A 72,089-nucleotide genomic window follows, 5' to 3' on the forward strand; every position below is an offset into this window, starting at 1 on the left:
AGCTCAGTGTAAGTCAAATAGGACTCTGTGTTATTTGCCTTATTCAGATTTTGGCACTAAAACTAAAGTTATAGAGGTTGTTCAGCAGTTTCTTGTTTTCCTTGGATTGGAGTGCTGTGTGAGTGTGCAGGTATGCATGTTCATATGCCATTGCATGTATTTGAGGGAATCCATGTTTGTATTTTGGTGGGAGAGGGGGGATTGTTATTTTATCTAGAATAGCTGATCCATAGATTAGACAATTCTGTTCCATAATAGCTGAGATTTCATGTTTCATAGGAACAAGCAACAGTGTGTAAATAAAAATATGTTCCACTAGCTAAAACCATCCTAATAAATGTTTAATGTCGGCAATCAGAATCTTCTCGTATTTGTAGATCTCTGTTCAAGTTCTCAGACTTTTGCTGGGAGGCAAGTTATTCATGAAATCTTCTGCTTCAGTTGAGACTATTTAAAACCTCAACTCTTTTCACCTTGAGTGTTTTAGAAAAATTTTGGGAACAATGACCGGATGATTATCTTTCTTCAACGATATTGATGTGCTGGATATGTAGTTCTATATAGAAAATGTTCAAGATAATAAATTTCCATTGTAAATTCACAGCGTTGAAATGTCCAGATATTCGGTGGTAAGATTAGTAGGATATGTAACATAACTTGATGGAAGATACTTATAAGTATTGACTAACGGTGGGAGATGGAATATGATAATGTTCAAATTTCAAATCTCAATGTTGCTGCAAAATAAAATATTTGATCATTTGAACAGTGACATAATCAAGTATTATTTTACTGTTATTATCTGTTTTTTCCGTATGATGGATACCAATGACTGTTATATTATGGTCCTCATAGCAACTACCATTGTATTCCCAAAAGTTCCAGTCACTCAGAAAATAGCAACTGGTATTTCTGTAATAATGTTAAATAAGAGTTTCTATGCCGGTTCTGTTCTTTAGGATTTTTTTTTTGGTTTCTGAAACCTAACTGTGGTCGAAGAGACCTGACTACTTTGTGCATGACATGTGGTTTTTGCCTGGCCTCTGGTGGCTCCTAAAATGTTTATGCCAATATCTGTGACTTTCCAACTGAAGTTGCTTTGGGGTAGGCTAAGAACTGAAACCCAAATTGCAAATATTTCTATCCTGCCAATCAAGCTAATGTTTCAATTGATTTATTAAATATCTGTTAAGTAAAAACTATATCAGTTGTCGCAGCAGTCTCAGATCTAGTTGCTAAGATAGCAGCATCTTTCCCACTCCCGCCTAGGGGAGGAAGCTAGATCTTCCTGTCCCCACAAAAAATTGGCTTTCTTATTCCCATTTATGGCCTGCAGTTGCATAAGATTTCTTGCTTGATTTTCTTATTATTCAGTGGCTGCATGATGTTGAATATTAGCTAAGGCTTGGTCCAGCAACTCAGTGGAACATTTTTGCAGTACCTTGTGGAAATTCTAGAAAGCTAGGACTGGGCTGGTATTGAAAGGCATCTCAAAGTGGTCAAGCTAATAGCCTGTTGCCTAGTGTAGAAGTTATTTGGTTGCTTCTAGAAAGTAAGACTGACCTTTGTGAATCCTGTGGATATCGTGTCCTTGAGATCAAATTTAATCCTTACATGGTGTTGCGTATTGATGGTGGTTTGAAAAACTAGCAATCAGGCTCGACTTCTGGTAGCAAGAAAAATATAATGCAAGATATGATTTTGTATAATTAGTAGATCTTCATGCAGCTTCGAATGAAATTAGTTGTGGAGTCCTGTCCATGATTAGTTTTAAATGGACCAGTGTTATGGCTAGGACAGAAAAAATGAGCTAAAAGAAAATATTATGCCTCTCATTTTTTTGATGGGTCAATCATCCAAAAATTTAGTAGGTTTTTGTTCACTAGTGTTAATAAAATGCAACTAATATTTTACCTTGATTACTGGTGAGAGCTTAGAATGCGATTGTTCTTAACACAACCAATGTTCATAGTCCTTTCCGATACTGAATGGACTTAGACTCTGCACACACTTGGAAGAGGGACAGGATGGGGCGAACAAAAATTATATAGAGCGGGCACTATAAAATATTATTTGAGACGACCTTCATAGTATGCCAGATGATATATACTGTAAGCTTTTTTGATACACATCTAACAATATTCCAATACACACATATAGTTAAATTGATATATAGTTTATCGTATTTAGCTTCATCAGTATAGAATATATGACTAGTTGATAAACATCTAGCAAAATATTCATCTAATATTCTAATACACACTTTTAGGTAAAATGATATATAGTTTTCAAAACATAGCGTCCATCAGTACATACCACATGAATAAAAGATATACACAAGATGACTTATTGATATATACTTTAAACTTTTTTTATACACACCTAGCAATGATCCAACACATACTTACAGATAAATTGATACATAGTTTATCGAACTTAATATTCGCTGGTAAACAGTATATAGTCGTTGATATATATCTAGCAAAATATTCATCTGTTGTCCCAATACATACTTCTAGGTAAAACGATACGTAGTTTCCATGAACTTTTAAATGCAAAGATCTTAAAAAAGAAGAGGAACTTGGAAGAGGAGAAACGGCCTCAAGATATGTATTGGGTCGTTATTGAATGTGTATCAAAAAATCTTATAGTATGTATCAATAAGCCATTTAATGTGTATCATTTACTCATGTACTATGTATTGATGAATATTATGTTTTGAAAACTATGTATCGTTTTATCTAAAAGTATATATTAAGATATTAGATGAATAGATGTGTATCAACCAGTCATATATTATATACTGGTGAATACTAAGTTCGGTAAACTATGTATCAATTTAGTTGTAGATGTATATTGAAACGTTGCTGGGTATGTATCCAAAAAACTTATAATATATATCATCTAGTTATATATTTAGTGTATATTATATGATCATATAAAATATATTACTATATGCAGAAAATGAGAAAAAAAGAGAATGCTTTAATCATAGGACTAATAACTTCGATAGTAGAAAAAATTTTTAATTTTTAAATTTATTTTTTAAAATTAATATTAAAAAAATGTGATATATTATGAAGCCCGTCTCATATGATATGTTTTAGTGCCGACCCCATATGATTTTTGATCGAACGGCGCAGCTCCTCATTGTGACATTAATGAGTAATTGAAGCAGGGCATGACAATGATGGTTGTGGAGGGTCTGCCTCCATCAGTCATTTTTTGGTTGTTTGATAGAAATACGTGATCATTTTGATGATTAATGTTCTTATAGATAATTTTGACATTCCATGCACCTAGTTAATTTTGGATATTCTTTGCATCAGATATGCAAGAATGTTCCAATTTGAATGCTATTATGAGACTGGCAAATATTTCACTCATGTCACAAAACTGATGCAGGCTCTCATATCTTAAAATCAACTATCTGGTTTTTTACCAGAAAAACTTTACCATCTGGTAGTTGATACTACTTTGCTGGGACTAGTTTTGTTTTGTTTTTTTTTGTTTTTTCTTTAAATTTTTTTTTTTTTTGGTAATTTGCTGGGACTAGTTGACAATTATATTTGGGTCATCAATTTATCATGGAGACCTCTGTTATGGCTTTTGGATGTTTATATTGTGATTCATGCCTCCATTGCCCATGTTGTGGTTGTTCGGAAGCTTTTCTTTGCTTCCTTCGTTGACACTGGAAAGGATGCAAAAGAAAGACACTCTAGAAGGGAACTGATTTCTTTGCCTTGGCTTAGCCAAATTTGTGGCAGCCGTGTAGAATTTTTCCCCTGCTTACACTCGTGTAGATTTTAAGATGAAAGTTAAGCTTCCGTTTCACATGGCTTTCATGCTTTGGTACCCATCATCATTGTCATAAATGATGTCATAAGTTCACAAAGATAAAGAAAAGAGAATTACATAGTGACGTCCTCAGCTTCGGACTATTTTTACGTAGTGCGCGTCGTGTTTTAAAAAGTTTCAAATGAATCCGTAAAGCTAGTTAACTGGTTTAATGTAATCTGGAGCCTCATCTACCGTCCAACGCGACTAAAACACCGCTGTCATAAAGGATAATTTTGCCTTGCCATTGGAAAAAAATATTCATTACAATGATGAAGCCATATCAAATCTATAATAAATTAATAAAAAAATTTATATTTTATTAGTTGTTATATATTTCATCGGTTCTATAGATAATATCCCACATTATCCTCGTGTATTTCATCCATTTTCGAATGTTGATTGATTGTAATGAAAATTTAATTCTATCATTGCTACATGATAGTCTCCCTATACTGAACATTTGCTTTGGAACAAATCATCGCTGATCTTCTCTTCGCATCTGTTGGCCTTGGATCCTCCCAATCTAATTTTTCTCCATCTCAATTACTTATCCACCCTATCTATTCTCACAAATAAATTTTCGTTACAACGATCACACCACGTCATTATTGTAACAAATCAATTAACAGTAAAAAAATAAATAAAATACATGAACGTAATATGAAATATTATTCACAAAAATCGATAAAATATATAATAATTAATAAAATATAAAAATTTTTATTAATTTATTATAAATTTGGCATGACATTATCATTGTAAAAAATATATTTTTTATATTTTTTTCTGCTTCCGCCACCTAAACTCTCCCGTTCATCTTCAAGCCATGTCACCAAGTCTTAATATCTCTTCTCCTATTCTCATCCCTCCTCACTTCTACTATCTCTTCCAACACCTCCTCTTTAGACTCCAAAAACGTCCATTCTACTTCTCACTCCATCCCCCTACCCCACCTCCTGATTAGAATTCCAAACGCTTTCCATATCCATCAAATTAACCCTCCATCTGCATGGCCACCAAGCTCTCCTTCCTCCTCTCCTCTACCATGCTTAACCCCCACCTCGTTGAGTCCTAGAATGTCTCCCTTCAGGACTGCCACACTCTCCACCAGATCACCCTCTCCTCCCTCAAGAAGTCCATCGCTGCCTTCCCTCTCTCCTCATTTGCTTCAGTGACACAATACCAACAGTGAAGCGAACCACCAAACTTCATTATAATGGAAGCACTTAGAGCTTCATGAGATTTAGGTGGTCGAATCCTTTCAAGCTTAAATCCGCCACTTTCAAACTTAAATTCAGAATCTCCTTCCCATCTACATTATCCTCCACCTCATCATCTCCTTCCCCTACCTCCTCTCTCATATTATCGACATCCTCTTCTCCATCGCCACCTTTGTTGCCCCTGTCACTGTCTTCGATCTTGTTTGTGGCATCGTCTACACTGTTGTTGCGGCCAATCCCCTCGTCGCCTGATCGTCGGAGAACGAGCGCCTGCAAAAAAGAAAGTCCACACTGACCGGAGGCGGCTCCGGTGGGGGACCCTCCGACGGTCAAGTCAGAGAGGTGACTGGGCAACAGTAAAATGAAGACAGAGAGCTCAATCGAGAGAGAGAGAGAGGAGCGAGCCTGTAGTTTCAAAGTCGAGAAGTGGAGATCCCTTGCACTGTTGCCTTCCCCGATTTATATAGTGGAGCACGGTATGGCGCCGTCATTAATGGTGCGGACAATTGAGGAATTGTCAACTCACTGTAGACTGTCAGAGTCGCCGTAAAAGTGTCATATCGTCGTGGGGCTGTCAAATCACTAGGATTGACAATGCCCTAGGCAGGACAATGCCCCAGGCAGGACAATGACCCTAGGTGGCAGCGCCGCATGTTGCTGTCAGGACTGACAAGCTCTGGTGGCTGTACGGCGATCGGAGGAGTCGACCGACCCTAGGTCAGTGGCCAGCTGAGTGGCGTCGGGTGGAGATCTGGGCTCCTCTGTTGGTCGGTGAGTCTTACGTGAGTCGGCCATCAGACTTTCAGGTTCAGTCGGTCGGGAAAAATATGCCCGACCGATACATCCTCAGTCGGTTATGGGCCGTTAATTGGCCGGTGATGGCGTCCGTCGGTCGGTCGCTCCGGCTGTCGGTCGGTCGGTCCCTCCGGCCATCGGTCGGTTGGTCGGTCCCTCCGGCCATCGGTCGGTCGGTCGGTCCCTCCGGCCGTCGGTCGGTCGGTCGGTGGGTATTCCCCAACAGTTGCCCCCCTCCACTCCTGAGTCGGACGGTGAGCTGGCCGATGCCTTTATTTGGGCAGCAACCCCAGGTGAAAAGGAGTAGATTCGTCGTATGCCAAATTCCGACCGTACCGTGGGTTGATACGATGTCAGGCGTCTCATGAATGCCGAGCGATCCGCTGGCGTCAGACGTCTAGTCGGTGTCAGATGTCACGTCGGCGTCAGGTGTCAGACGTCCCGTCTTGTCGTCGTCAGACGGTCGGGTGCCGGACGATTTGGTGTCAGGCAACCGGATATTTGGCGCCTTCTGGAGAACGCGGACCGTCACCCAGCGTCGATTCTGGGAGCGCGGGGCGCTGTCAGGCGTCCCATCGGAAACGTGAATCACCGCGGGCGTCTTAATTCGGAACCGTGGCTTTTTTTGCCACGTGTCGGATGTGGTTGGGCCGGCGCCCCTCGCATTAAATGAGGGCGGCGCGGCCGTCCCCGGATGGGCGCGCCGAATCATCGGGCCGAAAGGAGGGCCTGGAGGCCGCCACGTGTCGCACATCCATGAGACCTCGGTCGGTGCGGGGGCATCTCGGCCGTCGGACGGCCCTATATACATAGGACCATCCGGACCCAGGACCCCATTGTTGACATTTTCGCTGCAGAGACTCTGTCCGGGCGATTTCTCAGTCGTCGCCGGCAGTCATCCTTCCTCCCGCTCCCAAAAGGGTTTACTTCCGGTTCGTGGTCTTCCCTCTTTTCTTCCTCTTCTTCTTCTTCCCCTCGTTCTTCTGCTTCTTTGCTTCTTGTTCGGTCCTGGTGTGATGGCCGGAAATCCGTCTCGGGGAGCTCGGTCGGGAAATCCGACCGACGACTCCCGATCGACTCCGAAAGTTGAGGTTTCCTCGCTTTCGGGGCCGAACGTTGATCGGCTTCAGGAGCAGTATCGCATCCCGGAGCAGTTTCAACTCTCCGCCCCAAGGGCCGGTGGTCGGGTTAACAACCCTCCGCCGGGCCAACTGGCGCTGTATGTCGAAGATCTCTGCGCGGGTCTTCGGCTTTCGATTCCGGAGTTTGTCCGGAATCTGCTGGATTACTACGGACTTTGTTCGGCGCAATTGGCGTCGAACTCTGTCCGGCTGATAATCAGCTTCGCGCTGTTGTGTCAGCTTTTGCCGACCAACCCTCGTATTTCGCTCTTCCGGACATTCTTTGTGCTCCGACCCCACCCTAAGGCCCGAGGGTGGTGGCTCTTCAACCCCCGGAAGGGTCTTTCCTTCATCACTGGTCTTCCATCGTCCATCCATGGGTGGAAGAACCAGTTTTTCTTTGTCTCATCTCCTTCTCCTTGGGGCTTCCCTTCTCACTGGGGCGTGCCCCGAACCGAAGCAAACGACAACAGCCGGGTGGAGGCGGACGACCGGGAGGACTTCCACCGACTTAAAGACATGTCGGTTCCGAAGCAGAGAGAGCTTGTTATCGAACAAGCTCTCTATGACGTCGGCCTGAGCTTGGTCCCCTGACTAGGTATCGCCCGATCCCCCGGTCCTCTTTTCATTTGGCCCTTTGTCCGGCTCTTTGATTAACATATCCGTCGGTATCGCAGGGACACCTCCAAGGATGCAGCCAACCGACGCCGAGATTCGGCAGTATGCAGCGAGGAAGAGGCCGGCATCGGGGGCAGGACCTTCGCGTCCACCGAAGAAACCCACTCCCGCGGCGCCGACCGTCGAAGCGTCGGCGACCGACCAGTCAGAGCTGGTAATAGCGCTCGTGGCTCCAGCAGTGCATCCGGAGGAGAGGCCGGTGGAAGAAGCGGTCGAAGGGACATCGGCGGCCTCACCGGCGGAAGTGGTGCCAGACGACGTTCGAGAAACTGAACATCACCCGGCGGCGTCCGTGGCCGCAACGGGGGGTGCCGGTTCAACCTCGAGCATCCCCTCCCTGCCGGTTCCGTCAGTCGGGGTGGCCGATCGAGGGAAGGCCCCAATGGACCCCGCGGACGACACAAGGTCGGGGAGTCGCACTGTGCCGCCCAGCGCACAGTTCCCCGAAGGGGCGTCGGCGTTGGCCGACCACAACCTGGCCAGGAGGCTGTGCCAGGGAATCCTCCTCCCGACCGACGTGGAGGCGTTAAGGTCTCGGCAAGTGACCGAGATGCTGTCTTCGTTCTACCCGACCATGGTCGAGGTAAGTCTCGTTTCGCCTCCTTTTTCCTTAGAATTTTTGTGACTATGTTTTTTTGACGAAACGCTTGCGTCGGCAGCTGATCTACACCATGTCGGAGCTTGAAGCCAGATACCGGAGGTTTGGGAACGTCCGGGCGGCTTGGAAAGAAAGGTCGGCGGCGGTCGAAGCCGACCGAGCAATGTTGGTCGACCACCTAAAGCAGTCGGCCAACCGGGAGGCCAAGTTGGTGGATGAAGTCTCCCGGCTCGGGTCCGAGCTAAGGTCGGCCAAAAAAGAAGCCAAACGCAAGGGCCAGACCGTGCATCGTCTGCGGCGCGAGCGGGATGGCGTCGCCGCCGAACTCGAAGGCGAGCGCGAGCAGCTTCGGGTCAGCCTGGAGAAGCTCGCCAAAGCCGAGGAGGACCTGTCAATCGCTCAGGCCGACGCCGACATAGCGAAGGCAGAAGCAGAGTCGGCAAGGGACTCGCTCGGCCGGGCAGAAGAGGAAGCAAGGTCGGTGAAGGAGTCGGCCAGTCGGGCGGTGGAGGACTTCCGTGCCACCGACCAGTACCGGAAAGAAATACTGGAGTCGGGCTTCGCGTCGTACCGGGTGGGGTACGAGGACGGTCGGGAAGCGGTCCAGGCCCTGTACCCGGAGTTGGACCTCAGCAGTATCGTCCCGCTGGGGGCCGAGGAGCAAGCCACCGAGGAGATGGCCGACCAGCCATCGGGAGGCGTCGCCGTAGCGGAGGAAGATGTCTCGGAGCAAGTGGCGCCGACTGCCAGCCACCCACCGACCGACGGTCCTGCTTCGACCGTCGACCCAGCGCCGATCGTGGTGGATACACCGGTTATCCCCGATCTTCCATCGGTCGAGGAGATCGACTCAGAAGGATGATCGGGCCTTGCCGACTTTTGGTTTCTTTTGTCTTTTCCTTTTTTAGAACACTTGTAATCGGGCTTCGGCCTGACTTTGTAAACTTCTTCGGACTTTGAATGAAATCATTTTGTAAACTTAACTTTTCCCTCTGTCTGTTTTCCTTTCCTTCATGAGTTGTGGAATGCCTCCGAACACGTGAGTTGCCAATTGATATAGGTCGGTTAGGACGTTCGGCAACCCACACTGCGACGAAGGTAAGCCAAGTCCCGACTTAAGATCGGCCCTTGATAGTCAAGGTCGTCAGTCGGGCGCGTCCGTTGAGTCGGGAGCCGACCGACCGTGATAAAGGTTCGGTAGTCGGGTCCCTTCCGACGCATTCAGTCGAATGTTGTCCGACGCATTCAGTCGAGGGAGCACCGATAGGTCGGACCCCGATACCCTTGCGTCGGGTATCTGTACTGTGCCTCATGATATACGGTGGTAAGCCGGATATCTTTCGATCGGCCGTAGCCCGATCGGTGAATCATGAATGCGACTGAGGTCGCATTGTGCGATAGACGGTGGTAAGCCGAATATCCTTCGACCGGCCGTAGCTCGGTCGGGAGTCGCGACGTCGGTCGCGCAGGCATTCCGCCTTTCTTTGGTCGGGGCCCGATCGGCGTGTTAGCCGATGGTCTGGCCCTGATAGTTCGACCGTAGTAGGAGTGTCAACTCCCGTCAATATGGTGTATCGATCCTGGTAAGGGTCCGATGTATCGTCGACCGTCGAAGGAGTATCAACTCCCGTCAATATAAATATATTGATCCTCGATGTATCGTCGACCGTCGAAGGAGTGTCAACTCCCGTCAATATAAATATATCGGTCCTCGTAAGGGTCCGATGTATCATCGACCGTCGAAAGAGTGTCAACTCCCGTAAATATAAATATATCGGTCCTCGTAAGGGTCCGATGTATCGTCGACCGTCGAAGGAGTGTCAACTCCCGTAAATATAAATATATCGGCCCTCGTAAGGGTCCGATGTATCGTCGACCGTCGAAGGAGTGTCAACTCCGGTAAATATAAATATATCGATCCTCGTAAGGGTCCGATGTATTGTCGACCGTCGAAGGAGTGTCAACTCCCGTAAATATAAATATATCGGTCCTCGTAAGGGTCCGATGTATCATCGACCATGGAGCCGTCGGTTTCGCATGGATACCAAGTCTGAGTTGGCACGTCGGTGCTCGACCTTGGTGGGCATCGATCGTCAGTCGAAGAGATAAACTCCGAGATTTCAAACTGGATTTGTATTCCGACTGGACAAATACAGAGTTCATTGGTAGTACAATTTCAGGTTATCGGCATTCCACGTTCGGGGAATGGGCTTCCCCTCCAGAGTCTCCAGTCGGTAGGCTCTCGGACCGTAGGTTTCTGCTACCTTGTAGGGCCCTTCCCAGTTCGGAGCCAGCTTCCCTTGGTCCAGGGGCTTCGAGACCTCTGCCTTTCTCAGGACCAAGTCACCAGGCCTGAAGAGCTTTGGTCTGACTTTGGCATTGTAATACCGAGCTACCTTCTGTCGGTACGAAGCCATGCGAATTTGAGCCTCGTTTCACAGTTCGGGGAGGAGGTCTAGGTCGGCCCTCCGACAATCGGAGTTGTTCGGCTCTTGGTACCGCTCGACCCTCGTAGATGGCAGTCCAATCTCGAGCGGGATCATTGCCTTCGTTCCATAGGCCAAGCTGAAAGGCGATTCCCTGGTCGGAACGTGGGGGGTCGTTCGGTAAGCCCACAGAACGGAGCCTAGCTCATCGACCCAGAGGCCTTTGGCTTCATTTAGTCGGGTTTTGAGTCCGTGGAGTAAGGTCCGGTTGGTCACCTCGACTTCGCCGTTGGACTGTGGGTGCCCGACTGAAGTCAGTCGGTGCGTGATGTGGAACCTTGTGCAGAAGTCTCTGAAGTCTTGGTTATCGAATTGTCGCCCATTGTCGGTGATGATGGTATGCGGCAATCCGAACCTGAAGATGATGGATTTTTGGATAAAGTCCTCCATCTTCCGCTCGGTGATCTGCGTCAAGGGTTCGGCCTCCACCCATTTGGTGAAGTAGTCGATGGCGACAACTATGAACTTTCTCTGACCCGACGCTGGAGGGAAAGGACCGAGAATGTCGACCCCCCACTGGGCGAAGGGCCATGGAGTGACGACGGGAGCGATTTGGCTGGCCGGTTGGTGCTGCACGTTGGCGTACTTCTGACAAGGTTCGTACCTCCGGACCAACTCGGCCGCGTCCTTCCTCATGGTGGGCCAGTAGTAACCCTGTCGTAGGACTTTGTAGGCTAGGAATTTGCCCCCCAAGTGATTCCCGCAGATCCCTTCGTGCACTTCTCGGAGAGCATAGTCGGCGTCGGTCGGTCCCAAGCACCTAAGCAAGGGGAGGGAGAACGACCTCTTGTAGAGTCGGCCGTCCATGATCACATATTGGGAGGCCGACCATCGGAGCCGCTTGGCCTCCGCGGGATCCTCGGGGCCGATCCCGTCGGTCAAATACCGAACGATCGGGTCCATCCAGCTTGGTTCGACCGTTAGTTGTAGCACCTCGTCGACCCGGTCGATGCTTGGCTGCTCAAGGTTTTCCACGAACGTCCGGCCCAAAGAGTCGAAGGCCGAAGTCGCCAGTTTGGAGAGTGCGTCGGCACGGGCGTTCTCCGACCTAGGGATGTGGAAAATTTCAAAATACCTGAGGCGTGCCACGAGGTCCCTCACTTTCTGAAGGTATTTGACCATGGTCGGATCTCGCACCTCGAATTCGCCCTTGACCTGCCCCACGATCAGCTGAGAATCGGAGAATGCCCGGAGGCTGTCGACGCCCAGTTCCCTCGCCATCCTCAAGCCAGCGAGGAGTGCTTCGTACTCGGCTTGGTTGTTGGAGGCCTTGAAGTCGAATCGGAGGGCGTACTCGGTGACCACCCCATCCGAATTTGTGAGCAGGAGCCCGGCCCCGCTCCCTTGAGCGTTTGAAGCTCCGTCGATGTGCAGTACCCAGGTAGAGACTGGGTCTGACTCGGAGACCGCGTCTCATCCCGGGTCCGCAGCTCCCGACCCTTGGTCGGTTGTCGGGCACTCGGCGATGAAGTCGGCCAAGACCTGAGCCTTCAAGGTAGGCCACGGTCGGTACTGAATGTCGAACTCGCTGAGCTTCATCCCCCACTTTGCCAGTCGTCCAGATGTATCCGGTCGATGCAATATCGCCCTCAGGGGCTGGTTGGTGAGAACCACTATGGCATGAGCCTGAAAGTATGGACGGAGTCATTGCGCGGAGACGGTCAGGGTGAAAATCATCTTTTCCATCACTGAATATCTGGCTTCGGCGCCGTGGAGCACCTTGCTGGTATAGTAGATAGGCTGATGGGTTCGGTTCTCGTTTTCTCGGACGAGCACCGAACCGACCGCCTCAGAAGATGTGGCCAAGTAGAGATACAAGGTCTCCCCGACCTGCGGCTTTATGAGCAGCGGCGGGGAAGCCAAGTACTTCTTCAGATCTTCGAAGGCGCGTTGGCACTCATCCGACCAAGAAAAACCATTTGCCTGTCATAAAGTTTTAAAAAATGGGAGGCACCTTTCAGCTGATCGAGAAATGAACCGGCTGAGAGCGATGATTTTTTCGTTCAGCTGTTGGACCTCCTTCTTGGTGTTCGGATGACGCATGTCGAGGATCGCCTTTATTTTCTCAGGGTTGGCCTCAATCCCTCTCTGAGAAACGAGGAATCCGAAGAACTTCCCTGAGGTCACGCCAAAAGCGCACTTGGTCGGGTTGAGCTTCATTCGATGTCGTCGTAGGGTGTAGAAGGCCTCCTCGAGATCCCGAACATGATCCGGGATCCACGCACTTTTCACCAGCATGTCGTCCACGTATACCTCCATATTGCGCCCGATCTGGTCTTTAAAGACCTTATTGACAAGTCGCTGGTAGGTGGCACCGACGTTCTTCAGTCCGAAGGGCATCACCCGATAACAGTAGAGGCCCTTGGGAGTCACGAAGGCGGTATGCTCCTCATCTTCAGGCGCCATCCGGATCTGGTTGTATCCGGCGAAGGCGTCCATGAAGCTGAGCAGTCAAAATCCGGACGTCGCGTCCACCAGCTGGTCGATCTTTGGAAGTGGAAAGCTATCTTTTGGGCAGGCTCGGTTCAGGTCGGTATAGTCGATGCAAATCCTTCACTTTTCGTTGGCTTTTTTGACCATGACAACATTGGCGAGCCAATCGGGATACGTGGATTCTCGGATGAAGCCCGCTTCGAGTAGCTTGTCCACTTCTTCGTCGATGGCCCTCTGTCTCTCTGGAGCGAAGGACCTTTTCTTCTGCCTCACCGGCCTCATCGTCGGGTCGATGTTGAGTCGGTGGGTTATTGTCTCTGGGGGGATGCCCGACATATCCGCTGTCGATCAAGCAAATATGTCGGCATTGGCCGTCAGCAGCTTCGTCAATCGTCGTCGTTCGGGGTCGGGCAGTTGAGATCCGACCCATACCTTCCGGTCAGGATTTTTCGCTACCGGGATCGGCACGAGCTGCTCGGCCGGCGAACCCCGTTCTTCCTCCTCCCGTTGGTCCAGCTTGTCGATCGTCAGGGAGCCCCTCAACTCGTCGTTTTGAACGAAGATCTGGAAGCATCGTCGGGCGAGCTGTTGATCCCCGTGCATCTCTCCGACCCCATTTTTGGTCGGAAACCGAACGAGGAGATGGTACGTCGAGACGATCGCCTTGAGGGCGTTTAGTTCGGGTCGTCCAAGTATGGCATTGTAGGCCGAAGGCACTTGGACAACCGCAAAAGTTAAGCGGACCATGCTTTGCCGTGGTTCGGTGCCGGCCGTCACAGGCAGGGTAATTTCTCCTTCCGTCGTGACAGCATCCCCGGCAAAGCCGATCAAGGGCATGGAGACCCTCTTAAGTCGGTCGGTTGACAGTTGCATCCGGGAGAAGGTCGAGTAAAATAAAATATTTGTCGAACTTCCATTATCAACAAAAATTCTTTTTACATCATAGTTTGCTATTGTTGCCGAAACAACAACAGCATCGTCGTGGGGAGTTTGGATGCCTCGAACGTCTTCCTCCGTAAAAGTGATTATGTCGTCCGGGCGCGGCTTTTTCGTCGGCTCCCCTCCCGCAGACGTCTCCGGGCCCAGCCGCTTGGAGATCGTATTGATGACCCCGGCCGTCAGCTGGTTAGTCGCCGCTTCTTCAGTCGGCTGGGGTCGTCGGTTGGCAACTGGTTGGGTCGGTGGGTTCTTTCGAAATTTACCGAGATACCCCCGGCGAATGAGGGCTTCAATCTCATCCTTAAGCTGGATGCATTGCTCGGTGTTGTGACCGTGGCCTCGATGAAATCGATAGTACTTCCGACGGTCGAGGCCTTTTGCCTTCAAAGGCGGAGGCCGTCGCAGGTATTCTTCCCCCTCGATCTCCATTAGAATCTGTGCATGAGGAGCGGAGAGAGGAGTGTAGGAATCATACCTGGGACGTGTCGGCCTTGGAGTCTGTTGCCGGGGTGACTTTTGGTTTCGTCGGGGTGGCGAGACCCGACTATCGGTCGGGGGCTTGCTGGGTTCGGCGGGTTCCCGACCCTTCCTCCGCTTCTCCTTCGGGCCTCTGGGCTTGGCCAAGCATCGGTCGGAAGCTCCTTCATCCGCGTGCATGTACTTGTATGCGCGCTCCAGCAGCTCGACGTACGTTTGGGGGAGGGTCTTGTCCAGAGAGTAGGTGAATCGGGATGCCCTCAGCCCCCGTTTCATGGCTGAGATAGCCATGTCTTCGTTGAGGTCCCGGACCTCAAGCGTGGTCGTGTTGAATCGTGCCACAAAGTGTCGGAGCGTCTCATTCTCTCCCTGTTTGAGGGAGAAAAGGCTGTCCGACGTTCACGTCGGCTTCCGGCTGGTGCTGAAGTGAGCCACGAAAGAGTGCTCGAGCTGTCCGAAGGAATGGATACTCCCCGATCGAAGATCGGAGTATCAGGCCCTGGCAGCCTTGCGGAGTGTGGCGGGGAAGCCGATGCAAAAAAGAGCGTCGGTTGCCCCTTGGATCGTCATGAGAGCTTTGTAGCTCTCAAGGTGGTCGATTGGGTCGGTGGAGCCATCGTATGGCTCCACGTGCGGCATCTTGAACCGACTGGGGATCGGTTCATCGAGAACTAGTCGGGAGAGAGATTGGGCGGTCTGGAAGTCGACGTCGTTCGAAGACTTCTGGCCGTCTACCTGCAACTGCGCAAGCCGACGGTCGATTTCCTCAAACCTGCGCTCATAGTCGTCCGTCCGTCGGTGCTGGGAGACCCCAGGAGTGGAGTCTCCGGAAGACTCCGACAGGGAGGCGGACGGCGTTCGCGGTCGCTTCTCCTTCCTCGCCCGTTCCAGCAGGGAAGGAGAGGGCTGCTGGGACCGTCGGTCATCGCGCCATGGCCGTCCCTCCTCCTCTCCGTGGGAGCGCGGTTGCGGGCGCTCGCGTGGAGGCGATGGGGATCGGCGCGGGCGTCGGCGGCTGCTCCTGGAGGGCATCGGACGGGCCGCCGGTTGTTGCTGGAGGCTCTTGACCGCGTCCGTCAGTACGGTCATCTGCCATACGATGGCCGCGATCTGCGCCTCCGTGGTCACCGCGGGGTGTGGAGAGCTGGGCTCCGCCGCTGAGGGTGGCGGGGAGGCCTCTTCCCGACGGGAAGAGCGCCTCGCCGACCCGGTGATCCTCGATCGCTGGGCTCTTGTCTTCGTCATCGCATGCCCCCTACCTGGCGCGCCAATCTGTTGCGGCCAATCCCCTCGTCGCCTGATCGTCGGGGAACGAGCGCCTGCAAAAAGGAAAGTCCACACTGACCGGAGGCGGCTCCGGCGGGGGACCCTCCGACGGTCAAGTCAGAGAGGTGACTGGGCAACAGTGAAATGAAGACAGAGAGCTCAATTGAGAGAGAGAGAGAGGAGCGAGCCTGTGGTTTCAAAGTCGAGAAGTGGAGATCCCTTGCACTGTTGCCTTCCCCGATTTATATAGTGGAGCACGGTATGGCGCCGTCATTAATGGTGCGGACAATTGAGGAATTGTCAACTCACTGTAGACTGTCAGAGTCGCCGTAAAAGTGTCATATCGCCGTGGGGCTGTCAAATCACTAGGGTTGACAATGCCCTAGGCAGGACAATATCCCAGGCAGGACAATGCCCCTAGGTGGCAGCGCCGCATGTTGCTGTCAGGACTGACAAGCTCTGGCGACTGCACGGCGATCGAAGGAGTCGACCGACCCTAGGTCGGTGGCCAGCTGAGTGGCGTCAGGTGGAGATCTGGGCTCCTCTGTTGGTCGGCGAGTCTTACGTGAGTCGGCCATCAGACTTCCAGGTTCAGTCGGTCGGAAAAGGTATGCCCGACCGATACATCCTCAGTCGGTTATGGGCCGTTAATTGGCCGGTGATGGCGTCCGTCGGTCGGTCGCTCCGGCTGTCGGTCGGTCCCTCCGGCCATCGGTCGGTCGGTCGGTCCCTCCGACCGTCGGTCGATCGGTCGGTGGGTATTCTCCAACAACTGTCATCCTTATTAATGCTATTCTCTACATCTCCTACTTCGTCCCCATGGTCATGAGCTGACGGAGATCATGGACTATGGCACTTGTCGTGCCATCGGAGGACGACTTCCGCCTTGACTAGATTTATCTTGTCATCAAAGACCTCATCACCAATGATGCCTCGATTTATCTTCCCGCACCCCGGTGGCCAGGGCGGGCCCCGCGCCCCGACGGCGGTCCTCAGCCCCCCACCTCTCCCGGCGGTGGGCCCGCGTCTCGACGGTGGGCTCAGATGGTTGGTGGGGCCGCATGCCCTGACGGCGGGCCCCGTGTGGCGATGGCTCCGATGCGATGGGCTGTGATGACGGTGGGGCCCACGGGTTCCGACGCTCATTTTTTTTTATCTCATTAATTTATTTTTATTTTTATCTTTATCTAATTAGATCCAGTTGTATTTTAAATTTTTAAATATATTGCATTTCATGAAAACGTAGACCCGTCAATTGATCAATGTATAATATTCTACGTTATCCGTATAAAATATATATGAAATATATATTTTTATATGGATATCGTAAAATACATACATTGGTCAATTGATTGTCCAGTTTGGACAGTTTGGGAATTGCATTTAATTCTATAGATAATTACATTATTCGAATGATATGCGGAGGGTTCGAGAGAAATTTCGGACAGTATTTTTCTTTAGTTCTCCTCACACATTTTGAGTCGTGTGGGGAGAACTAAGGGGAAATGCTGTCAAAATTTCTTTCGGTCCTTTTTGCGTATCGTTTGATTAATGTAATTAATTTATAGAATTAATGCAATTCCCGAATGGGATAGGATCTATCTGTACCTATTTGTTGATAATATGATGCATGTATCATGTAAATCTTTTGTAATGATAAAATAATTAATAATATTAAATATTTTAATCTTGATTTTATTGTAGGTTTTTTTGAGAAAATGGCCAGTGCTCGAGTTCGTGTTTTATTGTATTATGATGGCATGATACAGAATGATCAAACTGGTGTGCAATATATTCACTCTGCAAATCGGATGATTAGAATATCTTCATCATTATCACGTCAAGAATTATTGGATCATTTATACAGCAGTATTCCTGTAGACAAAGAAAAATATGAAATAAAATTGAAATGGAGATCTCCTAATCTGTCGGGACAGTTAATACAGAGTAAATATATCTTGGTTCCAATTGATGACGATGATGATGTCGAAGAAATGTTGACCTTTCCTTTGAAATATTCAGAATGTCGATTTTTAGAATTATATATTGAAAAAGAAGATGTACCAAGCTTTGGATATCATAGTCGGTTTTTAACTCAAGCGGATAATAATGTTGGGCCTTCCTCACCTTTCGTAACTCCTATGATACAAACCGATAGTGTTGAGGCCGGTTTTGCAGAACAACATTCCACTACTGCCGGTCCTAGCTGTCCAATTATTCCAAGTGCTGTGGTGACTTCTCCTGTGTCTTCTGCTATGGTGACTTCTCCTTTGGTACAAGTAGTGGTAAGTGCGGGAGACGACACTCATATAGGAAATGATGATTGGGTGGTCGGTGGAATAAATTCTGATAGTCTGGGTTTTGAGTCAGATGAAAATAAAGATGAAGACAGTTGGATGGATGAGGACAGTAGCAGTAATGATGATGATGAAGATGAGAATGATGATGAAGATGTTCAAGCTAATATTAATGTGGAAGAATCTCAATCTCGTTTGCACGAACCTCCATAATATTTTAATGATATAAATTTAGATGATGGTGGTTGTGTTAGTACTGGTCGAAGATTGAATTCTGAAATATCTGTTTAAGACACCACGTGCTTATCATCGATACTGTTTAAGACATATCTGCAGTAATTTCAACACTCATTTTAAAAATGTGCAACTGAAAAGAGCAGTATGGCAAGCAGGAAGTGCTCATCAAGTTCGTAAATTCAATTTTATCATGGGTAGGATTAGAACAGTGAATGAAGAAGCTTGGAGCTGGTTGTCCGAGATAGAAAAGGAGAAGTGGACATTGGCACATGATGATAGCCTACGCTATGGTGTTTTAACTACAAATTTGTCGGAGGTTTTTAACAGTGTTTTACGAGGAGCTAGAAATGTGCCAATTACAGCTTGTGTTCAACTGACATTTTATCGTCTTGTCAAATATTTCAATACGAGGCATGCCCAAGCCTTGAGATATGTAGAGGAGAATCAAAATAATCTTTTTACTCCTCATGTTGCAATTAAAATTGCTGAAGATCAAGTTAAGGCTAACCAGCACCGAGTAACAGCATTCAACCTTCAAAGAGGTATATATGAAGTGCTTACGAGAAGAGCAAGCGGAGGATTACGAGGTGGAGGAAATTCTCATACTGTTACATTAGCTGAAAGAAAATATTCTTGTGAAAAGTGGAGCACGTACAAATATCCATGTTCACATGTTTTAGCTGTGTGTCAAGAAATTGCTGTACATTTTAGTGGTTTTGTGGATGATGCATATACAATTACAGCATACATGAATGCTTGGAGCGGTAATTTCAATCCACTACCACATGAAGATTATTGGATGCATACACGTATGTTCAAATGTATGCCTGATCATCATCGTTTGAGACCGAAGCTGAAAGGTAGACCAAAGTCAACGAGACTACGAAATGAGATGGATGATAGGCAAATAAGAAATAAGAACCACTGTGGTATTTGTAGGGAACAGGGTCATGATCGTCGTCGCTGTCCTAGGATATTTCAACATACTTCAACTTCAAGCAGTGGAAGAAATTGAAAGCTTCGACAATTTATTGTTGTCATTGTTTTATAAATTACTGTGGGATTGTATTTGAATTTTCGTGTTTAATATGTTGGGATAAACTGAATTTTGTGTTTAAGTTGTATTGTGTGATAATATTGTATTTAAAAAAAAAATAAAATATATTGTCTTATTTTTTTAATACATCTGTGATAATATTGCTTGAGACAGCATATTATGGCTTACGATCCACGATATCCCGGTCCCCGAGACAGCAGCATTCTTATATTGCAGGAGCACCATCGATCACAGACTATTTTAGATGGTGGCGTAAGCATTACAATCTTATTTACTCTTTAAATTTTTAGATGGCGGCGTAAGCAGATACTGCGGGAGATGGAGAGAACAGGTTCCGAAATATTGGTGGTGATTGGTGTTGATCCACATACCTGTGCGCCTTGGTATGGAGCAGTTCGGGTGCCAGATATGAGTTATACGCCGTCACCATATGCTTCACATATGCCATCATCGCATATTCCGCATATGTCATCATTTGATGCTGCACAGATGCCACCGTCTTTTCATCCACAGATGGCAGCATCTTCTTCTTCCTACATCCCCCAGATGCCATCACCGGGTACCAGTTGGCCACATGAGTATGATACTTTTTTTTCAGGTCCATCCATGTATCCAGATGAGAGAGTTGAACGGGTCTCTCAGTCCGTAGATGATCCGACAGCATCAGTTATTCCTGAGCAGCATGATCAGCAGATCTCCTTCACTGATATAGGAGAGGAGCCATCACAGCAGGAGCAACCGGCGAGGACCTTCCTGAGAAGGTCCAAGCGACCACAGGCGCCGCGACGTCTTTGTGGGACTTAGTCTTTGTTGTATTTGTATTTAGTATTTTTACATTTTTGTTGTACTATTTTTTTTTTTTGTACGTTTGACATTTTTATTCTATTGAATAATATTAAATATTGATTTTATTTTATATTATTTAATTTTAAATGATTGGATATTATGATCGGTGCATATGGATACACATACTCGAACGTGTCTCAGAACATTAGGAGAGAAAATATTATGCTGAAAGGACTATAAAAATTATAACGTAAATAATAATATATCAAATGTTGCTTTTTGAATTGAACTTTAGAAAAAATAAATATTTTTTTAAGTAAAGGAAAGGAATACGTAATATAATGTTAAAAAGATAAAAATGGAAGAAAACTAAAATTATAATTTCAAATGATAAAATTTTTAAAATAAATTTTAAAAAAGTATCATAAAAAAATAATAAAATAATAATAAAATAGAAATTATAATTATAAATTTTAAAAAAATTTAATTTTAATTTAAATTAAAAATTATCATTTAAATTATTATTTTTATTATTTAATTAAATTTATTTATTAAAAGATTACAAATAGATAAGTAAAGAAATTAAAAAAAAAAATAAATAAAAAGAGAAAACGCCATTCTCTCCCCTCCCCAAACCCCTTTTTTCCCTCCTTCTTCCTTCTCCCTTCTCCTTCTCCCTTCTCCCTTCTCCCTTCTCCCTTCTCCCTTCTCGATCTTCTCCTTCTTCCTTTACAAATTTAAGTAAAGGAAAAGAATACGTAATATATCATAAAAATAGAAGAAAACTAAAATTATATTTTTAAATTATAAAAATTATAAATTAAATTAAAAAAATATATCATAAAAATAGTAAATAAAAGAGAAAAAATGGTAATAAAATAGAAATTATAATTTAAAACAAAAAATTAACTTTAATTTAAATTAAAAATTATCATTCAAATTACTATTCTCATTAAAAAATTTAATAAATTAAAAAAAAATAATTAAATAAATTATAAAAAAAATTAAAAAAAATTTAAAAAAAGAAAAAGAATAAAAAAACACCGAAGGGAACGGCGTTTTCTCCTTTCCCCCCTTCTTCTCTCCTTCTCCCTCTTCTCCTTTCTCCCTCTTCTCCCTTCTCCGGCGTCTCTCCGACAGCACGACGGTGAGCTGCCTCCTCTCTCTCCCTCTTCCTCTCTCTCCCTCTTTTTAAAAAATTTAAAAAATAAAAATTACCAGAAAAAAAGTCAAGGGGTCGACTGACAGAGTGTGGCAGCCAAAAATTTTGCGTGCCGTTAAACTCTTTTAGCCATGAGTCGATTCATGGGGTCGACTAAAAAATATAAATCTATTTTTCTTAGAAAATACGCTTCCAAAAATATTGAAATTGCCTCTAATAGATTACACATCTTTTGTTCTTGCTTTTGAGACTTCAGAATCATATCTGATAAAATTATGATTTTTTTTCTTCATTTTTTAACTTTTTAATGTATTTATTTTTTGATCAAAATTTAATTCAAATTAAAATTTTTTAAGTCACATTTATAAAATACCCGAAAAAACAAATTGTAATTAATTTAATTACATTTTATTCTTTTATGAAATATTTTTTTTTATAATTTTTATAATTATAATTTTTATTTTTAATTTTCTTCCACTTTTATCTTTTTGACATTCTATTACGTATTTTTTTTCTTTATTTAAAATATTTTTTAAATATTAATATTTAAATTAATTTAGTTATTTAAAATATTATTTTTAATTTCAATTATAATTATAATTTTTATTTCTTAAAATTAAAAATTATAAACTTTGTTCTTCAATTACAATTAGAATTTCTATTTTTTTTCAATTCTTTATCTTTTTATGAAATTTTTTTAGGCGATTTTTATATTTTATTTAAATTTTTTTTTAATTAAATTAATTTTAATTTGAGAAATTAATTTTAAAAAATATTTTTATTTCACTTAATCTTTAAAATTTTATTTTTTTAAAAATTTAAATTTAGAATTCTTATTTTTTATGACTTTTTAAAAATTTTAACTTTTTAACTTTTCATTATTTTTTAACTTATTAATGTATTTTTTTTAATCAAAATTTAATTCAAATTTAATTTTTTTAAGTCACATTTATAAAATACCCTAAAAAATAAATTATAATTAATTTAATTTAATTTTATTCTTTTATGATATATTTTTTCTAATCTAATTTATAATTTTTATAAATTTAAATTTAAATTTTAGTTTTTTTTCATTTTTATCTTTTTGATATTCTATTACATATTTTTTTTCTTTTATTTATAATATTTTTTAAAAATTTATATTTAAATTAATTTAGTTATTTAAAATATAATTTTTAATTTCATTTACATTTATAATTCTTATTTCTTAAAATTAAAAATTATAAAGTTTGTTATTCAATTACAATTATAATTTCTATTTTTTTTCAATTCTTTATATTTTTATAAAATTTTTTTAGTCTATTTTTCAAATTTTTTTGAATCTTTTTTAAATTAATTATTTTTAATTTGAGAAAGTAATTTGAAATAATATTTTAATTTCAATTAATCTTTAAAATTTTATTTTTTTAATTTTTACATTATAATTTTTTTTAATTTTTTAAAAATTTTAAAATTTATAATTTTTTTAAAAATTTTTAGGACAAGTATTTCGAATGATGTTTTTCAATTAAATTTTAAATTTTTATTTCTTTCAAATTTCTTTCTCTTTTTTTTTTCTATGATAATTTTTTTTATTTCTTAAGATTTTTTTTGACATCTTTTAAAAAATATTTTAAATAAAAAATCTAAAATAATTTTTTTAATGAATTAAAAATTCAAATCTTTATATTTTAAATTTCAATCAAAATTATAATTTTAATTTATTCATTATTTTCAAATTTTAAAAAACCAATTTTGCCATTATTTCATGATTTTTTTCCTTTTGTTTTTGGGGAAAAATTTGAAAACGTCATTTTGAATGGCGTTTTTAAAGACGCCATTCCGAATGGCGTTTTTTTTTTTTTTTTTTTTTTTTTTTTTTGGACGATGACACCGTGGAAAAGGGGAGTGACGTGGAAAGGGAAAAAATGTCATTTAAAATGACGTTTTTTTTTTTTTGCATTTGGTAAATAAGTTTGATTTTAATATATTTTGATATTTAAATTTTTTTTTTGAATTATTTTGAAAAAGAGCTCAAGAACACGATGGGGGAAGAGGTTGTTTGAGGTGACGGAGAAGTAGAGCAATTATTATCTGGCACCAAGAAGCAACAAAGTCAGGGATGAGGATGACTAATCCAGCAATGGTGGTGATGGATGCGGCAGACACGATGGAGACTTCAGAACAATCAAGGAGGTGATCGTCTCTGCAGCGAACAACAGCATTCATTGCATGATTGTGATGGTCCATGTTGGACTGTACATGGAGATCCTGAGTTACAAGCCAAACAATGTGCTGATAGGGAAGGGTAGCGATGTGACAATAATTAAAGAGAGTATGAATATTGGGGACAAAATGGCTCGCAGAGGAAGGAAAAGAAAAAGAGGAAGAACATTTAGAGATCTAATAATGAGCTACTACCATGAAAAAAAAAGTACGTATGTTGAAGCTCCAACTTCTTTGTGGTTGGTGCCAAATAGATAGCACCACGGGGAGGTGCCGCGCAAAATAAGGAAATTTTAATCCTAAATTCACATAATGGAATCTTATGAACATCAATAAATAGAGATGGACAGCTGAAGCATAGCTTAAGGATCTATTTGAAACGTTTCAAACTCGGGGGTACTAAATGAAAATAGCCCCAACTTGAAGGGCTGTCATACAATTTTTTTTAATATGGATGTGCAGTTATAATAGATATGAGTTCAAGCGTACGTGCTGCTGCCTTCTGGCTTTCGTCCTCCACCTTTGACTCTTTCTACATTTGTGACGTATTACACAAGCCAGTTGTAAGTACATATATTTAGACGAAAAGCAAACTTTCTTTTTTTGATTAAAAAATTCCTTTCATATACAAAAAAATGCAGATTCAAGTCGTATGAAGCAAATAATGATGATGACTACAACCACGCGAGAATAAGTCGAATAAATAAATCTTGTGGACATAAATCCTAGAAAGGTTTAGTCTGTCTTAGCAAGGATTTCAATGCAGTGTCCGTCTTTAGATTGGGTACATGTTATTGGATCAACTTACAGTGAAGGAAGGTGACTCAATGACTTAAACCGGCCTGCCCTGCTCCATTCTGGCGGACGAGGCCACTTTGCAAGTCCCCTGCGAGTGCTGGAGTTCATGCCCAATAGGCAAGCATCTTTGATGATAATACTTGGTTGGAACTGGAGAAAGCCAGTCATTTCAAGGCTGCTTGGGCCTGCTCGACAAGAATCTAAAAGCTCAGGACAGTTAGGAACTTATAAACCTTGAAAATTGGCTGGTTTGTAAGATTGATGAATGCTCCATGTCCCTCGTCATTGTGCTTATATGCATCTTTCAAGGTACATATATCTCATTGTATCTTATATTTCGAGGTACATATGTGTCAAGGTACTTGTAAACTTTCATGTATCTTTCAATGTATCCTTCAATGTTCCACTCTATTCACGGGCAGCTCAATGTATTTGCAGCTGTAATTGAGTTAGAACTATATTTGTCCCTAGCATTCTTGCATAGTGTTTCAGCAATCTTCAGCGAAAATGCGAGGGAAATTCTGGGTAAAATGTGATAGTGTGGAACATTTCTGGGTCCATTCTTGTACCATATTGACATGTGAAAAAAGAAAGTAGAAGAAAAGAAATGGCCACAGACTATCTTCTCCTAATGACAGAAATGAATCAAGATTTAGTAAAGATAATTCTACAGGATTTCTTTCATGGATATTATAGGGAAAGCAGTTATTTGGTATTACTTCTATCTCATAATTTGTCTCCTTCTCATATTAATTGTTGAAAATTGCCATTGAAATGCAAGCATCATGCCATCATCCACCAAGTTAGTAGCTTCCTGTGCTTCACCACCTCAGCTTGGGAGGGAAATACTGCAACATGCATCCCAATACCAAGTCAGCAGAAATGGAAGAATTAATGTTGTTAGCAGAGAAAAAACACACTTTTTAGAGTATTGCCCACCTTCTCAATAAGGGACAGATAGTATGGCTTCACCTTCTCCGCATCAACTCTGACTTTGCTCTTGCTGTAGAGGTCATATTTACTGCCAATTTGGAATAGGAAACAAATACAGAAAATTCAATTTTTAATTATCATTAGGTCCACTGCTTGCTATCAGCTACAAATTATGCATGAGGTCTTACTTGAAGATCTGAAGCCATTTTAGGTTCTCTTCATCCTCCTTATTAATGAAATATTTATAGGCCCCCGACCGATGCAATGCTGAATTGCGACGCACGTAATTAGGTTTTGTTGGTTTAACAATCAGATATAGTGAACATTTCAGGCAATGGCTAATGAAAGGAGGTATTGAGCAGGCAAATCTTACGATAGAATGAATGGTATCGGATAATGAACAGTGCAGCTGGAGGTAGAGTGGTCTTGTTCTCCTTAGCCACCTGAATTGAATCCAATAATAAGATAAATATTAGCTTGAGCAAAAACACAGAATAGAACCATTTGTATTTAGGATCATGAATGAGTGAGAGGTTATAAGTAAATACCATATACATGTAATCGTCATGGCCCCATGACATCATTAGATTGTCGAGTCCACATCCTTCAGCATAGACTCCAAACTTCGTGTTGTATTGAGGATTGTTGCAGTCTGGATTCTCTTTGAGGTGCTGTCATGATTTGAAAACAAGTTTAGCAAAGTAATATACTTGCTTCAGATGGTGTATCAAACATAGATCAGGGTATGAAATTGACCTTGTAATGAACAATGGATTCATCAAAAGCACAACCTACAGGGAATGTGTCGCCTGTGGACGGGACCTTGTCAGTGGAAGGCATATGGATTAGAGACTGTCAATAACCAATAAGTAGACATGCACTCACCTACAACAGCCCACTGGGGAAGCAGCCCAAATTTAGGATGGAGAAGAACCTTTCCTAGATCTTCATTGCAGAAGAAAGGGTAGTTGATTAGATGCAATTTGAATAAATATGCTACACTTAAAAATATTAGATGGACATGTATGAAAATTGTCAATTATTGAAGACAAACAACAGCAATATCTGTTTTCTCAAAAATCAAGAAGTATTGAGGAATGATTAAGGAAGATCACTTTAACAAGAGTAGGTATCCTACGAGAAAGGGAAAAAAAAAAAAAACAAAGAAGAGTAGGTAGCTTTACTAAGATGAAAAGTATGAAATATTTGCAAAACTGGCAACAAGTAATTGGAGGGAAGAAGCAATGATACTTTGTATTGTTAGAGAGTTAGAGGAAAACTCAAAATTTTTCTTCTCTCTAAAGTTTTCTAAAAGTTTTGTTATGAGTTTAGTTCTATATCGAAAAGGGATAATTTCTTCTTGATATTTATCTACCTTCTTTCCTTGCCAAATTTTACTAAGGTCAGGGAGGGAAATGGGTTTTACACCACATATGCACACTGGGCTGGCTTGGCCCTTACGATCGATTGACCGTTTGACCAAACAAACATATCTTTGTTTGACATTGTTCCTAACCTGACAAGTAAATCTTATACTATGTAACTAGATCAAGCATAAATTTATACATGCATCAATAAATCTTTTAAAGAAGATGATTACCATTAGACGATAAAATTTTCATAATAATTGTATATAATAAATCAATCATACTCTTGCATATACATAAATCATGTAATTTGCACAAATATGGTTTCCAATGCATAGCATAAATAAATTCATAAATTATGTTAACTTTACAAATAAAGTCATAAATTATCTATCATTTTGTCATATCATAACTCTTAATAATTCTCTCAAACTAAATACTAAGGTTGCTATTATACTGTGATAGATCCGTAATTAATAAAATAACAACTATTATTATCCATTGACAGAATCATATACTAACTATTGTCATCCACTAGCAGAATCATATACTAACTACTATTTTTCGTTGGTAGGATCATATGCCAACAACTGTTACTTGTTAATATGATCGTATCGATGCTCGCTCTTGATACTGATCTTCTCCACTTCTAGGAATCACACATAGCTATCTGAGAGACTTAACATATTTCTTAAAATAAGTATTCTTAAATCATATTTTATCTTATTATATTTTCTTAAATCATGTATAAATAAGATATTATATAATTTTATAGAGTGGATGGTCCCTAAATAATTTTTAATAGTGAATCAATCATGAAATCATTCTTTTCATGATAGAATATAAATTTCAAAAATATAGAGTTCATATTTTATAAATAAGTCATTCATATTAAAATATTCATGGAATCACTATTTTATGATAAATTATGAATTTCATCATATATATGCTTGATCCTTATTTTATGAAAATATAAAATAATTCTTGTTATGATAAAATAATCGATATTCAAAGATAAATAAAAAGTATCAGGGTTAATTACCTCTTTTGTCCTAACCTTTCAAAATTTATAGGATAAATTTATCAAACTTATTTAATATATTAAAAAGATAATTAATTTTTATTTGATAAATTCAATCATAAAAAAAGAAGACTGTAGATTGGGTGGTCGGTCCACCAAGCTATCAAGACACGATGATAGTTTAGGACCTCCTATCTGAGGGTCAACATGAATCCACGAGTCAAGGAGACAGGACTCAAAACTGAGATTCATAAGTCTTATAGAGAAAGTTAAGAGAATTTTTATATCTCTCTAAAGAGAAAATCATGATCGAGATCATCAAAAATTATGCCAGATGACTCAATAGGATTTAATAGTGACCAAATTCTATGAATATTTGACAAGGATCGGGCTGGGATTCGACATACTGCATGGATATCAAAGTAATTCGAGGTCTCTTTTTTTGAAAAAAAAATTCTTGATTCATAGTAGAGGAGCATAACAACAGACACTGAGATCTATGGATTAGATAGAGAGAGAAAAAGAGAGTAGAGAAAGAAAAATCCTAAAAAGAGAGAACTCTTCTCTCTCTTCTTCTTTTTTCTTTTCTTTTCTTCTCTTCTTTTTTTCTTTTTTCTTCTTTTTCTTCTTCTTCTTTTTCCTTTCTTTGGAAAAATATGGAAGGGGGCAGGATGCAGCAACACAGTCGATGATTCGATAGTGGCAGCTGATAATGGTGGAGCAAGAGACAGCTAGCAGCAAGTGGCCAACTAACAAAAGTATCAAAAATAAGGCCAAACCAAGGCCCTTTGGTTAGTTATCCTCAAGTCGTAGCCCATTTATTGGTAGCTGGGGCTCCGACAGGCCAACATCGTAAAGAGATCGAAGGCTTTAGTGATGGGCACTAGTATTAGACATGGTCGAAAAAGGAAGAAAAGACAGGCCAAGAACAAAGGATCTCATTTTTATCATTTTTTGGTGAAACTAACAACCGACAACCATGCACAAAAGCATGGAAAGAAGGGCAAGCAAGAGAGAAAGGAGGGTTGGGGCTTACCTCAAGCTCCAATAACATCTCCGATCATGATTTTAGATGGGCACAATGATAGTATACCGTATATTCAATGGGAGAACAGAGAGAGAAGGAGGCTCGATGTTTGTCAGTCAAGGGCCATAGGGGGACATGAGGGCTATTTATAGAGTGTCGTAGAATCCTCTTTTGCCCTAGGACTGCCTCTTTCTAAAATCAATTGGAGAAGACTCCCATCAGGAGTCTTCCTCTAGCATTTTTTTCTTTTTTTTTTTGTTTCGCTTGGGGACTTTGGCCAATTTGGTGATAGGCTAGTTCAATGGATCAAGCCATCACATTCTACCTCCCTTAAAAAAAAATTCATCCTCGAAACTTAATGTACATTCATTCTTAAATAAGTGAAGAAACTCTTCATATCATCTTTATCATACTCTAGATCAATTTCCATCTGTCCTAGCTTCCTCATCTAAAATGATGCAATTCTAAACAAAATATTGGTGAGAATAAATTTCTTCGAATAAGAGATAACATGTAATGGCTTATTTAATTCTACAAGTATATAGTTAAATTTAGAAGACACAAAGGAATGAGAAAAATTCATGATCAAATAGCATATGAGCATCTATGGGTTGATTAGAATGATATTTGTAACTACTTGATCACTTGCACTGGTATCCAACTCAGTCGAAGCAAATACTCGTACATTTCTTTTTTGATTTTGATTAGTGGGTTTTGCAGACTTAGAGTCGTTCTTTCTGTTAAGACAATCTTGCGTCAAATATTCCTTCTTGCCGCACTCAAAGTACATTTCGAGTATGTCAAAATAAGGCCTGCTTTGATTTCTACCACAATACCCATAAGTCTTTGCTCCCTTCTTCTTATTAAAGTTGTTCTCTAAGTTGTCATGTTGGTCACTCCTAGTTCTTATTGGTTAAAACCTCTTTTTATCCTCTCTTTCTTGTTTCGATCTTTTAATATTTGACTCAACTTTTAAAGCTCATTCCAGTACATCCTTGTAGTTGTTAAAAAGATGAGAAGATAAGCGAGATCGAATTTTATATCCTAGACCATGCTCAAATATATTTGCTTTACTTTTTCAGACTTTATAACATGGGGACAAAAATAACCTAACATATTGAATTTGTTTACATATTCCAGTACTATCATATCATTTTTTTACCTCAAAGCTAAGAATTCATTCTTTTTTACTAATCTCATCGATCCAAAAAAATACTAATTATCAAATATCTTCTTGAGCTCCTCCCAAGTTAGTTGGTCATCAATATTTTCATATACAGTCTTTATTGCAGTCCACCAAAACTCGATATTTTTTTCAGCATAGGTCTGGCTAATCTGACCTTCACATTCTCAAGGTACTACAAGGTATCAAATATTTTCTCCTTTTTCAAAATCTAGACCTCCATGATCAGAGGGTTAGATCCACTCTCAAACAGTGGTGGGTTAGGCCTTCTGAGCATCTCATAATATGACTTTACAAATGGTGTAGATCAAGAAGCAACTTATGTCTGTTGCTGTTATTGAATAAGCTGATCCACCACTTGACATATTCCAGCAATATCTATCTAAATGGCTGGCGTATTTGGAGCCTACTCAATCGGCTGGTTGGCATCTCCCTTGTAGTCATTTTTGTTCCTCTCTTCCTAATAGCAAAGTTCACTAAGACTTCATCATCTCTGTTGCTCACCATCATCTATCAAAAATACTAGCATTAATTAGCTTCTTTAAATGAGCAATAAGAACTCTAAAAAAATTTATCTATTCTCATTTAGTTAAATGAGACCTAATTATCCATTGCTAGACTTTAAGTTCTATCCATGATCAAATGTATTAGTCTGATACTATAAAACGTTACACCCCAAATATGGGACATAACATGGCCATACTGCTAAAGAATACTATCCTCAATAACATAAAATCTATCGATCAAAATCAACTAAAATCCATCACAAATAAAATATAATTGACTATATTTCAAAATTCATAAAGATAATTGACTATAAATCCATAATCTTCTAATAATTTTTAAGCTCATTAGTGTAAACCCTTCAAGTCTGAATCATCCATCATTCCTAATTTTATTTCTAAAAAAAAGATAAATAAAAAGATATGAGCTGCTTCAGCTCAGTAAGTAAATCTTATACTATCTTACTGGATTAAGCATAAGTTTATACATATATCAATAAATCTTTTAAAGAAGATGATTATCATTAGAAGATAAAATTTTTATAATAACAATATATCATAAATCAATCATACTCTTGCATATGCATAAATTATGTAATTTATATAAATATAATTTTCAATGCATAGCGTAAATAAATTTATAAATTATATTGATTTTATAGATAAAATTATAAATCATCTATCATTTTATTATATCATAATTCTTAATTATTCTTTCGGACTAAATACTAAGATGACTATTATATCCGTGATATGATCGTAATCGATAAAATACCAACTGCTATTATCCATTGGTAGGATCATGTACCAACTATTATTATCCTGGTAAGATTATATGCCAATTGCTATTATCCGTTGGCAGGATACCAACAACTATTATCCGCTAGTAGGATTATATAGATGCTAGCTCTGGATATCGATCTTCCCCACTTTTATGGATTATACATAGTTATCTAATAATCTTTTACCATATTTCTTAAACTAAGCATTCTTAAATCATATTTTATTAAATCATATTTTCTTAAATCATGTATAAATAAGATACTAGATAATTTTATAGAATTTATATTTCATAAATAATTTTTAATAGTAAAATAATTATGAAATTATTCTTTTCATGATAATATATAAATTTCATAAATATGGAGTTTGTATTTTATAAACAAATTCCATAGCATTATTTTTGTCTTATGTAAAAATTGATAATAATCTTATAAATTGGCTTGCTAAAGGTCTAAATAGGACTAAAATTCTAGAATCATTAGGAAGATGGGACTTAGCCTATAATGGGCCCTCCAGTAGTGAAAACTCAGTTTTAATGATAGGTGACTCTTTAAAGGAGGTTTAATATGGTAATAACAAGCTGATTGATTGGCCAGAGAGTACACATTCTTATATATCTATAGGAGTCTCCACTTCAACCCATCTCTATGATGATTAGTACTCCTGTGTAGATATTAAGAAAGAGTATAGCTATGAATGAGTTTTGAAGAGGTAATCTTCTTGAGATGTAATTCTACATATATTCCTAGAGGGCTTATCTATACGAGAGCTTCCATATATGGTCATGGCTAAGGGACATAGGCAAACCTAGATGATCTCATAAGCAATAAGATATTTATGCACAGCTAATAATGCACAATCCCATGACGGATCTTTCTGTATTATATGTGTGATGGTTAAAATCTGGATTAAAAAAATGTAGTTTAAGATCTGATTCACTCCGATTTTTTTAGATGAAAACTATTTATACTAAGTGAAGTTAAAATAGTCCAACCATTGTATAGTATAAATACTCATAATAAAGTTTCAATTATATTGATATTTAATAATTAATGTTATTTATTTTAAAATTTTGAGTCTTAAGGGAGATTGTTAGTGAGTTGGAGGAAAAACTCAAAATTTTTCTTCCCTCCAAAGTTTCCTAAAAGTTTTTTTTATGAGTCTAGTCTCATATTGAAAAGAGACAATCTCTTCTTGATGTTTATCTACCTTCTTTTCTTATCCACTTTTGCTTGGATCAAGGAGGAAAATCAATTTTACACCACACACATGCGCTGGCCGACTCGACTCAGCTCAGCTCGTATGCATGTGTGATGCTGCGATAATTTTATATATTTTTTTTTAAACTTTTATCTTTTTATTTTAAATCATCACGGTCGTAATAGTCAATTGATTGTTTGACCTGATGGACATATCTCTCTTTGATCAGTCATTTTCCATCGTGAGTAATTAGTTAAAACATCCCTCTGTTTGCATCTTCCCATGGTCTACATAAGACTATAAGTTTGGATGGCATGGGACATTGAGAAAAATAACAATCGTATTTCTCTTCTCAAGTCTTTGCTCTCTCTCCTACTTTCTCTCTTTGTTGCTTAAATACTCTTCTACTTCTATTCTCTTTGCAGAGTTTTGAAAGATCCATCAACCCTCTCCACAATCGTGCTTTAAGAGAGGATATCTCGATCGTATCTTGGGATAGAATTTCCGATAAACACTAACACGAGGGTTGAAAAATTATCTTAGGACAATGATCACATGCTTTTAACTTTTTCTCCTTCATTTGCATCTTAAAAATAAACGAGCCAATCCAACCAGACTCTCAGTAAGTCAATTTTTTATTCTTAATCTTATAAATAGTATTTAAATGAAACTTAAACTCTTCAATTTTATCAAAAACACTGCTTGACTAGAACTCTTTTAATGTTTAACTAAAGCCTTTCACAAAGAAGAAGTACTACGTAAGAGGTTATAATTAATACTATGAATGTATCATTTGATTTACCTATTGACATAAAAGGTGGCTACTACATCATCTTCTGCAAAATTAAAGGCCATAAAATGTTGCAGAGTTTCGAAAACATACCATGTATAAGGGCAGTTAAATGCAACCAATCTTCATCAGGGTAATCCTTCCTAATAGCTTCAGCACTCTGTAGCAAATGTTGGATCTGGGGCTCATCTAGATCAAGATCACTTTCATCCACGAACTCGTTAAGCAACTCACAACATTCCCAAATGCTCATCTTTGCCTTGTTCAACTTGATATATTCCTCTCGCATGTTCTTCACCTAAATCATTTGTCATTGTTGATGAGCACCAATCCAAAACCAAAGCTTAAATGCTCATTCTATTCTAGGAGCATCACGAAAACAATCAACCACCAATAAGTTAGAACATCTCACATACAAATTCGCATGTCTGATGAATGTGGTTCATTCGATAAAACTCTTCAACGGAGTCTTTTCTTTCTGATTCAGTTTCATAGTTCCTGTCATTATTTGTTTTTTCTCCATTACTTCCTTTATGCAATAATAAGAATATGCAGTTTGCATGTGCATGGCTTTTACAGAAGAAAGATACCTAAAAGTTTGGCCAAAGGCATTAGTTTCAGGAGTAACAAATCCAGAATCTGACACCAACTCTTTTGACTCTATGGGGATTTTCTTTCCTTTCCCTTCCTCTACAAGTAAAAGGACCACATTAGAAAACTAGATATATATGCTACCAAATAACATGAAATATAACCTTTACATTCTTGCATGCAATCACCCATTTGAGGAGAAAAAGAACAAGAAGCCATTTGACCTTTAAAGACTAGTAATTTTGAAAGCCTTGGGAAGAGAGATTACCAATCTGAGGCTGCTCAATGGCAATAGTCATCTTCTCCAAAATTTAGAGGAAAAAAAAAGAAGAAGAAAGGAGGGTTGTAGTGTATTTCTTTTTTGAAAGAAAGGTTAGTATTTGCCAGCTAGATTTAACCTGTCGGCACCCTCCTCTCTCCCTAAAGGAGACCTCCCAACTTCAACTTGGGTTGGTAGTACAAGGAAGAGAAGAGGTACTTATTGGCCAAAGGCTGGATGGAAGTTAGTCGATTACATGGGATGAGCATATTAATGACTATTTTAAGAAAAAGAGAAAAGTTCAAAAAGGAGGTAAATGATAAATTTCTAATTGTTTAGATAAATCTTATTTTAAAAAAAAATACTATTTTTTGTTCAAATAAAGAGTTAATTGAGCCAGCGAATGGTAGGGAGATCTCTAAGACCGTTTTCTCTCCTATCTGCATCCAGATGTGAGATCCACATCCAGTGGGGCTAGGTAAGAGGTTGACCAAGTAAATTACAAGTTGTTTGAATAGAATTTAAATAAAAAAAAGGGATAGAAATTCAATTAGATAATGTCATGGTTTAGCATCAGGCCATGAAGATGCACATGCAATGGACTATGAGAAAAAATAGAGAAAGGGTTAACAAATATGATATCATCTCATGAATTTACCCTAACTCTTACCTTAAGCACCCATGTTTCTCCCTTGTATCCCTCAAACCATTTTTATGGTTTGGATGGATAGCAATGCATCGAAGACATGGTGCAAAAAATATGATTTTATTATTGATAAATCAGTTGACCATTTTGTATGAAATGTTTAATCAGGCTTGAGTACCAATTTAAACTCAACTGCAGAATTTGCTTCATGATCTATGTTTTTCTTATTCGTTTTCTAAATTTGGAGCTTTGGACTTGATGCAATAGCACCTTTTTGTTCAATCCTGAAACACTCTTAGGTCCAATATGTAATGTCAATGGACTACAATGTTAAAAGTAATGCCTTAGGCATTGTATGACTTGTTTGTATTGTTAATTTTGTTGGAAATCCATGTAAAAAGATGGCCCCACATTGGTAATAGAAAACTTATAACTGCTTATATACACCAAGTCTTTTGGATTCGGACTCCATCTCTTTCACAATTCCAAGAAATTTGAATCTATCGGAGCAGTTATTAACATAAAAACAAGTGGTTTGATTGATGAACATATGCAAATATTTGCTAATAATCCCTCTATGCAAAAGAGAGTACATGTATTTATATGTAGAATAATTCATTTAAGTATTTGACATAAATCAACTCATTTGTATGCAGATGAGAGTACAACCTATTTGTATGTAGAAGAGAGTGTGTTAACCTTAGCTATCATATTTTCATTGGTGCCTCTATGATTTCATGTTGTATACACCACATAGTAAATTTTATAAATTACAGTCTACAAAAGTTCGTGAATGTTAGCCATCAGATTTTTGTTAGTGTTAGGGCTTAATGCCAGCATTATGTTTTAAAATTTGTGGTGAAAAAATTTTTAGTAGCCTAGTTAACACATGCACTACTTTAAATACTTCCCATTAATAGTTATTTGAAATTAATTTTAGATAATATTGTCTTAAGGTCAGAGTATGAGCTATGGAAAATTATTAAGCAGCAGATTACTTTTCAAAACTAGTAAGAATTTCAAGCATGGAAAACTGTTAAAGCATGAGAGCATTTTTCCATCATCTGTTGATGGAATCAGTTGATACTCTCAGTTGCAGCAATATAACCCTAGGGTGGCCCAATGATCTTGAGGTTTTCCAAATGCTGTGTCATTTCATGCCCAACACAGTTACAGAGAAGCTAATGGAGCGGTAGATTGGTTGGCATCATTTGTCATAGAATATTCTATTGGCAATTTTTGGTCTAACTCTTATTGTCCTTCTTTAGAATTTTGTGACATCTTATTTTTTGATTCCCTTGAATGTACTCATATTTATTGGGTATGAAAAATCCGATTTAATAGAAAAAAAAGGGGCCCAATGATCTCAGGAAAAGGTCAAGGAGTTCCAAATATTTTGACATACTTGGTACAACAAAGGTTCTAAAAGTCGCAATCATATTACCAAGATTAAGTTGACAAGCTTCTAAAATAATGCAATTGATTAGCAAATTGGCTTGCTCAAGATAGTATTTAGCCAAAGAGTAATGGTTGCCTTAGAATCTGTATAAAAATAAAGTACGAGTATTTTTTTATTATGAACATTTTCTGACATCACAAACATAAGCAAAAAAAAAAAATGTGATTTCACTGGCCAATGATTGGATCATGGTGTCTCTCGAGACTTGAGAATGTAAATCAATTTTATGCAAATTTCAAAATCACCTTCTAATTGAAATGACTAATCTTGAATATATATGATATCGCTTCCGCATTCTTTTTTTGTAAGAGAGCTGCAAAAATGATCCAAAATTCTTCCACGGATATTAAATGCAATCTTTGAAGATATTAGGATGGCTTGGGCATCATACTAAAGACAAATATTATCTAAGATCTTGATGAGATATCCTGTAAAACATTGGGATAGAGTACTACCGTGAGTGTTGAGACAAGACCGTTCCGTTATTATTCTAGCATCTTGATCGACACATCTTGCAATATTTCCCATTTCAAACATCAAATCGGAGTGCGATAGTGGCACATCCCATTTTATAAGCAAACCAGGACAATCATATCTCATGGAAGAACTCTTTCTTTGTCGAGTAACTCAGTACTTACACCTAAATAAAATCAAACATATATCAAATATTATTATTGGGCTTAGCTTTTGAGTGAGCCAAGAATTATAAGTACTTGTTTGCACCAGTTGTTTTGTTGTAAGGCTAAGGTAGTGTTAGGTTGAGCCAATCATCTTATATTATTAAAATTTCAAAAAAACTATAAAAAACATGGATTGCCTCATTATATATATATAATCTCTCTCTCTCTCTCTCTCTCTCTCTCTCTCTCTCTCTATATATATATATATATATAAGGATTTTACTACCCATTATTGAATTGTATCCATCCATTACTCATCCCAACTTATGTTACTAGAATTAATTGATGTTATTAATTGCATTAATATGCTCATCTGGCTTTATGATTCTAGCTAATAATTTCATAATTTTTAAATATTTATTTTCATAGTGGTTCTATAAATAGTCAAGCATATCATAAGAGCAATCTAATAAAGGATTCAAGTTGTATCCTTGGTGTGAAATAATGTTTGATCTTCTTTTGTAATGTCAATCATTAAATTATATTTTTAATAATTTTTAAAATCCTCTAATTTTTTTTTTTGATCTACCATCACGAGACGTATGCCACACAAACATACAACCTGCACCCTCTAACAAAAGCACTGGGCTAAGCATCAGATTGGTAGCTTCAATTCTTCTCGTAGGATATTCCTATATTTTATCTACATGATAGCTTTAGACATATCAAAAAAATAAAAAAAAAAAATTTTGTTAAGATTTCTTTTCGCCTTAAAATCAACAGATGAATGCATTCCCGAGATGCATAGCTGATGGAAATCCATCATATAGATTGCTTCTTTTTTTTTAGGTACAAATATAGATTGATTTTTTAAGCTAGTAAAAAATTGGACTACATAACATTAAGATATATCTTGATAGTGAGAATAAATAATACAGTTTTTGTTACTTAGTGAAAAAACAATGAACGCGGATTAAAAGCCAGCTCCGCAGCCGTCGTACCGGAACAAAATTTCATCTCAGCCGATGTGGGGCTAAAATCTCACGACGAATAGAAAGCCGACGAACGGTTCTCATCCCTCCACGCCACCTCTGGTGTTCTCCAAGAACCAGGCGGGGAGCAAATGAACCGAGGAGGTCTGTGGCCATGGCTTCGTTCCCACCCAACCCACCGGCGGTTTCCCCGAAAACACCCCTAAACTTCTCTCTAATACCGAGCATGTCCGAGATAATGGAGTCGTCCAGAGCCCAGGGGCTCCGCCTCCGGCTCCGGTCCCTGGGGCCCTTCTTCCGGGTCCGGGCGGAGGGCGAGGGCGGGGCGGAGCTCGGCAGGGCAGAGGGAGTAATTAGGCCGTGGCTCAAGGGCAAAGTTCTGCACTTGGACTCCATGAGGATGGCAAGGGAGACGCTCGCCATGGACCGGTCCATCTTCGGCCTGGGCCTCTTCCTCGGGGCCGTCGCGGTCCGGCATGGGTTCGACCGGGGTTGCACCCGAGCAGAGCTCCTCGCCATCAACGACTCCCCTCTCTATCACTCCAAGGTCAAGTAAATGCTTCACAATTCTTGATCATATCATGATAAAAGAACAATGCCCTCTTGGTTTTGTATGCAAGTGTGCTACTCCAGTTAATATAGAAGGATTTATTCGTACTAGCCTTTGAATTAGTTCGAAGCAAGTGATTCGTGAGTCAAAATTGTATGTTAAAAAATTATGAAACAATTTGTTTTTTCTTATGAATATTTTGTGACATCAGAAACGTAAATTAAAAAGCTTGTTCAACATGAGCAGGACTGGGTTGTGGTGTTGTTCCAAAACTTTTTAAGGGAATTTCTTGTTGAAAGTGGACTAATCCCTTGCTATTGCAAAGCAGTTTTAGAAACTAAAGTTGCATTAGTTTGACATTAGAAAGGTCTGGTAAATAGCGAAGGAAATTCTTATTTCTAAGTAGACTTTGTATGACTCGAAATGGAGAACTTGAACATGATAAAGGAATGAGTTTTTGATGCAATAGATAAAAATTAACAAGTTTATGTCCTCCCGTACGGAAATGTGTAGTTAGTTTGGAAATTGACAGAAATTAAGATACGTTTGCTTGCTGTTAAGTTATAAAATGTGTCATGGATATGTAAATGGATTGCCACATATGATTAGGGGTCTTAACTACAGGTGTTAGAGCAATATGCTGAAAGGGGAAAACTAACGAAGAAAATCTTGATGGGATAGTGTAAAATATATAAATAAGAAAGTAAGGAGACAAGACTTGCCCCATTGAAATGGTATCATGGAGAAACAAATTATTTGCAAAATTCAATATCAGCAAAACCCAACTAGGCATTACATAACTCAAGTCGAAGAACTTGAACGAGAAATAAGCCAACTAGTTTATGCAATGCATTAACAGCGTTTGTCACTATATTGATATTGATATGCTTGTGTTTTTTTCTTGTTATAGTATTATAATGTATGCTAGTTGATTTAGGTCACTAACTTATCATTGAGCTCAAGGAATTTTATTATTAAGGTGTTACAGTTACACATTGAAGGGGAAAAAATAGCATAATGGTACAATGTAAACATGTAGATAAGAAAGTTGGAAATGCATCATCGTCATCACCAGGTCAAGAAAGCTGTATGGAAGAATTGGGCACCTTGTACATGGCCTATCAGGCTAATGTCAAACATTGATAAATTGTTGACAAAACCCTGGTGAAAGCAAATTTTAGGCAAGTCACAAGCCTGCGAAGAAACATTCAAGGTCAGTTAGGAAATGCATAAAAGCTTATTAGAGTGGATGATATAAGGAGTCCTATATATTAGAATGAAAGAAGTCAAATTTTACCTTTCCTTGCTGAGGTTTCTCATGCAAATTAATTTCTTGCTGGGATATTTTGCCACCTAGCTCTGCATCTGCGTGTGCAGCATTATAGGACTATTAGTGGTTGTCTATTTTGAGATTATTTCATGGTGATTTTGAATGACAGCTTGTTCGGTTCTACACAAGGATGGGTTTCAAGGTAGTACATGAAGTCGATGGCTCGTCAATGGGAGACCTGGCTCATATGTTGGTGTGGGGAGGTAGAGGAACTAGAATGGATGCTAGCATTGAGGAGCTTCTTATGAAATGGGGCAAAAGGTTTAAACCTCAAAGTCAATACAGTTCCTTATGATCATGTTTATTCTGTACATCCAAATGCACATTCATGGTAGTATCTTCTTGAGGTATTTTTCTTCCTTTTCCTCATTGTCTATGTTATTTGGAGCTTGTGTCTAAGATGTATAAGTATCATGGATTTCATTCTTATGTCGAGTCCTTATAATTCCACAGCTGATGTTGTCAAAGAAAGCTTGTTTACATTGGATCATGGTATATTACCAAAAATGGTAGATTAGATGACTTGATGGATCAAGATAGATACAATACCTGCTGTACAGTATCATACTAGTGAGGTACAGGTCCTAATGTCCCCTCTGGTATTGTGTTGAACTGACACATGATACTATATCTTACTTTTGCTGTGCTAGCATCAACAGACGTACCATATATCACCATGGTGCCATATCATACCAATCCACACCGCACCAATAAGTTGCCTGTATGGGCACTGAACCTAAACTTTAAACTTTTGATGACCTTGTGGTTAAGGTCGCTTTTGGAGATGGAATTTGTCACCCCCTAGAGAAATATCAACCAGAAGCATAGACCTCTCTGTGTGTGGGTGTCTTAAAGATGTGAAATTCCAAGCCTAGTTCATAGAGATGGTAAGAGATAGCAGAGGCTAAATTTTAAACTTTCGATGATGTTGTGGGTAAGTTGCTCTTGGAGCTGGTGTATCTCACCCCACCCCCCCACCCCAAATAGAATGCCAACCAGGAGCATGGACTTTTGCGTGTGTTAAGGATGTGAAATTCCCAGCTAGTTCATTGAGACAGTGAGAGATAGCAAATGTTCAACTTGAGATCATGAGAGATAGTAAAGGTTAAACAGCTTTGGATGACCTTGTGGCTAAGGTTTCTTTTGGAGCTGGAATTTCTCACCTCCTAGAGAAATGCTAACCAGAAGTATGGACTTGTGTGTGCATGTATGTGCATGTGTGTTAAGAATGTGAAATTCCTTGTTTTGTTGATTGCAAGTGCCTTGATCTGTTCTTCCAGAGATAGCATTACCAGCTGGCTTATCTTTTCCACAGATTTTAATATCTTGGTGAAGATTCTACTATTTTTCTCTCTCTCCAAATTCCCCAGCAAACAGCACCTTTCTGAACTTGGCCTAATTTATTTATTTATCCATTCAGAACACTAGGATCTTAGACTACCTGGCCTTCCTTTGATGTGTAGAATTTGCTTAAGATGAAGCCAAATAAGTCTGCTCAAGGCAGTTAAGAAGAAGGTGAAGAGTTGTTTCGGGCTGCTAACTACAAAACAAACATCCACAAGTTCATATCTGATTGACCTTTGTCTCTTTATCCCTTGAAGGAAGGTGGACTACTGACTGTTGGTTTAAAAAACCTATAAGAAGCAGGCAAGTTCTCCTAACATAGCCAAGGAAAAAAGGAAATATAAAAAGAATCATAAGTATATTTCATGGTTAACATGGATGTTGCATGTTTTGCATTATATGCAATAGTCTATATTTTTTATCTTCTTGATATTTGTCTTAATTATATTGGTGGACATAACGGCATTATATGGTAGTTGTCAGATTTTGTGCCATGTTCAACTTTGTTAATAATACTTAAGACAGGTATAGCATTAAGCAAAACTAAGTTAGCTTGGTGAGGGTCATGGTTATGGCCATACTATATGTGAAACTTTAGTCTTGCTCATCAGGAAACCGCGTCAATCAACTTACATTTGACATTTAGGTACCTAAGCTCTATGATCAGAACAAAATGATCCATACCATGAATGCCAGTATGTTAATTTGAAAGTATGTATCATATCAACGCTTTGATGAGATGGGACATATAGAAGCTTATACTTTTCAAATGACCTTATATGTTAATGAGATGGTCATCCACAATAGTTTCAGAACAAATATTCTATCTCATATAAAATGGAGAATAACATTCTAATTATAGGTTGATGGCATGAATAGAGAGTAAAAGTTCAAGAGATAGAAAACCGTACTCTTAAGTACAGTTTCCATATTTTGTGCAAGTATGAATTGTTTGTCTGGAGTAGAAACATGCTGGTTACAGCCTCAAAGAAAAATGAGGAAAACTAGCTTGCAAGCTAGAGGCAGGGAATATATGTGTGCCAGCAGGCTCATACATGAGAAACTTCATAATCATCATGACATCTGCTGCCCATCATGTCTATTGCTTTAGTTGGATATTGGAATTTCCTTCTAGCTGGAAAACAAAACCTGCATGTGTCAACCAACATAGAGCAGGTTTGATACATGGCCAACTTTTTTGGTATTTCTGTGATGTGGGATTTCAAAAGATCCCTACAGTCCATGTTTTATCGAAGGGCTTTAATTATGTTTAAATTGCTTTTGATGTCAAGTTGCTCTAGTGACTGTAGCTGGTACTACTCATGAGTACGGTAGCATGGAACTGTTCATGTACTGTAGCGGTAACTTATTGGGGGCTTCTGAGTCCTTTAAATTTTCTCAAGTTCTAACTGATGGCTTGATTTGCCTTTAATTGAAATGTCAAGATTTAATGGTATTAGGGTTTTGAGTCTCTATAAAAATTGTAGTCCTCTCTTTTAAGAGATTGTACCGAAGACTATTTAATTGAAAGAAGATATGAAACCAAGGTTCAGCTAAGAAACAAAACCAAGGTTCAGCTATCTTCCCTCCCCTTCTCTTATTCTGCTCTTTATTTCTTCTTCATCTTATTTGCTCTGATTCTCACACATGCACACATGCACGCACGCATCCACACATATGCACACACTCACACATGCATGCACGCACACACCAACGCGCATGCACGCATGCACACGCACACAACATGGACACACACACAATGTTTATTTTTTCTGGTTAATAACTATGCTTGGATCTGAATTAAATTGTGTGTGTATACTTTGATTGCTCGCTTGTTGACACCTGTCGTCACTTTCACATGAACGAAGCTGAGAGCATCAAATGTCGCATTGATTTATTGGTAGCTTGGCGGAATCTTGCCATCCACTATTAATCCTAGAAATACCCTTTACCCTTGTCTCCACTCTTTAATTTAACTGTAATTGTTGTTTATCTGTGCATGATTGCAGAAATGTGTGATCATGACACAGATTTTGGCTTACAAATCCCTTTAAAAGAAAATGCCCTAGTATATTTTCACTATTCATAAATCCTAGGTTCTTAAGGGTCCATTCTTGTGCATATGCAGAGTCCTAACCCCAGTTTGCCCTGCATCATTCTGGTTGGGACACACAGTTGCATTAGATGATTGCTGAACTAGAAGGTAGCATATTTTCAGTAACTCCCTACTTGGTCTTAGAAAGATGTCAATGGGAATATGATTAGGGGAGTGATTGATCCAGTTAACCATATGAGCAGACAGATCTTAATCATATGATTGTTAGTATTAAGTAAATGAGTGTGGGATATATGGACTTATACTAAACAGTTTAGGATCGAATCTTATCAAATTAAAATTGTGTTTAGGTTCCAATCAGATGATGGGATATTAAAATGGCTTAGCAAATAGCTAGTAATAATCCTACTATCATATATATGATTATCATCTCTACATCAATGAGCTCATGGATTTTCAGCTACGATTTGAAACTAGTTGTGTTAGTTCACTACCAATTAATTTAAGGGTATAGATTCAATAAGAAAAATCCTATGCATGTGTATTTGACTTCATTATGTTTAAGGATTTCATTTAAAAAATATGCAAGGAAAAGGTTTTTTTTGGTCTATAAGGGGTTTAAATTCTGCAGTAATAGCACCTATCTAGTTGAACCTTTTTTTTATTTCCTTGCTCAAATTCCAAACAAATTTGACAAGGGTCAAAATTGAGGAGAAAAAATATAATGGATCAGGACGTCACCTAGAAAGTGTGAGCCAGAAGTTATTAATTAGAATCCTTAGCTCTGCTTAAATATCCAAGACCTCTCCAACTTACACCTGATGTGGGACTAAGCACATGCCCACCCAAATACAGAAAAGATTGTTCCAGTTTCCTAGTCAAGATGAGGTGTACGTCATGTGGCCGTATCCATTATACCAGGTTCCACAACTAATCAAATATAAGCTGTGCCCTATCACACAAAACGGAATAATAGAAAGAAAAGCATCGTTGCTCCACTGAATAATCCATAAAAAGGAGGTTCCTCCTTGATACAAGCGATGATATGTTTTGATCTATCTCCTAGAGGAAAAAGGGAAAAGGCCCAATCAGGGCATTTGGTCATCCTTCTATTTCCTTATTGACTCAAGGGTTTAACATGACTATCAAGCCTTGTCCCAAGTGGTTGGTTTTATGGATCTTCATTCATCTTTGATATTACTTCAAGCTCTTCCATATCCTTTCTTGCAACTTCTATCAATGTTACCTTAGATCCTCCCCTCCATTTCCAACTTCACTAGGAATTAAAAGTACCCCTTCTTTCGGAGCCCCTCAAATCATCATTGTTAGATCTATATAGAGAGTCTCAGTTATCACTTGAACCAAGTATATCGTACACCACTATCTAGTTATTGCACTACTGGCCAAATTTTTTCCTTGCCATTTGTAGCTATTTTAATGAGTTCACATTCCTGTTTATATTATAGGTCAATCCTATCAGACAAACACAACTGGCTGGACACAAAATCCCTGCTGCTCAAAGTGATTATTAAGCCATGTCATTTATAAAGCATAGAAGCATGTTAAACTTTAAGCTGAACATGACGCTGTTCTTTATTCTTGAGTTGGCTGTGATCCTGAGACTGTGAAGAAACAAGGACTTGGACCTGCATTGCAGCCTACAAGATGAGCAGCATGATGACAAAGAGGGAGCTATTATCGATAAAAATATAGTTGCAAACAGGTGCTTCTGCTGTTCTATTTGAGTTACGTCAGCCCTTAACAAAAGTTTGGTTGTACTAGCCAGAATAAATGAGACAAGGATTGTTGCTGCTGTAAGGGGAACCTTCAATGGTGTGACTTTTGTTTTATTTCCTTAAAAAAATTCCAAAATCTTCTGACAGCATTTCAACCTGATAGTGATTCCGTTTGTTACCAAGCAGACCCTAAATCTTGAGTCATGGATGTTTAATTGTGTGGGTTTTAGACGTAATCCACGGAATGTTTATGACATCGTAGCAGCTGTTCTAATGATTACAGGGGCTCCCAACAAAGAGGTAGTAATTGTGTACTAATACAATTAAGGTGGTGAACAGCGATTCTGATGACGGCTTCTTTCCTTTTGTTTTCTCTTAATTGCCAGTATAATGATTAGTAACGGCAGCTATTGTTCGAAAGGTCTTCGTGAGCGTTGGGGTGGAGAAATAACTTCTATCAGTAGAAGTGCATCAGTTATCAGCAGCCACCTGAGCGATCTGAAACCTTGGCAGTGCGTATGTTCGGGCGACATTCTCTCTTTATTCTCAGGATCCTTTTCATCTGTGAAGCATTCAACGTACACCAAGACAGCTTTGTTCTCTCTATTTATATCATCGACTTGGAATGGTTGCTCTTTTTCATCTCGAGTGGTTGCTCTTTTTCATCTCGAGCCATTGGATTCTCCAGATGGATATACTCCTGTAACACAGCCCAACAGAGAAGCCATTATTCATAGCTGAATGATACAGAACTTCCCAGGGTAGATAAAAAGCTCATTTGAACAGGCAGGATGATAAACTCTAGCAAGGCAAAACTACATGAACGTTGTTTGGAGATATAACTAACCAATCTTTACAAAAAACATATTCCTACAATCTAAGGAGCTCTATTTGCTACATTACAGTGCTGTCAATGTTTCGTTAGACTCGGTAAAACAAAGGTCTGCAGAACAAAACATCACACACAAACCCAGCAAAGCACAGCTTTCTTCAATTTATAAAAGTAGCTTTTAACTCACCCCAAGGGATGAACACATTACTGTTGGCAGTAAACCAAGGGCCAGATCCAGAAATGCTTCCTTGTACTAGACACGAGAAGACTCAAGGGTTAAAGAAAACAAATCTCCATCATGCTTTGCCTGTCGGTCCATTCAGAGAAAATCCCATGGTACCATCAATAGAATTCTGTGAGCTGTTCGCATAGTTCAAAGCCAAGAGAAGCAAAGTTAAAACCATATCATTCTCAAGTGCAAATTCGGCAAGACAGGAACTACTGTGGTAATTTCTCCCAGTCTAATAAGGGCAGCTTGCAAATCTACCACAGGTCAAGTTACATCCAAGAATAAAAGGGAAATAGTGAATAAAGGCATAAACCAAATCATCCACAGTGATTCAAAATTTCAACAAAAGAATCTCTGTGATACAATTTTATTAGCCATAACTTCTGGACCCAACCAAAAAATTCAAGTTTCACCCTCTACCCACAAATAAGTCATGGCTTGAGAGCAAGTGCCAGACCAAACTTGGGAGTTCTATCCAAGGCCTTGGTGTCAAACTCACCAGAGATGGTCAGAATCGACTTGGACTTCAGCTCATGCTGTAGAAGTGCTGCAAGCTTCCCAGAGTTGTTCAGCCTCGACTTCACAGTAGTTAGGGGATCAAGAGCATATTGCCCTCCAACAGTGAATGTGTTTTCATTGGTAGAGAACCTTCTGGTAATTTCTCCAACCACAGCATTTTTCTGACTCTCATCCAAATGGTACACATATGAAGCACGGAGTGCATCTCCCTTGTCCGCCCTAGTAAAAAATTGTCACGAAATTACCAAAAAGAAAAAAAGATTAGCTTCTATATCAACCCCTTGTATGGGATGATGTTAATGCTAGAGAATGTGATAATAGACTAAAAACTTACAGAATTATGGAAGCATTATAATCAGGTTTTCCCAAGCTTATTCCAGCACTGTACTTGGTAAAACTTCCTGAAGATGTGTCAAAACCAGCCTCTGCACCAAAAGCAATGCCATGGGCACCTACTGTCCCGGAGAGGTCAACAACAGATGATTGCTTCAAGGCCACAGCTGTGGTAAAACTTGCATGGTGATGGAAATATTGAATCTCCAGCTGGAAGAAAGGTAATATGTCTTTTAGTAGCCAACTATTAGCTTTGTGACAATTCTTCTAAGCTTGGAACAGTCATTACCTTCCCAGAATTGTAATCTGGCAGCTTAAAAGAAGCAATTGTTTTCATAGAGGGCAAGATCTCTAACATGGTCAGAGTTGTTGAGACCTGGTACACATTGAAAAAAGCACTCCCTTATATTGTTGAACAATTTATAGTTCAGATAGCCATAAGAAGGACAGGTCGCAGCAACAAACATTTGAATCTGTGTCGACTTTAACATTGATAAGGGTGTTCTTGTACTTGTATTGTGTACCAATGTCAAAAGAATAAAGGCCCCCTTTCTTCACTGCAGCAGAAGTAAGGCCCTGAAAATAACCAGAAAAATTAGGTATCACTTTCCTACTAGACATATTTATAGGGAGAAACTACATGGACACCACAAACCAGATAACAAAACCACCAAATAAATGAGAAAATTGTGATAATATCAATCTGCCAATAATTAACAACTACCAACAAATGAATAGTTATTTATTAACTATGTCACAAGAATAGCAACAAAAGCCAAAGGAAAATTACATTGTTATCATCAGGAAAACATAGCAAATACAAAAATCTGTTAAAAAGGTGTTAGCTCGCGCGCGCGCGCGCACACACACACACACACACACGAACACAAACATCCCAGCATTTTCATTCTGTCAACCATCAGCAATTTGAAACAATGTAAAGATAGTAACCAATGCAAGCATAAATCAAATGTAAAGCTGAAGATTATTTTGAAAGTAACATACGCTACACAATAATAAGTCTGACTTTTGCAAAAGAAGTTCGGATAAGGAGACTGATGTCAAAACTAATTAAGATCATGACCACCACTGGAATAGAAAAGATGAATAGAAAGACCAATAATGGTGAGCATGGTAGACAAGCTGCACAAAATGAAGAATGCAGTGAGCAAATAAATGAGAACAAGAGCATTCGACCAAACCAGACAAGCTGTGATAGAAAGTATCATACACCAACAACATGCACAGAACTCATGGGAAAATACACATGAATTCTATATTCTTTTCAGACCATTTTCGATATGTTAAATGATACAATCAAACATGCAAAGCTACATTTAATTTAACAAATGTGAAGTTCAAATAAATGAAACTGCCAATAGTAATACACTAATTCAAGCAAATTTTAAGCCTCATTCAGTTGTAAGTTTCATAGTGATGATAATCTGCTCCAATTGTGCCATCATCCTCAGTTTTCTTTTTCTTCTACTTTTCTGATGAATTATTGTCCTGAACTTTAGATTTTGGATAACTTTCAATCTAGCCTGTCGTTCTGAACATAGCAGAACCTATCAACAAATTATCTAAGTTCATCCTTAAGATTCTGTCAGATCACAAATCTAAAATATCTTCAAGAAGCTGAAGAATTTAGGTATTTGAAAACAGATGTCAAAAAGCCATCTGAAAGATCACCTGACATCCACAGGGATATCAAGATCCCAATTAAAGGGAAGGGTGAAAAGGGCTATAGAAATTTCGGAAGAATAAAAGATGAATGAGACATCAGCATCTCCTGCCGAAGAAATACAGTTTTGGAGGGACAGCAGAGGTCCAAAAGTAAATACAAAATAATGAACATTTTTGAAGAGGATGTGAAGCCCAGGGTATCAAGAAAGACTATATGGCCAAAAGTATTACGATTACTCATCCCGTATTCCAATTAATAGTATACTTCCATTGTGCTACACAAGGCGCTTTTCTCTTCAACAAACAGAAAACTTGGCATTCTTCTTCTTTTTTTTTTTTGGTGGGTTGGGGGTTGGGTGTGTGGGGGGAGGGTGAGTTAGTCAAAAGTCAAATCTATAATAGTTGTAGAATGTATTATTAATTGCAGATGTCTGATGTTGAGCATTATGCAACAGAACCATGGCTGTGTCTTTTGTCAATCTTCAAGGATCCAATATATGTCTTGATGAAGAAGCAGCATGTCAAAAGTGATCTCTTTTAAGGCTGGAAGTAGAGATAAGGCAAGACAGAGCCTGAAGATCAGATATGAGTTGTGCCCACAAACTTAATGATAAAGAAAGATAAGTAATCAAGAGGTCAAATAATAAAAAGGGGGCCTTTTCAGGAAGGTACCTTTGGAGATTTGAGCAGAGTAGAGGTTAAATAATATGGAGCAGTACATTTGCATCACTTCAATCCAAAATCAGACACTAGTGGGTCATGGAATGGGCTGAAGGGGTATGCGACCATTCTTAGAGAGATGGAAAGAAAATTGGATAGGCTTTTCTCCTCTCATTTTGGGATTGAGCTTAATAATGAAGAAGAGGATGCATGCACTTAGAGGCACATAACCAAACAAAATTATGCAATGTCACTTTTCCATACGAATTATTTGCATGTCGTAGAACACAACTGTGCATAGAAATGAAGGTATGGAATCCACTAAGATTATTTCACGTTCAGGCTTTCATACAGACAAGCAAGCTCAAATCTTAGCGCGTGCATCAATTAATAGGGTGCAGATAATATGCAGAAAAGGAGGTGGTGTCCCATAAACTTCATTATGAATTTACTTCTGAGTTTCAAGGCATTGTATCTGGAAAAGTAAGAAATCCATTCAAACTCAATAAGAATTTTCAGGTCTTGCAGAAACCATCTAGATGGAGATTTGCAGAATGCTTAAAACACTAGCCAAATACAGTAATATTCATAGGTCAGGATTGATAAACAGATACCGGCCAAGCATTTTGTAACACCAGGCATGCTGCTATAAAATATTAAGCTTCGATGGGATCACAGGATTACATCATCCTACAATATTCATGGCTCATGTTTTTCTGCTCACCACCATTGCCAAGTTGTCTTCTCTGTTCCCTTCTTCCTTTTCAGATTTACATCACCCAATCACCTTCATATGGGGATCCATACCTTCTTCTATCATACTTTTTTATCATAAAAACTTAATATCAGCACATGCTCAAGAAAGGCATGGTGAATTCTTGTGTTACATTAACAAATTGATTATGCAAAAGAGTTCTCCAAATATAACTAGGTTCAAGGATTTAAGTGCCACTAACAGGGGGCATGCCAGCATGGCAAGTGTCGGTGCTTTAAAAGATGGCATGTCAATCAAGGGACAAGAAAGTGCACATTCGATATGCCGGCCACATATACAGGTGCATTTTATTTTAAACAAAATAAATATATCATAAATAACAATGATGATAACAATGTATATTTTTTGGATAAAATGACCATATGAATAATGACAACTAATTAGTGCTTAGTACTTGGTACCTAATACTGACAATTATCAAATGACCACATACAGGTGCATTTTATTTTAAAACAAAATAAAATACATTATACATAATAATGATGATAACAATATAAATTTTCAGATAAAATGACCATATAAATAATAACAACTAATTAGTGCTTAGTACTTAATACCTAATATTGACAGTTAACCAATATATTAACATTATTAACAATACCCATATCGAGTCTGTTTGAAGACTACATCCAGCTTAACCATCATCTTGAACTAGTTTTGAAATTCCATTTTTAGCTTTTACCAAATTTTTGAAGACAAATGGGAGAAAAGTTCAAAAGATTTTTTTTTTCAATTTAGTAGAAAGTATAGTTCTGCAAGCAGGTACAATTAATATGGCACTCTAGAACACAGAAGACCAAGTATTACAAACTGCATCTCAAGCAAATTCACTCTAGAACACAGAAGGCCAAGTATTTACAAACTGCATCTCAAGCATTTGCTTTTGTATGGTTCATATAGTTAGATTAAGATGGTCAAGCACTTGACCTGCAAGTGGTTAAAAAGTCCATGATATTTCTAGGAGAAAAACATAAAGTAAAAGCAATTACAACATTACTACCACTCCACAGTACATTAGAATGCACGCAAATTGAAAATTAGAAATATATCTTGACATGTTTACAAAGAGATATGGTGCTTCACAAAGAAAAAAGGTCAAAACAAGAGAAAAGGACAAATGCCATATGCAATGATGCTTTTATATGTTGGCATCATGATGCAATGGTAGTGAAGCATACCCAGGTATCTATAACAAGTCTTCCAATCTTAAATGTATATAATGCACTTAGTTTGACAAGAGTAAAGGTCCACTATTTAGCAAAATACCAAGAATTTGAAAAAACTGGTGCTCACAACGCTTGAGCAATAGAGATGTAAAACATTATAAGCTAGATGAATAGGCAAAGGAAAATTAAAAAGATTTGAAATAGATTCACAAAATTTGAATTTTTTATAAGATTGTCATAAATTCAACAAGGTTGACAAGTCCTAAGTGATTGAGGAAAAGCATCTCTCAAGAAAGTCAAAAAAAAAAAAATCTGTAGTTCGTGAAAAGATATCATCAATAGTTCCAAGCAGAAAGCTATGGTAGAATACTATACTCTTGGCAAACAAATGAATTGGGAACTTGCAAATAAAACAGCTAAAGCAGCTAGCCGAATAGCAGCTCACTTCCAAAAAAAAAGGAAGCTACACCAAGAGAATTGACCTTTATATACTTTAGGTGATAGCAATATTTACTACATGCATCAATGGTCAAACTTCATTACTTTTCCTAGAAATTCACCAATGCTAATATTGTATCATAATAAGTTGATCTTCACAAAATCTTTCTTCAAGCCTCAAACGGAGACTTGCTTAATATCATAATGTACGATCTAATATAATAAAAAGCGATGGATGGGGGAAATACAACAGTAAAGATATTTAAAAGAACTTAATTATTAAAAGTTATCTAAAACCCAAAATTATAGATTAGTTATCTAAACCCCAAATCTCCTTGTGACGATTCAATGACAATTTTTATGTCATCTAATCTCCCTTCCAACCGAACAAAAATTTATGCATCATGCTAATTTTTTAATTTTATTTCACTGAAAAAAATTAGTCCATTTAGAAACACCGATGTCAATAAATAAGAATATGCATTATGCATCAACTGAAGATAAGTATTTTTTAAATAAAACAAATAAAAAAAGGAAGCGATAACAAAATTGAGGCAATTTTCAAGGCCAATCTATAAACTTTAAGCAAAGCTTTTCTTAAATCAGACTTAAAAGAGTAGAAGAACAATCTTAGACAATACTAACCATAATAAAATCCATCACGCCTACGATCCAAAAAAAAATAAGAACGAAAACTTTCTTCTTTCCACAATAATATTAACCTTCCAACCCCTCAAAACAATGGATCATTCACAACCAAAAGCCAAGTTTCAGATCTCGTCTTCCAAAAACTGGCTTTTCACGTAGATTTTTGATAGTAATGCATAAAAATTGCAAATCTGTAACCCATAGCTATAGTAAAATCCATCTTTATAACTCGAAAGATAAACAAACAGGAAATAGGATATGTAAGCAATGAATCCACAAAAAAAGATGGTCATGATATGAAAATATAAAAAGGAAAAAGAAAATACCAATAAGTAATCAATCTTTGCGCACTCAGTCATGAATGAAATGAAGAATATATTTCAAATGACAGAATATAATGGTAGATATCTTGCATTATTCCCACTGAGTATGCCTCCAAAATACATTTGGTAACCATAGGATTTATGCAGTAAGCATTTAGCCTCTGTTTCATTTGAAGGCACCTTTCTAGTAGTTCATCAAATACAAGAAGAAGTTCACCCTCATAATCCCCCCCAGTTCACCATCCTAAGCAATGCCTCAAAAAGGGAACTCTAGAAAACCACCAAAACATGACTTATTTTGAATAAAATTTGCATTGGATTATCTACCATCTATATTGATCTACATAATAAATCGCAAACATATATCCAAGTTGAATTGACAACCTTAACCTGACAACCTAACCCCATCTTGAATAAGTCTTCGGTAAATAGCCACTAGATTGTGCTGGTTGATAATGTATAATCTCATTTCTACCAACTTAACTATGAAGAAACCATCAATCAGATGCATTAATTGCAATGCTTTACCTTCCCCACAAATTATATCTACCAAATAGTTCAATGTTGTCCAAGCCAACATAATCCAGTGTAATTCCAAAAGTTCAATTTTCTGGCAACTTAGAACTCTCTCCTCAAATCAGTCAAATCAAGTGATGCAAAACTTTAGTTATCTTTTTCCTTCAAGTAACCAACAAAAAATCCTAGTGGAATAGCATCACACAGACATATGATTATTTTGCATGCCACAACCATCCACAAGTTCATAAAACAATATATGCATCTACCATCCAACATGATAAGCTGCTCTTAATTTTTTTACAACCAACTGAGAAGCTAAGCTTTTCACTTTCCAACCTTTTTGTAATTAGCCCTTGAACAGACAACTATCATTACATTTTGCTACAGTGCATCTTTATTTAATTTTATAAGATTGGCAAAATCAATCTCAACCATCGGCTAATGAAGGGCAGTATAGGAGAGTGGTAGGCAACTAGTTGACAACAGGTTCCTTTTCTTATCTCTCTTTTGGGAAAAATCAAAGGAATGGACCATCCAATCTAAATAGATCAGCATCCCAATTCAATAAAGGAACAGTCTAACAGATCTTCCTCCATCTCCATCCACTTTTATCCTCCATGTCAATATTCCTGCAACATCTTATTCACTGATGGCCACCAGCAACAAAAATATACCAGTTTCCCTCCCACCATGCCCCTACGCACCATTTGCACCACCTTGCTCTGGCCCCCACCACCTATGCCACCCTCCCCCATTTTTGTGAGACCAACATCCTTGTTGGGATCCATCTACCTTGTTGCACTGCCCAGAGGGGATGTGGTGAAAGAGAGAAGTGGTTATCATTGCTTTGCCATTGCACAAAGAGAGACCAAATAATATGATAATACCCTTCCACTTCCAGCTTTTTACCATACTTGCCCCCTGTATCTATGGGTGAAAGCAGCTGTTTCCAGTAGGATCCTGACTGCTTAAATCATAATAAATGGTGAATCACCATAAAAATTAAAAACATAGAGCATTAGTCATGAACTGCATTGTTGGCAAACCCACTATTATAACTTCCAATTTTCCTCTTTGCACACTTTCTAACTCCATCCTTCAAAGTTGTGAATTAAAAATCAGTTCCAACATTGCACCTCATATGTTCCTATACCTCTCAGACAGCTCATCCCTCTTAGAGACCAGAACTTGCTCTCATGCCTCTGAATTTAAATAGAGATAATTTGAATGGTCAAGGGAATTAAAACTAGATTCCCTTGCCCTTATTATTCAAATGAAAAAAAAAAGTTTTTGGTCGAAACACATTCATCAAAGATGACTTAGATGATATCCTTGGTCCCTCTAAGAGACACATATTTGAACTCAAGCCTTCATCCTTTGCAATTCTCCAATAACATCCAAGAAAGGCATTCACCTTCTGCATCAACTTTCAAACTTAGTCATGTGGCTCCTCCTACTCAACTAGGTTGACCTAAAGATGTTCCCATAACTTTGAAATTCTCACACCTCCCACCTTCACCCTTCTTTTTTTTTTTTTTCACACACCAGAAATATTGCCCCAGCTCCTCCAGGACTCCTATTTGGCTTCAAGCCATTGCATGACAAGGTATTGGTCCTTAAACAGATAGATTGGACAACCTAACAATAACAGTAAGCTATGTCCATGCAACAGAAAATGGGAGACTAAGATCTTCAGCATAGATTAAAAGATGTGATATTGATAAAAAGGTCACACCGACCACAGATTGGATTTGATGATTCCCTGGGATATTTTACCAGAACTAGTCATGACATTTAGACCAAAAAACAGGCTATCACATAGCTATCAATTATTTTCTTCTTTTTAGAAAAAGAGTCGCAAATTGGATGGCCAAGATCCCAGTCAAAGTTAAATTATTACATACAAATGCATGCACATAAGAAATGAAAGAGAAAATGAAGAATTAAATGGGCCCGTTTAGAAAATATATAGAGGCTGAAAGAATGATCCAGAATATCACGGAATGGAAATTCTAAACAAAACAAAGGGGAAATTCTAAACAAAACAATCACTCTTTCTGATCAAGACAGAATAAGGGGGAAATCCTCGTACACCCAATAGGGGAAAGCAGAGGAAAGGATTTATGGGTTATGTACAGATCCAACTGATAGAATGGCCGAACAACAACAAGAAAACAATAATAAAACTCATTAGCACTTTCTCGTAGAACCAGGCACATGTAAATCCTGTAAAATGATCCAGTAATTACAACAGTTAAACAAAACAACTGCCGATTCAAGTATGCAAACAACAACTATGAATATATATTTCACAAAGTGAGTAATACAACATTAGCAAAAAAGAACACTTCTGCAATCTGACCATAAAAGAATGCAACATAAGTTATACTTTCTTTTCAACTTACAGGCAAAAGAAAAAAAAAAAGACATCAAAAAGAAGGAAAAAAATTACTAGGCAAACTTCTAATATTGACCAACTTAGCTGTAAGAGTTATTAACAAGAGAAAACCTAACTCAAAGATCAGATCAACACTAAAATCTTCCACAAAGTAATCAGAAAATCGCGTCACACGATTTAATATATCAATAACCCTAGCATTTCACAACATAAAAAGACATCAATCCGAAACATAGAAACAGTAGAAATATCCCTTGAGACCAATCAAATCCTTCACAGAACCGAGAACAGAAAATAAAACTAGAAATCGGAGATTAAAATTTCTTTTAAGAAATGAAAAATAGTATCTGTGATGTTACCACTCCAGATGCGCTGTTGGTCGAGATGGTTAGCTTTTGGTCACAGCTGTAGTCCTTTGTCAGCACATCTAAATACCACGAGAACAAGATCAGAAAAAAAAAAAAAAGGCAAAAAAGACCGAAAACCCAAGAAATAAAAGACACTGATTTGGGGATGAATCCGAGGTAAGAGAGATTGAGACCTTTGGCCTTCTTCCCAATGTCGGAGAAGAGCCCCGGTCCCTTCATGGCGGCGGCGGCGGCGGCGGCGGCGGCGGCAGAGAGAGAAAAAAAAGAGATGGAAGAGAAGAGGGGAGTTTAACTGGAAAGATAAGAAGAGGGTTGGGGGAGAAGAGCGGCGGTGGGCTGGGGGCTTGGAGAAGAGGTCTGGCCGCCACGAAACTGGAGGGGAAAATTCTCTTCGCCCTCCCCCTCCCGTCTTTAGGTTGTCTTTTTCTTTGCGATCTTATTTGACGGATGGAAATTTTGAGAGGGAAATAGAAACTGAACGGCTGGATGGAAGCAGAAGATCGATCCTTGAAAAGGAACATTGATCGGACGGTTTGTATATGAAGTGGCCAATTTGAAATTATCAGCGTTTGCTATTTGACTTGGGAAGTGATTATTAGAATTAGAATTAGAATTGGTTTCTTTTCACATGATGATGTTTTTCTGAATAAAATTGGTTTGGGTTGGATAGCGTTGATGAAAAATTTGTTAGCTTAGACTTGTCTTTAAAAAAATCAAGTCAGCTTCAAATATGATAGGTTTTAAAGATTGGATGACTCGATCGGACCTGAACCCAATTCGAATGGTCCATAATAGGGCATCTAATTTAACTTAACCCAAATCAAGCCTAAATGCTGTTCCTTATAGGGTTTAAAATATCAACAAAACTAAACTCTTAACTCATATTTATATAGCCAAGCTTCCGACATCATTTACTTTAATCCTGATTGAATTAACCTGATCTAATCTGATACCCTGCAAATGATGAATGGGTTGAAAATTTTAAGTTGGGTTAGATTAGGATTTTTATTTTTTTGCATTTTTCAGATGAATTAACAGGTTTTCAAATGGAAAACTGAAGATTCAAATAAGTTGGATTGGATTCTTTTAGTTGGGGCCGTTGGCTCTCAAAACCCAACCAAATCCACCCAATTTGGACCTTTAGTTTGGGTTTTTTTCTTAAGTGAAAACTATTTTTCCAATGAAAATTTTCATAGCTCTTGAGTCATGAGCACGCATCTAGTGAATGTTTATAACGATGTTATTTAGTTCTTTTTCTTTATTTTTCTTTAGACATGAGATGATGCATAGTATATATATACTGGAGTTTAAAAAAATAATATATGTTTATTTAGACCCTATATGGTTAAAATCTTACATGAAGAGATTCGTATTTCGCAGAATCTGTTCTAATATTAAGTCATGACTATATAATGTTGTCTGTCAATCTCTCTGTTGGCAGGTCCACACTAGCAAAACATTTTGCATCTAATCATCAAAAAATCAAAAAAAAAAAATCCTGAACCGTAACTTATTTATAAACAATTTTGTTTATATTGATGGAAAGAAACAAGAGAAATGTACCTATCATAAATTTGGATGCATATTAATAAAATTATATATAATCACAAAATGATCAGATCAAGTGGAAGAAAGAATTTTTCTTAATTTAAATCTCAATAAAATAATAGAGAATAGCAAGAATTTTCAAAAAAGTGGGGTTCTAAGCCATTTACTTCCATTAAAAATGATAAAACTAATACATATATGTATTTTCTATTTATATTAATGAAGTTCAGGTAGCCAAATCTAAATCAATTTTTTGTTCTAGTTACAAGAAGAATTAGATGAAAAATAGGGTAGTACCTTTTCTAATTTCTTCCAACAATGTATATAAAATTATCGTATAAGACTTCTATTTAAATCAGTAAGATTCAACTCAAGCCTTATGCTTCCACCATACATCTCACAAAAATTTGCTAGCCAGTTTTTTTCTCCAAATTTGTCAAATTAAATCATGGAGATAGGCAGATTGAGGAATTTAATATATACATATTAAGGCAAAAAAAAATATCAAAACACCATCTCAAGTTTAAAACATTTTTTACTTATCACCTTGTTATTATAAAAAATTAATTAATCCCTTAAGTTTATTAAATGATTCAATAACATTCTGTCATCCATCTCTATTTACTTGAGCTCGCAAGATTGAATTATGTGATAGTCATGGAACATGTTTTGATTAAAATGTTAGAATTTACGGATGTAGATCGTGCATTAAAGGAAAAGTGAGTATAAGTATAGAGATGAGAGATGTAGAAAGAGCTTATGCTCTTTTATCTCACATTAAAAGGTTATAAAACTTTCCTTTGGTTTAAAAGTAAGAACTCACTTTACTTATTTAAAATGTTTTAGAGGGAACCTCTAAAATTTGAAGGGGATGATTGATTGCATATTTATATAATCATATAGATTGGCACTTGGACACTTAGGGCACACGGGGCTGCATGATGGAATTAAAGACATACATTTACATTATTGATTTATTTTATTTTAAAAAAAAAAAAAAATAAATTGTGGCTAATGGCTGTTAGTTTTCCACCGTCATGATTTTTCAAAAGAAAAATCGTATCTTTTTTAAGATGATTTTTCAAAGAGCCGTGCATGTTGGTAGACAAGTCTTCTATATAAGTACATTTGTGACCTTCCATCAAACGTAAAAAAATTCGAAGTTTTCTCTTCTCTCTATTCTTCTTTTGCTTACAATCAAATTTCATTCGAAGTTCAAAAAGGAGAAATCTTCAGTTTTATCACCTGTAGATTTCTGATGATCTTGTTGCATCCTAAAGATGAATTGCAATATTAAAAATTCCGCGACAAACTATTTATAGTAAGGGCAATAATCATCTTAAGGATAGGGATTATACATGCCTCGAGATCACAAATTCAGTCTTACAATATACATTTTCGTTTACATAAAATGCCCTTGACCATGATAACGGTTTTGGTGGCTCACAGGCACTTGGGGTTTATAGGCCAATGGAAGAAGGGTAGCATAACATTGAAGCATAACAATTACACCAATCATAGTCAAAATATAAAAATTCTTAAAATTACAAAATCTTGAAAACAAATCAGCAATTAGAAAAATAGAGAAGGAGAAGGGGAAAAGAGCACTTGGATTCACTATACTCTTCACAACTAATATATCAAAGCACACCTTATCAACAGATTCTTTCTTTGATAGGACTTTAAGATGCAATTCTTTGACCATTATAATTTAATTTCTTATCTTACATGTACAGAATTTGCACACATTTACATTTATACTAGTTCTTGCACATGGTTATATTCTCCCTACATGCTGTTATATTATCCTTACACTTATATTATCTCGGACAATAAGGTGGCAAAGCAAACGTGGGAGAACAGCCATCTCAGCTTGCATGGCCTTAACCACTTGGCCTACTCCCGTATCGAGAAAATCAGCCAAAATACACTATCTCCCAGGCCAAGATGGATGCCCTTGTCCCCTCTCCTCCTCCTCCACTGCCACCTGGGAGAAGCTGCGAACGAGTGACACCCTCGAGGCTATCATAGACCAAGACATCTTTGCCTTACTCCTCCTTTCGACTCGATCTCCTGACTTGACTACTGACGCAGATGTCATAACAATCAAGATAACGAAGGAAGCTCACGTGCCAGATGGGCTGTACATCAAATTGGATACAAATAGTTCAGCCCTATGTATTTTAGCTCGATATTTGGGTCGGCAACTACGAAAATAGCACCTGATCTGAGGTATCCTAATATGGGGTATCCTAATCTAAGGTATCTTGATCCGGGATATCCTGATAGCACCGATTCTTGCAGAATTCTGACACTGTCGAGCTAGAACGGCCATAACTTTATCATTCGATGTCAAAATCCTTAAGTTAACCCTATTTTGGAAAGCTCTTTTCAAGCTTTACAAGATTGGCTACTTTACTGCCACTGTAAATTTTGAAGCCTAATTCAATCATTTGACAGGCCTACAGGAGTGCGTAAGAATCCTAATCTGACATAGGTCTGTTTTTGATTTATTTCATATTTTATATCTTTTCAATTTTTTTTAATTAACTTAGGACTTTTACACTATAAATAAGGCCCTTGACCATCATTGTAATCAATTTTTGTTGGAAGATTATTGAATTAAAACTCATGAGAAGAGAGTGCCTTCTTCTTTTCTCCGTCTTTCATTATTTCATGTGCCTTCCATCTTGCTTCCCCAATGATCGCCGTGCTAAAGACTGCGTCAGTTGGTATCAGAACCCTTCAGATCCATGAATGCTGATTCTTTTCTGCAGTTCAGATGGCGGGTGGTGGTCGCAAGAAGAACTAACCTACGAATCAATCAGCAGCTCATGAAGAAATCATGCAATGGAAACAGGATTTGATGTTGAAGTACGAAGATTTGAGGAGACAAGTGACAGATCTGACTGTGCATCTTATGCAATTAGAAGTCTGGGATGCAAGATCCAAGGTGGAACCTGACGATCACAGATTTGAAGAAAAATTTTCAGATCTCAAAAATCTCTTTCATTGGGGGTCTTTCCACACACCGACAAGAGGGTCATGGAGAATTGTTCAAGCAATCAACCCATTGGTTTGACTCTATCAAAGTAGATTTAGCGAAATATTCAGGCAGTCTACAAATGAAGGTGTTCCTTGATTGGCTGGATCAAATCGATCATATCTTTAGATACAAAGAGTTTTTTAATAATAAGAAGATAAAGCTTGCCGTCCTTAAATTAACTGATCGTGCTTCTGCTTAGTGGCAACAATTGAAGAAAACTCAAGAGCGCAGAGGCAAATCAAAAATTCAAAATTAGGGGAAGATGAAGAAGATATTGAGGGAGCAATTCCTATCGTTCAACTACACCCAAACCTTGTATCGCACCTGTAGAATCTTCGGCAAGGCCCCAAATCCATAGATGAGTACATGGAGGAGTTCTATCAGCTGGTGGCACGAAATGATTTGACGGAAAGTGAGGAGCAGATGGTCGCGTGATATCTTAGAGGTCTCTGACAGTAGATCCAAGACACCCTGAGACTTCACACTATATAGACAGTCAAGGAGGCATACCATAGGGCTGTTGTGATTGAGGATCAGTTGCAAAGAAGATCTTTACCCTAACCCAAACCTCCCCTGTGAAGCAATCGAGCTTCGACAGTTGACAGCCAAAGGGATGTGCGGCATAACCATGCCCCTGCCCCTCCTATCCGTGCTTCTGATACAAGGGCCTCGAGACCAGTCCAAACTAGATCTTCTACACTGAGATGTTACAATTGTGGTGAGATCGGGCATATCCGAAACGAGTGTCCCAAACTTGCTGGATGTCCTAGGAAGCAGTTGTTGATTAAAAAAGAAAAATCTTCCGACGAGGATCCAGAGCCTACTTATGATGAAGCAGGTGAGGAGGAGGATGATTCCGTGCTATTTGGAGATAAATGAGAGGCTCTAGTTGTTCGAAAGGGCCTACTCATAGCAAAAATAGAGGAGAAAAAGGATTGGAAGTAGACCAACATCTTCCATACTTGCTGCACTATAAAAAAAAAAGTTTGCAACGTCATCATCGATGGAGGTAGCTGCAAGAATATCATCTCTTGAGAGATCATTTCCAAACTGAATCTGACCATCGAAAAGCATCCCGAGCCATACAAGCTATCATGGTTTCAAAAAGGGAATGAGGTGGTTGTCAATAGTCGCTACCTAGTTTCATTTTCAATCGGTTAGAAGTACTTTGACGAAGTTTGGTGTGACATTGTTGCCATGGATGCATGCCATCTACTTCTGGGAAGGCCATGGTAATACGATCGCAAAGTTTCCTATGATGGTTAATAGAATACCTATACTTTCTGGAAGGATCGTCAGAAGATTACTTTGGCATCGACGAAGATTGGAGATCTACCTAAGTGGGATCCAAAGACTAGCATCAATCTTTTGATGCATCGCTCTTATTTAAAGGAGGTTTTCAACTCTAGGATGAGTTCTTTCCAGCCAGGAGAGGATGATGCAGATGTCATAGCAACCAAAAATTGACTAATCGAGATAACGAAGGAAGCTCACGTGCTAGATGGGTTGCACATCAGACTGGATGTAAATAGTTCAGTCTTATGTACTTCAGCTCGATATTTGGATCAGCAACCATGAAAATAGCACCTGATCCAAGGTATCTTAATCCAAAGTATCCTATTCCGAGGTATCCTGATAGCATCGATTCCTACAGGATTCTGATACTATCAAGCTAGAACGATCATAATATTATCATCTGATATTAGAATCAATTCCATCACCAATAATTTTTATAATTATATTTATAATTTTTTTAAAAAAATATTATATTATAATTAGTGATGAAATTATTTACGATGGATTATTACTATCATAAATAATTTATTTTTTTAAAATTTAAAAATCCTTTTTAAAATTATTTGCGATCGAATTTTTTATTATAAATAATTATTTTTTACAACAAAATTATTTATGATGGATTATTTCCATCTCAAATAATTTATTTTTTAAAATTTAATTTTTTAAAAAAATTATTTGTGATAGAATTTTTTTATCGCAAATAATTTTTTTGGTGACGAAATTATTTAAGATGCAAATATTTCATCTCAAATAGTTTATTTTATAAATTTTTAAAAAATATTTAATATATTTATTAAATTATTAGTGATAAAAAAATTTATCATAAAAATTTAATTATTAGTGATAAAAATTAGATTTCCATCGTAAAAAATTATCTGCGATCTCATTTTTTATGATGAAATATTAGCAATAAAAATTTTATCGTAAATAAATATTAGCAACAAAAATTTATTATTTGCGATATTTTTTTTGCATTGCAAATAATTTTTTTTGTTGTAGTTATCCTTAAGTTGACCTCATTTTGAAAAGTTCTTTTCAAGCTCTACGAGGTTAGCCGCTTTACCGTCACTATGAATTTTGGAGCCTAATTCAATTGTTTGATAGATCTATAGGAGCACACAAGAGTCATAGTCTGATATGGAGTCTTTTTTTGATTTATTTTATATTTTATTTTTTTTTAAATTTCTTTTTTTAGTTGATTTAGGATTTTTACACTATAAATAAGGTCCTTAGCCGTCATTGTAATCAATTTTTATTTGAAGATTATTGAATTAAAGCTCGTGAGAAGATAGTGCCTTCTTCTTTTTTCCATCTTTCACTATTTCATGCATCTTCCATCCTATTTTCCCAACAATCACTGTGCTATAGACTGTGTTAGCTGCCTAACTCGTGGGGCCCTAATGCCACTGCTCCTCCCCAATAGTGATAGATGCCCTCATCCTCTATGCCACTGTCCCCAATAAAGACCTTGGCAACCCAAGGCTACGTGGGAGAAGCCATGGTCATGGACCAAACCATCGGTGCCCTACTCCCCCAACCCTATCTCCCGACCTGGTTGCCTAAATTATGGGGCTCCAACCCCACCAACTCCTCAACTATCTCCTACACCTAGGGCTGAAAATGGGTCAGATAAACTTTGATCGTATCCGTATCCAAATCCAAATTAGTTCAAATTTGGATATACATTATTTGGTCTGATCGGATCTAGATACGGATCCAGATGTTTAGCCTTAAAAATAGTTGGATATAGATACGGATCCAAATTTTTGATATTTTTTGGATATGTATCTGAATATCCATATTATAGGAGTCCTATTCACCTTTTCTTGGATTTCCATCTGCATCCGTGTCTTTTTCTAAAATCCATCAACCACACTCCCCATCCCTTTTCTATCGCAATGCCTTCGAAGCTTTAAGAGGCAGCTAGGGTTTCTTTCCTATTTCTCTATCATTGATGATGAGAGTTCCTCCCAACCAATGTTTGAGAAGAAGCATCGATCTCCACGACATCTGATGAATGATTGTCTTTCCCTAACAACATCTGAAGACAAGTAGACAAGCATCCTTTAAAAGAGGTCACTAATATTCATAATGTAATTTGGAAGCTTTATAGTGAGTATAAAAAAAAATTTCCTTCCTCTTCTATTCCACTTACTCATGATATTGGTTCATCGGGGGATAGCGGATATATTTCTAATGAGTTTGATGAGATGGAAGAAAAAAAGAAGATTTGAATAGTTTATAAAGGAGACTGTATAGCAACAACAAATTAGAATAGATTTGGATATATATATATATATATATATATATATATTTATATTTATTTATTTATTTATGGAGGAACCCATTTGGCCATGGGTTAAAGATGATGTGTTTGATATTTTAGGATGATGAAAATCTAATGGTCCAAAGTATCCTATTGTTGGATTGCAAGAGATATTTTGACATTTTCGATATCTACTATAGCTTCAGAATCAATATTTAGTACAAATGGATGAGTAATAGATATATTTTGAAGTTCATTAAATCCTAATATTATTGAAGCTATGATTTATCTTCAAGATTGACTACGATCTGAGAAAAAAATAATTTATAATAATTTATATAATATTTTTATTTAACTTATTTATAATATTTTATTAGTTACTTTTTTATTTTGTTTTAGGTTCTATTGCTTCTGTTGTTTATGATCTTAATTCTTCTGCTATATTGGATAGCGATTCTATCTCTATTGAAGATTCAAACAAATCAACATCAATTCATATATTATGATAACATAAATGTGTATAACATACAATTTTTAAAAAAATAATTATTATTTTTATTTATGTACTAATATCATCATTTTTTTTTCAAGATGATTGCCGATTGGGGCATTAAAGATTGTCACATAATGTTATTTGACTAAATTGAACTATTTTACTTAATAGTTTATGAAATCTTTTTAAAAATATTTGAGTTTATGAGACATAGTTAAGGTTTATCTTTGAATGAGATGAACTATGGTGGATGGGGTTGTATTGTTGATACTATTTATGCATTTAAATTCTTACTCTTATATCATTTATCTTATATAGATTATGCTACTTATTTAAATCATTTATCATTTAAATTCTTGTTCTTTTAATATTGAAAACCATATATAGATTTAAAATAATATTATGGTTCTTGTATAATGGAGTCAAAATATAGGAGCTCTACTAAGAAAGTAAGTATACTTTTTTTTTTTGAATGATTATTCTTTTGAAATATTGATGAATCTTAATTAATTTTTTTTATTTTTTTTATTTGTATTTAGGTATTTCTTTTACGAGTATGGACAAACATACATTCATATTAATGGAGCTTTTGATTATGTGGATTTTCAATTTTTGAATATTTTAGATTTTTATGATCTATTTTTTATTTTTAATGGAGTTTTTGATTATAATTATCTTTCTTGTATGTAATTATGATTATCTTAGATTCTTTATGATCATGTCATAATATCTGATTTTTTATTATAAAATTTTGCTTAAAATTTAATCAATATCTTAAATAGTATTTGATTTATATCCATATCCAGATAAATAATATGGATATGTTTAATATCTAATTTATATCCATATCTATTTATAAGAAATATAGATATGCTTAATATTTGATTCGTATCCATATCCATTTATAACAAATATGGATATACCTGATATTCGATTCGTATCCTTATCCATTTAGAACTAATATGGATATTAATTTTAATATTTATTTAATATCTATATTTATTAAAAAATATAGATACAAATATGAATATACCACTATCCGATCCATATCTGATCCATTTTCAGCCCTACCTACACCACCACCCTCAACCTGGATTGATGGAGAGTTTGTTAGGAAGTGGGCAAGGGTTGGGGGGGAGGGGTGGGGGGCATCGGGGGTCAGTGGGGTAGGCGGGTATGCAGAAGTCAAGGGAGCACAGTGGTGTCTAGGATGGATGTCAGGCATAATGAGAAGGTAGGGGACAGTGGTGCAAGTTGGGCCAAGCATGCCATATTCATTTACACTCCACAACAGCAATCACGTAGGCAAATGCACAGTAAAAGACAGTAGTGTAGGTTGGGTATGTTATCTTGACTACACGAAGGGCATCGAAGCTATTGATCTAGGGTGCCCTTTGATGTCAACAATGACCACCCTCAGTTGGCAGTAGGTTCTAAAAATCTCAATCTTCAAATTATTTACTTCACTTGCTATCTCTTTTGATATGAAATCGTCCACACCATTTGAATTATTTACTACAACAGCCACACACATGACTGGTTAAAACTGATTGTCAGTTGATAAATCAGTACTATCCATCTTAAATCAGACAGATAGCTAGTGGTAAAAAGTTTAAAAAGTGCTTTGGAGTACCCTTGCAAACCCCAACTTTAAAGCTTGGGGTAGATATTAAAGTTCCCGGTCAACATGGATTAAAAGTTATAGTTTGGTCAATAGAGGGATTAGCTATCAATTTATTGTTAATCAAAATGGTTGCAAACTGTTGCTTGCAAAGACTATTCAAGATTGCCTTGCCATCAAGAAAATAGCTCATCTTCTGTGTTTAACAATACAATAAAACTCTCATCCATGAATCATCATGGCCTCAGCTTAGAGATCACCAAAAAGCAAAACAAAGAAGAGCATAACCAAGAAAGAAGAAATACAAAAAGAGAAAGAAAAAGATAGCAAGAAGCATGGCATCACAGCATGACAACCATCACCCAGCCAGAAGACCAACATTATAGCCCTTAGGAGGTGAAGAAGAGAGAGAGGGTGAGAGACGTGGTAAGGGCATGGAAGGAGTCATTGTTGGCTAGCATCTAGCTGGGCCAGGTTGATGAGGAAAGTGACGAGGCTAAGAGTATGGAACAAGAACGAGGAGAGGTTGATCTCCATAGCTGGTATTGCCATCTCATCGGCAAAGAGTATGCTAGAGAAGGGAATGTAGCTATCGAGAATGCGATTGTTAAGTTTGGCGACTTTCTTTATATGGTAGGCCTAGCGAGAATAACATGAGTAGCGAAGGTAGTGCCATGCTTTACAACCTCAGGAGGATGATGAAGGATTTGGCAATCGTACTGACGACATCGAGAAAGGCGAGGGTGAAGGTGGGGTAGTTTGGGAGGTGGAGTGTGGGGACTCTCTCTTGCTGGAATATAAGATTTGGAGGATGGGGTCATCAAAAAGGATGGTGACAATGGTGATCAGATGGGGTGGAGAAAGTAGGGCACAGGCACGCAATTTTGATCAGACTTTAACATATGGCTTCTTAATCATTAGCACTTAATCTTTTCTTTCCACATACAATTATACAAGATTTGTACACACTCATACATACTTATTATTGTTCTCGCACATAATTATATTATTCCTATGCACAATTATATTATCCCTGCATACACCTATATTTGTTTGTGCATAGTTATTTGTAGTTATGTAGATCATGGAATATAGCTATATACAACCACTAGGGACCGAAAATTAAAGAAGTTTCGAAACTTGAGGTGGGTGTCCAAGCTCTAGTCAATAGGGATTAAAAGTTGTAGTCCAATCCATGGAGAGACCAGCTATTAAATAGATTTTTTTGTTAATTTTTCTTATTTATATTATTATTAGTTGTGTTAACAAGAAGGGGATGGACCATGGGCAAGAAAGAGACACACTTGACTGGGCTTTGGTATTTTTCTTTAATAGAAAGGATAATTTTATTATTTTAGCCAATATTTTAATGGCGCTTGGTTTCAGATGAAGCTTGGGACTATATTGCATCACTTAATAAATAAAATTTTATCAAAATAAGAAGCTGCAAGTGAACATGGTCTTAAGTTAAGAAGGTGTTTCGATAATTTTTTCATTCAAAAATTACATTTAGCATCTATGATCCACAAGTTGAGGGTCCTAAACTTAGTCTAATTAGTTGACAGGTCAAGGATGGCTAATTGATATCCAATTTACAAATCCAATTGCTCATGAATGATTTGATGGGGAAAAAGAAAGATTTTCTTCAATTCATTCAACTTGGATCTCTCAAAGAAAAATATAGAAGAAGAGGAAAATTTTTCGAAAGTAGGGATCAAGTTTCTTTTCTTTTTTTTTTTATTGATTAAAAATGAGATATATATCCTCTATTTATAATAATAAGATCTGTCTTTACACAAATTGGATTGGATTTCTCTTCTAGTTATAATGAAACTCTTTTATCTAAAATAAATATGTCTAATAGAAATAATTTAGAAAAAATTAAAACTCTTCAGGAGATAGATCTCGAATTCTACATCAACTTTGCCTTCTATCATTCTATTGGATTCTTTTCAGATTGGAATCCATGCTTGATCAAAATCTTATCCAAAAGAAAAATTTTTGGATTAACTAGTCTATTTCGGGGTCCAGATGAAGAAATTTTATCCTGATCGCTAAGGGCACCAGCCCCCTTCAAGGGATGATGTCATATTATAGATCTTGAAAAATTATTCAATTTTAATAAAAAGATCATCGAAATCAGACGTTATATAACCAAGCTAAGGTCTCCGAAAGTTTAGCTTGCGAATTGGCTTCTCGATATGGCGGATCCTGTTTATGAATCCTGTCCAATTCTATCTATAATGGCTAAAGTGGTCTACATTGAGTTCAGTAATCCTTTTGGATCACTCAAGTTAGTCTTGTTGGATTAGATAGAAAAAATAGATCTTCATCAGCATTGCTATCCCTAATAGCAAGGATAAGAGCATGGAAGCAGAAAAACCAAAGAACATGAAATTGTAATTCAAATATTTGACCATAAAAATATGTTCATGTAGACCAAAAAGAGGAATTTATTAGGGTTGAATCACCAAAACAATTGGACCTACTATCGGAACCAAAAATTGTCCCATACCTAGCAAACAAAGCAACCATTCCATTCCCTTAGTAGAAAGGGTGTGAGACATGGAATAAGGAATATCTTTAACCAACCGATCCACACCATTGAGCAAAGCAAAATGGCTCACCTTGCCAGCCATCTTAATCCAATTGACAATTGTTTGCTTGTCACCTTCAAGCCAAACTGCCACATTGGAAGAACATTGTCCGCCCAAGCTAAGCCAGCTCCAGCTGCAATTATCTAAAGAAGCTAAATGACTACTATCTATTGCAATTCCATCACCTTCATTCCCAATAATTGGGCCTCCTCTCGCACCACTCCAATTTGACATGATTAATCTAATTTATTACTCCCCTCCTAGGTGTGGTGAAGGTTAATTTAGATGAACTAGAGCATGTTTGGAGCTTTTTCTATAGGATTGGGCAGCAAATCCTATTGGACTTGTGGATTGAGCTAGTGCAACTAATAAGATCACAAAGATGGGTTAAGCAAAATATCCAAATATAGTTCTGGAATAATTCGAATTGAATCTCATAAGGAGAAAGAAAAATCTATTGAAATCTTTTTTTCTCCCTATAGAATTCAAGCCGGCCCATTGCAAAGCTATAACCGGGTATTTTATAAAGACAAGCCTAACCCAGTATGTAGCATGTGATCTTGTTAATTTTGTTGGTTTTAGCTCAATCGTATAGGAAAAGACATGTTTGGGTTTTTGGATAGGATTTGATTGAAAATCTTATAATGTTCATCAGTTGGACTATCCATTTAATCATGGCCTTGTATCAACCAAATATCACCCAAATCAAATCCTATGCAAAGAAAAAAAACCTCCATAGATTTTTTTTTTTTTTCTATCTTTTTTTTCTACAGCTGAAAAACTGAGTATGTTCTTAAAAAATATAAGCTAAATGGGCTAACAAACCCGATTCCTATAAAATATGCATCACAATGCTACTCAAGGGTGGCAGTAAACAAGAACATGTATAAACAAAAACATCCTTCGACACTCAACTGAAAAATTCTTCACATCTGCCAAGATAAATAAATAAATAACTTCCCAAAATTTTATTTATATTTCTCAAATAATACATCACCATTCAGGTCTAACAATGCCAACTTCTCGTACTAACCACAAGCATCATCTTTTCTAGACCGTTGAAAAAAGTCTCTCTTCGTCCGCCTTGAACACTCCCAGCCGTTCGATGAAAATCCAATGCTAGCCATATCTCCAAGAAGGACCATCATAAACTCGAGAAAAAAGAGAGGAATAAAACGTTGAAATTGCATCGATCGATTTATAAAACTAAGTCCTTGTATCCATCAATTACACTTTCAATTGAAACAAAAAAAAAAAAAAAAAAACATTTATTTACATTTAGATAAATTAATCGAAACCAGATCAAACGAAGAGGAATTCAAGTAATTAAAGAAACCGAGATCGTGATCATTTTCTGACGGCGTTTTCTCTCAGGCTTCGAGACGGGGCGAACTGCGGATCCGAGGAGAAGTATTCGGATCCGTTAGTGGGCGGGGGGAAGTCGGATCGGGTGCGGCGGTGGTGGGAGGAGTTCTCCTGCGGCCAGTCGGCGACGAGCGGCTTCCTGCTGCCGCCGCGGCCGGTGGAGCCCTCGGAGAGGCAGCGGTAGCGGCTTCGTTCCCGTTTCTTCTTGATCGCGTGGATCACGAACGGTATCAGACCCTCCATTCCGTGCACCCCCTTTTCTCTCTCTAGAACTCTTTCTTTCTCTCTCTTAAAAATACAATTGAGAGGGCTTTTGATGAGAGAGATGAAGGGGTTTACAGGTTATATTTATAGAGAGAAAGAAGAAGAATTTGTTATTAACAAATAGATAAATAGATAAGAGGTGACTAATGACGCTGTGAGGATAAGGACAATGTATGATGACTAGGAGAAAAAGAATGGAGATGCATGTGGGTCCTACGGAGGAGTGTGGATATCGGTTTGTCTCCTGGGTGGTTTTTGGGTGTTGGCTATTCTTTTCTGTCTACAACGTTACCTACTACCATTACGTCATCGAAAGTGGCTGGATCCTTTGGTAGAGGTGAAAGCTGGGGGAGGTTCTAATGAAAGAAGGTAAGTTTGAGCATGGTTTGGGACCTAAGTTGGATATATCTGTTAAACAAGGAAAGTTTGGGATCAATGAGCTAACTTGGAGCCAGAACTACGTTTTGCCAAAAGTTGGATGAAATTTGACTTTGAAATACAAATGGGTCCGCTTGGCTTGAACCTAATCAGTATTGGATTTGTTCGAAGTTAAGATCTATGGATGCATGGATTGCAAATTAAAACCCAACATGCAAATTAAATGAAGCAGAAGTCTTAGAAGGACCAAGCCTGACGCACTCAGGCTAAATCAAATTCTATTTGATCAAACAAAAGATGAGTTCGAAAACACAGCATGAAATAAGAGTGACCTAGCCAAGACTGTAAGATGATGGGGCTGATCTTGACATAAATCTTAGATCCAAAGCTACCTTAAATCATACTTGGGTCATGTTAGATCATGACCTAACTCAACCTATTTGTAAGCCTAAATTGATTATAGAGGAGTGCGGTGTCGAAGCACAAAATTCATTCTTCATTTGTTTCTAAATCAAAGGAAGGGCCATACTACTTTTCTAGAATTTATGGACTATATTCAACCATGAGAGTTTGACACTTTCATGGCATCATGGCGAGTTCAACTTGATTACGTATGGGCATACGCCTACTGGCTACGTGCTAACTAAATCTCAACTCATGCATGAAACTTTTATGAGCACACATTCTCCATAATACTCGTGATAGACCACACCATACGATGTATCGTATGCATTATTTATCAAAAAATAGATGGCTGCATGTGGTTGGATGCGATGCGCATCATGCAACCCGCATCAGTGCAAGACCATGCACCATGCGATGAATGATATGTGCGGTATATAACACCGAGCAATGTACCGTGAAGAATCCGTGTTCAACTTTTATTCACAAATAATCCCTTCGTTAGTTTAGGACTTGGGATCATCCTTTTATCTCTCTTTAATGACTTTTGGTACGAAGCTAATGCTATTATATAAGGATTTTTTTAATCACAACGAGACAGTGAATCCATGACCAATTTGTCGTTGCCTAGACTTTGCGCTGTCTTAGCTGTTTTCACGGTCCAAGTGATGGAGAATGGAGATCTAGCTGGGAATGAAGTAAAGATCATTTGGCAAAGTTTAATCGTTGGTTTGCTATTAATGCTTAGCAGGTACTTCAAAATTTGCCTCTTGAACGCTGACCAGTTGTGCTTGGTTTTTATTTGACTTTGTAGAGGAAGAGACAAGTTGGACCAATCAAAGGAAGCTTGAGAATGGAAGGCTGTTGGAGCATGGAAAGGTCACGTTGCAAGTGTTTATAACGCGGAAGCTAATCTGGAAAGCACGCGTGCTCTAATGCTCCAGTGGTCAAATTGACCGGTAGAAGCTTCCAGCGTTGTGCTCGGCCTGAATCTAAAGGCTTATCACACGCAGCCAAAATTCTGCACTTCTTAGTCAAACTTGGATGGCAAGGTGCATCAGTTGGGGGACAAGGGCTGTATCTTTGGCATGAAAGAAGGATTCACATTCTTTCAAGCAAATCCATCACTAG

The 72,089-nt window shown here is 38.3% G+C and overlaps 3 protein-coding genes across 5 annotated transcripts; 1 reads left to right on the plus strand and 2 right to left on the minus strand.

Moving 5' to 3' along the window:
• Positions 1 to 25,018: 25,018 nt before the first annotated feature.
• Positions 25,019 to 34,256, minus strand: LOC105057939 (probable inositol oxygenase). Its single transcript, XM_010940663.3, has 11 exons — positions 34,062 to 34,256; positions 33,793 to 33,892; positions 33,619 to 33,700; positions 33,296 to 33,500; positions 26,214 to 26,273; positions 26,085 to 26,137; positions 25,877 to 25,999; positions 25,702 to 25,771; positions 25,517 to 25,595; positions 25,335 to 25,416; positions 25,019 to 25,243 (listed from the first exon to the last, which is right to left on the minus strand). The coding sequence occupies exons 1-11, from the start codon at positions 34,090 to 34,092 to the stop codon at positions 25,217 to 25,219; spliced, it is 912 nt and encodes a 303-aa protein (XP_010938965.1). The 5' UTR covers positions 34,093 to 34,256; the 3' UTR covers positions 25,019 to 25,216.
• Positions 34,257 to 37,829: 3,573 nt separating this feature from the next.
• LOC105057938 (uncharacterized) lies at positions 37,830 to 44,979 on the plus strand. Of its 3 annotated transcripts, none has more exons than XM_073249061.1 (3): positions 37,830 to 38,316; positions 39,759 to 39,910; positions 44,516 to 44,979. In XM_073249061.1, exons 1-3 carry the CDS (start codon positions 37,924 to 37,926, stop codon positions 44,595 to 44,597), a joined length of 627 nt encoding a protein of 208 aa, XP_073105162.1. In that variant the 5' UTR covers positions 37,830 to 37,923; the 3' UTR covers positions 44,598 to 44,979. The 3 variants fall into 3 exon arrangements, with proteins under 3 accessions (XP_073105162.1, XP_073105163.1, XP_010938964.1); XM_073249062.1 differs by lacking the exon at positions 44,516 to 44,979 and adding an exon at positions 40,103 to 40,189 and having other exon boundaries at positions 37,832 to 38,316; positions 39,759 to 39,996; XM_010940662.4 differs by having other exon boundaries at positions 37,835 to 38,316; positions 39,759 to 39,996.
• A 1,023-nt stretch (positions 44,980 to 46,002) lies between these two features.
• LOC105057937 (mitochondrial outer membrane protein porin 5) lies at positions 46,003 to 56,098 on the minus strand. Its single transcript, XM_010940660.4, has 6 exons — positions 55,853 to 56,098; positions 55,671 to 55,738; positions 47,164 to 47,274; positions 46,988 to 47,074; positions 46,700 to 46,908; positions 46,003 to 46,584 (listed from the first exon to the last, which is right to left on the minus strand). Exons 1-6 carry the CDS (start codon positions 55,896 to 55,898, stop codon positions 46,278 to 46,280), a joined length of 828 nt encoding a protein of 275 aa, XP_010938962.1. The 5' UTR covers positions 55,899 to 56,098; the 3' UTR covers positions 46,003 to 46,277.
• Between the last annotated feature and the right edge of the window lie 15,991 nt (positions 56,099 to 72,089).

The sequence above is a fragment of the Elaeis guineensis genome, chromosome 15, assembly GCF_000442705.2.
Source record: "Elaeis guineensis isolate ETL-2024a chromosome 15, EG11, whole genome shotgun sequence".
In the NCBI taxonomy this organism is placed as follows: Eukaryota; Viridiplantae; Streptophyta; class Magnoliopsida; order Arecales; family Arecaceae; genus Elaeis; species Elaeis guineensis.

What these genes read in the sequence shown, in the direction of transcription:
- LOC105057939 (XM_010940663.3), bottom strand. Translation starts at nt 34,092, where the DNA reads ATGACTATTGCCATTGAGCAGCCTCAGATTG. An exon ending in GCCTTTGGCCAAACTTTTAG is followed by an intron (nt 33,701 to 33,792) that starts GTATCTTTCTTC and finishes AAATAATGACAG; the next exon opens with GAACTATGAAACTGAATCAG. An exon ending in AAATGGCTTCAGATCTTCAA is followed by an intron (nt 25,417 to 25,516) that starts GTAAGACCTCAT and finishes CCAAATTGGCAG; the next exon opens with TAAATATGACCTCTACAGCA.
- LOC105057938 (XM_073249061.1), top strand. Translation starts at nt 37,924, where the DNA reads ATGGCTTCGTTCCCACCCAACCCACCGGCGGTTTCCCCGAAAACACCC. An exon ending in CCCCTCTCTATCACTCCAAG is followed by an intron (nt 38,317 to 39,758) that starts GTCAAGTAAATG and finishes TTTGAATGACAG; the next exon opens with CTTGTTCGGTTCTACACAAG. An exon ending in CTTATGAAATGGGGCAAAAG is followed by an intron (nt 39,911 to 44,515) that starts GTTTAAACCTCA and finishes TTTATATTATAG; the next exon opens with GTCAATCCTATCAGACAAAC.
- LOC105057937 (XM_010940660.4), bottom strand. Translation starts at nt 55,898, where the DNA reads ATGAAGGGACCGGGGCTCTTCTCCGACATTGGGAAGAAGGCCAAAG. An exon ending in CATTGGGAAGAAGGCCAAAG is followed by an intron (nt 55,739 to 55,852) that starts GTCTCAATCTCT and finishes CGTGGTATTTAG; the next exon opens with ATGTGCTGACAAAGGACTAC. An exon ending in CCAACAGCGCATCTGGAGTG is followed by an intron (nt 47,275 to 55,670) that starts GTAACATCACAG and finishes GGTTATTTTCAG; the next exon opens with GGCCTTACTTCTGCTGCAGT.